The sequence below is a fragment of the Excalfactoria chinensis genome, chromosome 2 (assembly GCF_039878825.1).
Source record: "Excalfactoria chinensis isolate bCotChi1 chromosome 2, bCotChi1.hap2, whole genome shotgun sequence".
Lineage (NCBI taxonomy): Eukaryota > Metazoa > Chordata > Aves > Galliformes > Phasianidae > Excalfactoria > Excalfactoria chinensis.
The window spans coordinates 27,637,780-27,709,868 of NC_092826.1; the positions used below are offsets into that span (position 1 = coordinate 27,637,780).

Below are 72,089 nucleotides of genomic sequence, written 5' to 3' on the forward strand. Positions count from 1 at the left end.
ACACCCAACCCAAAGCAGGGACAAGTCCCCTGCTAGCAGTGTGCCAAGTACCTCAGAGGCACGGGTGCCTGAACAAATCATAGAATCATAGAATTACTCAGGTTGGAAAAGACCACAAAGATCATCAAGTCCAACCACAGAGAGTGGCACAATTCCAGAGAGACTGGGTGGAAACCATCCTGAGCAGTGCACGCCTTAGCCAAGTCCTCCTGATTGTTCCTTATGGTCACACCCTGGTAGCACCTGCCTTACTCAGGTAAGCAGTCGTTTGAGAAGGGAGAGGGCTTTGGGAGTTGGAAAATGTATGTGGGGTGGGAGGAGGTGGGGAGAGCACGCGACAAAGATGTTTCACGTCCTATTTTATTCCAAGCCTTTCCACTTGCAGTGAAGCATCACTTTTTGCATTCTGAATGCACCTAGGACAAAGCCAAGCTGCGACCGCGCCTGTTAGAACTCGAACTGTTTCTACCCTGCACTTTCCTCTGTCATTCAGCGCTTCCACTCAACCCTTCCGGATTTCTCACGTCGTGTCGAACAACGGCAACTCGGGTGAAGCCATCGCTGCTTCACTCCCCTTATCCGACAGCAGCCGCCCGGCTAACCTGGACCTGGGCCGGAACCCCCCGGGGCAGTCCCGCCCTCCACACCGCCCCCGGCCCCACCAGTGGACAGCGCACTGCAGCCCCACGACGCAGCAGCCACTCCACGACATCGCTGTTCGCTTTCGGTTTGTTTTGGGTTTGTTTCTTTTTTTTTTTTTTCCTTTTTTTTTTCTTTTTTTTTTCACCCTCTCCAGGATTTCCTCCCCTCGAATGAGCGGCTTTTTCCACGCGCACTGCCAAGGTCCATCCTTCCGTCCCTGGCCGCACACCCGGCGCTGGGCGTGTAACCGGGGCCCTATGTAACCCCCGCTCCAGGGAACCCCGACGCCCGCTGTCCGCCCGCTCCCTTCGCGGCTCTCCGTTCTGCTCCAAGTCCCGTGGCGGAGCGGGGATGCCTCCTCCCCTGGCGGCCCGCCAGCCGCCCACCTCGCCGCGCTGAGACCGCGGAGCCCGGCGGCGCTGCGGGGAACGCGGCGACGGTCGCGGAGCAGAAAGCGAAAGTACCTGGTGGCCGGCGGAAGCCCCATGGGCACGGCGGAGCCGGGCCGCGCCGCAGCCGGCTCTGACAGCACCGCGCCCAACCCCGGCAGGCGGGCGTCGGGGGCCCGCTGAGCCCGCCCGGCCGCCGCTCCGCTCTCCCCAGTTCCGCGAGCTCCGCGCACCATGGGCGAGAAGGAGCCGCCACCATGACCGCCGGGCCGCCGTCGCTCCCTGCCACCCCCCCCCGCGGACCATGTCCTATGGTAAGGAGCGCGCCGCACCGCACCGCACCACCTGCTCCTGGCCGGGCTCCGCCGCTCCGCGCTGCCGTCCTCGCCGCTTCTCCTCCTGCGGTGCCGCCCGATGCCCTTTTATCCCCTCGGTGGCGGGCGGGGGAATTCCCACTTTTGCTTTTTCTTTCTTTTCTATTTTCCCCTTAGCCCGAAAATAAAAGCTCCCGCTTCCCAGTGCGGCCGCTGCCGGGAAGCGGCGGGGCGGGCGGCGGGAGGGCAGAGACGCGCGGAGCGGAGCCGGCACCTGCGGTCCGCCCCCGCCCCAGCAGCCCCCGAGCAGTGCCGCCGGGGCAGCGCTGCGGATCGGAGGGGCAGAGAGGCAGAGCGGAGCCGGGGGGCCCCAAGGGAGGGAGCCGCGGACGCGCCTGGTGGGACGCTGCCCTGCTGCGTGCACTAAGGGGGTTTTGGGAGAAAAGAAGAAGAGGGGCTTTTCGTCATTTCGAAATACTGGAATGCTGGCTTTTCCTGGCTTGCCTCGGAGAATTTATCGGGGTTTTCCGGCTAAAACTAAGGAGCTTTTGGGAAGTTTAATGAAAGGATGGCTATTCCCAGCAGTACAAGCTTCTCTTCTTCTGAAGTACTGTAATCGTAGGGCTACTGCCATTTCTGCTCCGTGGGAAGTCACCTAACAGTCCAAAAGCCCTGGGATGTTTTTAGACACTTGTCCAGCACGTTCCAAAGGACTCGTGTAGGAACGGCTAAACTGGTTGCACTGGGGTCCTGCTGTGTGCCCAGGGACCTTGCAGATGTGCAGCATCCATTCCAGCATTACCTGCTGTGATTTCTGTACCCTTTCAATATCTAAAGAGGGGCTGTAAGGGGACAGACTCTTTAGCAAGGTCTGTGGTGATGGGACAAGGGAAAACGGTTTCAAACAGAAAGAGGGGAGATTTAGATTGGATATAAGGAAGAAGCTTTTTATACCATGAGGGCTGTGAAGCACTAGAACAGTTTGCCTAGAGAGGTGGTGGATGCCCTATCCTTGGTGATGTTCAGTGTTAGGCTGGACGGGGCTCCGTGCATCCGGTTCAAGCTGTAGATGTCCCTGTCCATTTTAGGGGAGTTGGACCAAATGACCTTTAAGGATCCCTTCCAATTCTATGGTTCTGTCAATCTCATTTAAGTAATATGTCCAATAAGGAAAAAGTAAAGCCAAAAGCCAAAGGAATGAAGTGACTTTGCAGTTTTCACCCATTAACTCTACTTGCTGCTGGACAAACCAAGTTTTAGAAGTAATGGAATCAGTTACATTGTATTTATTATTAATTATTATTATTATTATTATTCAGAATTTGTTTGTGCCCTTTGAAATGTATTTTTTAAGTAACATATCCAAGTTCTTTGCATCCTGCTATTTGTAAGTATTACAGATGCTTTTTTTTTTTGGTGCTGGAATGAAGAGGTACAGTGATATACTGAAACAACACTGTCCTGTAATTGATTTTTAGCGTGTTTTTGCAGACATCTTTTTAATATCACAGTCCTAGAAATCCCAGTCATAAACAATGATAGTTCTCTTAGATTTGTTAGCATAGGTATATACAAAGGAGGAGCCCAGTGGAAGTCAGATGTCCTTCTGGAGATCATATCTGCCTTGCACAGTCACTGGTTTTTATATTTCCTGCTTGTAGGATCCATTATCATATCATAGTATCATAGTATCGTGCGAGTTGGAAGAGACCTTAGAGATCATCGAGTCCAACTCCTGGGATTCGAGCTCTCTGTGTAGCAGAGCGGCACTTCTCCCCCTTGCGCCACAGGGGGGATTCGAACCCGGGCCCTCTGGTGTTGCAAGCGGCAATTCTACCGCTGCGCCACCAGGCACACAATCAAAGCTCTTCAATACTCATAGACCACTGCTGACCATTATGAAAAGGCTAAATAATTTGGTTTTCCCTTGCAAAACTAGCAGACAGATTTTCACTAGTGAAAAAATGGAATTCACCATGTACAGGTGAAAATCTTTCTGTTTGGTTTCTAGGTTTCTAAGGCAGAGTTGATATAATACATGAGAAGATATCACAGAGGTGATATAATACATGAGAAGAAAATGCTTTGGTAGGCAGGAAAAATGAGACACATTTTGGTTTGAAGCAGCACTGTGTTGTTGGGATGGAATGAACTGTGAGGGAGTTTATTTCTTTGAACAGCAGGCAAGCATGGCATGATTGGTGGAGCACTGGCACAATGCCCGGAGGAGATGTGAATGCTCCATGCCTGGAGGGGCTCAAGGCCATGTTGGATGGGGCCCTGGGCAGCCTGAGCTGGCAGGTGACAATCCTGCCCATAGCACAGTGTTGGAACTGGATAATCAAAAAAGTACATTCCAACCTAAACCATCCCATGATTCTATACATTGTGTGATTCTATGACTGGTTCTTGTGTGATAGAAGTTAGGTGGCTCTGTAAGGATTGTGATCAAATTTCAAAGCTTTCTCCTTTGATGAGATTGAACCAGAATATGTATTTTAAAAAATTATTTGGTATTTTACTTGCATCTCTAGTGTTCTGCAGTTATTTGGTATTTCTGGTATTCACTGGCAATGCCCAACTCTAGAGATGCTCAAGTCTTTGAGTGTTGCACTTGGTCCTGCCCAGTGTTCCCATCCTTGCCAGAGAGGAAGAAAGCAGAGAAGCAGTCAGGTCAGGTCATTCCTTCTGCATTTCCTGACTGCTGTGCTGTCTGCCAGTTGCTCAGTGTTTGTTGTTTTTACCAAGTAGCAGAGATGGATACAAACAGCTCATATTGCTGCAGGAGTATGCTGTGATCTTTGTTAATCCCCCCCCCCAACCTAAATTTCTAGTTCTGTTTTTATTTATTTATTTTTCTTTCTTTCTTTACAACCTCCCTTGTAAGTATCACCCTATTCAGTCTAGCTGTAGGCAATGCCCAGCTATTAGCTCCCAAATCCCGTGTTGTCCTGTATGCGGTTTTCCTCATCCCCAGAATCAGGCTGCTCACCTGCAGCCTCCAGTTGCCCTGTCAGCCCCTTTGGCTGGGCCAGGTGATTTGGTCCTTTCTCTCATTGCCCATTCTTGCAGAGCTCCAGTTTCCTGGATGGCAAGAACGCCAGAAGCCCAATGGTGAGCTGAGAAGAGAAACTGAGGAGCAGTGAGACTTACTCCAAATGACTGCAAAAAACTTGCCAAGAAGGACACACTGCTGCCTTATCTCACACTGTGGCCACTAGTGTGGATTTCTATCTGGGCAGCCTGAAAATGTGCTTAAACCCATAATGACATGTTGGGTGCTTGTAGAATTCAGTATATGAAAAATCAGTAATTAAGGTGGGGTTTAGCTGCAGAGTAAGAAACTCGGACATGTACAACTATTTGACCAGGACACTTCCCTGCCTACATATGTGCTAGATAGTTATGGTCAGTGGTGAGACCTCATCAGAGCTTTCAGTGAAGAATGGAAAGGAGTTCAACCCAAGCAGATATGATGTGGTTGGCCAGCCTCATAGCTGGAGGATCTCAGACCACACTGGCTAAATCACTTCAGTGGAAGGGAGTTTAGACATCCATGCAGTGTTCAAATCTGGAGCAGAATTTTTCCTTGTATCTTTGCTTGTATAAATGTCTCCTTTAAACTATTTTAAGAGATTACGGAATTTATTTGTAAATACGTCATTTAATTAACTACCTGTATTGTAATCCAGCCTTTTTTAGATCTACCTTTCGGGTTCTGCCACTACTCCTTGTTCTGTCACCAGTGAATTCATCTAGCTGTACAATGGGAAATAGAACAACTGAGATCCGTGTCAAGTATGAGAACATACTCAGCCATGACATCGAAGAGCTGGTAGGTAATGGCTTTCCCAAAATGTTCACTATTATAATAAAAAAAAACAGATCTCATATTAACAAATGCATAACAGTCTGTTGTGTTGGGATGGTGGCTTTGTTCGATGAGTTTATACCTGCATGCCAAGTGATTGGTAGACACACATACCATCTGGACCTAAGTAGTATCACATATTTAAAAAGTATACTTTTCTGAAGCAATTTCATGAACACATTTGTTTATATCTTCTGGTCAAGAGAAGAAAGCATTCTACAGCTTGCAAGTTGCTCTATGAATTTTAGGCTTCTTGACGTCAGTTTTTCTGTTGTGCATTGAAGACAAATAACAGAGGCACAACATTCAAGTAATTGATTTTCAGACTGATTTCTATGTTCTGTTCCAGCCAGTAATTCCATTCAGCTGTTTTACAGCTGAAACTCTGCTATTAAAACTTTAGATTTATTTGGATATTTCTGAATACTGAAACATTTCTTATGGAGAGTGATTGAAATCTTTCACTCTCCAACTAAGATTTTTACTTCATTAACCAACTAACAGATGGTATAATCATTTTAATAGTCCTAGGTATTACTCATATCACTCTCATCATAATCATCTAGAAGTGCAGTGGCACCTTCTTTAACACTAGCCAACAAATTAATGTTTCCATGCAAATGATTTAATGTACACATATAACGATAAAAGTTAACTTGTATTTTACTGCTAATATATCTTATTTAACCAACAAAGAGTCAAGTTTTCTAGATAGCAGCAGAGAAAACTTTAAATTTCTCAGCTGCAAATAGCAGCCTCTCTTCCATCATGGCTTTATCAGAGATATTTATCAGGAATACACTGGCAAACAAAGTATTGTAATGGTTTACTGATCCATGTCCTATACCCACCTTGTGACTCTTCATCGAGAATTAGTAACAGATTCATCTGTCAAGAACATTTGCACGGGAGAAAGAACTTTCTACTGTTGGATTTTGTTTTTACTCAGAGAGTGGTGAAGCACTGGCTGCCCTGGGAAGCTGTGGTGCCCCATCCCTGAAGGCATTCAAGGCCAGGTTAGATGGGGCCCTGGACAGCCTGAGCTGGTGGGTGGCAACCCTGCCCTCAGCAGGGGATTGGAACTAGATGATCTTACAGGTCCTTTCCAACCCAAGCCATTCCATAATTCTAATGTTAGCAAAAGCATTTCTATGAAAATCTGTCAGATCATCACCAAAGGGAAACTCACCATTCTGTTGCATTCTTAAATTGCACGAAATGCAATTGCCAATTGCATGAAATGCAGGTGATATATTTTCCAAAGGTTAAATAAGGATTGTCTTTCTATTTGTGCCAGCTATTGTATTTTTTCACACTTACCATCCACTACCATGTTTATTTTCCTGAGCATTACATCGCTGGTTCCCAGCCTTTATCTACCAAGGCACATGGAGAGAGAAAGGCACTGCTTTTCTCTGTTCTTCATAGATAAATCACATTATCCTCAAGATGGCACAAAAAAAAAAAAAAAAAAAAAAAAAAAAAAAAGAAAAAAAAAAAAAGAGAGAGAGAGAGAGGGAAAAAAATATAACCATATTAGAGCAGACAAGCAGCTCCTTTAGTTTGTCGCTTATTTCTAACAAAGATGAATGTTTCCTGGATAACAAAAATGAAACCACTCATTGAGCAGTAATGGAGCAGCTGGCCTGTAGGAGTACAACAGGAAGAGCAGCGTCTGGGAGCCAGACCTTTCTGCCTTCCAGTGGGGGAGAGCCCTGGATGCATCCCAGTTCTGCAGGACTGCAGGGTTCAGGGGAGCCGGAGGGCAGCATGGGCTAGGGGCAATGGTATATTGCCCATGCCAGTTCTTCCAGGCTCATTTTGAAAGGTGTTTTAGTGGTTTGGTTTTTTTCCCTTTTTCCCCCCCGCTTTCATTCAGTTCCTTTTTTTTTTCCCCCAAATGTTAGTATTACCACCCACAGAGCTTTTTAGCAGATTTGTGAGAATTGAAACTGTTTTCTGTGTAAATAATAATCAAAAAAATCTTCAAGAGTTAATCATTGTGAAAGGTGGTGGGAATGTATTAAACTCTGATGTTCGTACTTCCCAAAGTAGGCATTTAGCAACAACTTCAGTGAAGTTGTTTCATTCTCCAGCTTATATTTTTTATTATTCAAGAGAGATTTCTTTATCCTTTCTGTAAAATCAGTGTATAGCCTTCTCACTACAGAGTCATAGCAAATCCTAAGGACATTGCCCTTTGGGTGATAGCGGCTGTCCGCTAGAAACTGTCCTGCAACTGCATAGCCAAAGTCAGTAACTTTCAGTCCCTCAAGCTGACATTCAGAAGTAGTCATGGAGATTTAGGGCTCCATACTAGACGTGGCTGAGCATCTGAAATACAGGTGTTACACAAAAATCTACAGAAAAACCCTAAGAATGAGGCTGACTAATGTGTTCCTATGCACACCCCAGTGAACAGAGCTAATACAAGACTGACATGAACTGTCTTCTTTTTTAAAGCTTTTCTGGTTGCATTAAGTTATCTGGATACAGGTTGAAGAAGAAACAGGATTTTTGTTGAGCTAGATTCAGTTGTCATCCGGATGAAAACTATGGAAACAAAAGAGAGGAAAAAAAAAAAACATTGATGGAAGATTCTAGTCACACAGTGGGAGCAAGTGGTCTGGCTTTGGATATGTTGAGATGCATTTTCTGTTAATTCACGTGCCAAGTGAATACTAGATGCCCAGGGTTTGTATTTATTGAGATAAACATGGACAAATGTGTTTGACATCTGTATTATTTCAAAAGTTAAAAGACCAGGTATTCCATAGAATATTAATATGTATTTAAGAATGTATATATGAGGATTCAAGAGAAGTAGACTTGTGTCCAATTCTGGTCCCTGCATTACAAGAGAGATATGGAGGTCCTGGAGAGAGTACAGTGAGAGGTGATGGACAAAGGACCAGAGCCCTCTCCTGTGAGGTCCTGTTCAGACTGGAGGAGGCTCAGGGGGATTTCATCAATGTCTACAAATAGCTGAAGGGAGGGTGCAATGAGGATGAGCCAGGCTGTTTTCAGGGGTGCACAGGAGCAATGGGCACAAACTGGAACACAGAAGGTTCCTCTGAAGGTAGAAGTGCAATATGTAATAAATGTAGCACTTCTTTTCTGAGCATCCCACAAGAGTGGGAGCCATAGTGGCGAGGCTGTTCTGTTTTCAGTAGTGCGTGGGGACAGGACTAGGGGAAATGGGCTGAAACTTCAGCATAGGAAGTTCCGCACGAATGTGCGCAAAAACTTCTTTACAGTGAGGGTGACGGAGCACTGGAACAGGCTGCCCAGGGAGGTGGTGGAGTCTCCTTCTCTGGAGATATTCAAGACCTGCCTGGACGCCGACCTGTGTGACGTGGTGTAGGGAGCCTGCTTTGGCAGGGGGGTTGGACTCGATGATCTCTAGAGGTCCCTTCCAACCCCTACAATTCTGTGATTCTGTGATCCTCCTTGAAGATTTCAGAAGCCACCTGGACGTGGACCTGGGCACCCTTCTCTGGGTGCGCCTGCTGGAGCAGAGGCCAGGTCAGAGGGCTCTGAAGGTCCCTTCTGACCTCAGCCATGCTGTGATTCTGTGCGATTCTGTGAACACCTTTGCAAATGGTAGCTGGATTGAGGTTCTCTTTGTCTGCTTTCCATGTAAAAGCTCAGAACTGTACACTGACCATGCTATGCCTGAGGAGATCCTACAGAACAAACTAGTGTTGAGGTCACCAGCTGTTAGTGGTTAGCTGTTAGTGACTCACATGATTAAAAGTACTTTCATGATTTAATATATATTATATTTTACAGGTAAATATGTCTGCAGAGTATCGTGACAGATGCTGCAGGAATAAAAGACATGTACATAGCAAAGTGTTCTTCTGCAATGATACTCAGGTAAAATTTAACTTCTCGGAATTTGCTTTGCAGAAAATAAACCACAGTAAGTTTGATGTATAATTCACTACCTAAATAACATACCTTGAAAGTAATCTGGTCTTCTTATAGGCAGATCGTGGTGTTCAGGGTCATTCCTTCTTGGAATGTGGAACAATAGAATCTGTCCAGCAAACAGATATTTTTTTCAATTGAAATATTAAGCAATACCATATCTGAAATCTTTTCCCACTGCATGAGTTGCTTTAAAATTTTAATACAAACAAGTGCAGAAAACTGTTTATATTTTGTAAACAAAAAATAAGCAGAAAAAATCCCAGTTTCTTGTTTTCATTTTTCTACAGGAGTCAAATTAGCTAAGCTTTTCACTTCAGATCACAGAACTTTAAAGTATAGTTTGGGCAGATCTTAAATGCAGAAAGCAAAATCATTAGCTGTAGCTGCAGATTTTATCCTGACTCCAGAAACCAAGATGTTTTTTTTTCTTGCTCTCTTTACAGGAAATAGGATCACTACAGAGTATGGCATGTAATATGCTCAGATTCTTTAATAAGCAAAAAATCAACAAAGAATTTAGAAGGAAAGCAGCGTTAGTCTCATGTGGGACATTACAGGTTCTACAGTGCAAATGTGAAAGACATAAAAAAGAAAAGGTAAGTGGTAGTGGTGGTCTTCAGCTTATTGGAACTATATGGCTTACTCCTCAGACCTCTTTAATGCAAACTATCATATCTACCTTTCAAAGGTACACCTATCACATACATGTTATATGCATGATGAATTTTCCTCGATATAGCACATCTTGTAAGGAAACACTAAGCACAGTGCAAAGACTAGTTAACTCAGGGACTTGGAAGTCTGTAGTCAGGATAGGTACTCTGGTTCAGTAATAAAAGGATTCAAATAAATCTCCAGTACAATATAAAGGTCACGCTTACGCAAGAAACACGTTTGTGTATGTAAAAACACAGTTGTTAGTTAACACTGAGGTTCTCTCTGTGATAGTCTATAAATGTCTATGACATGTTGTAAAAGTTTATATTCAATGAAGATAAAGCCAGTATCTGTTCAGTGGTTTCCAGTGTCAGAACAGGAGGCACAGGCTGGAACACAAGAGGCACTCTCCAAACATTGGGAAGCACTTCTGTACTACACGGGTGATGGAGCACTGGCACAGGTTGCCCAGGGGCTGTGGAGTCTCCTCCTTGCAAATCTTTAGAAGCAACCTGTACATGGTCCTAAAACCACTGCTCCTAGTGTCTCTGCTGGAGCAGGGGCTGGGCCAGATGGACCCAGAGGTCCCTGCCAACCTCATCTGTCCTGTGGTTCTGTTAAGTCACAGTCATTGAGTGTGGGTAAGAGCAGTCTCAGTGTCTTTGTGTGAGATCCTAGATATTAGGCCATTGCATCAGCCCCAAGGAACAGGACTGTTTGCTTCAGTCTTCACAGTGTAGCTTTGGAAGTCTGGCTCAAAGTTAATTGGTTTTGTTCTTCCAGTCCTTCAAACAGTTGAGAGTAATTTTCAAATCAGACTGAGGGTGCAGACGCTGTCAGTTACATATGCTGGTTTCTGCTGTCCTTACTTGCAGAGCATTAATGCTGCATGCTCCCAGATCAGCAGGAAAGAGCAGCAGTAGGGCTGTGCCAACAGGAGAACCATTTTTGAGGTGCCCAGGACTCTGGCTAAATTACCATGTAGACACATCCTGCAATATTTATTGAGATGTAATGGAATTTGTATCAAAAAAAAATGCGTGTATAAAAAGAATGAGAACTTTTTTATTAACAACGTGTTATTTTTCAGGTTTGCACGCAGGTAAATGTGCCTAATAATGAAGATACAGAAACGGTTGAACAACCGAAAAAGAAATGCAGCCAAGAATTTTGCGAACTGAAAGAAAATATATCTAGCCTTCGATCCTGCTGGAATAAATTTGAAAAAATAATTTCAAGGTGATTACAAGTGAATCCTTTTCTTTCAAAGTGGCATTACTTGGTACCTTGGCATTTTATATGCATTCTTCAAGTTACTCTGTTTGCTTATATGAACACCTTCTGCCGGTTTTGGATGGAAAGCTACTGTACTTTGTTCCTAGAGATGGAATAAATAGAAACGGCTAAACCAAGCCACTGAAGCCCAAGAAGGGGAAATAAGAACCGGTGTTTGAATCAAGGAACTCCAGAGAAGGCTGTGTGCCACCTTCAGGTTCTTGAAAGTACTCTTCATTTCTTGATCTTTTGAGTGACTTCACGATACCTTCATATGACAGAGACCTTCTTAAATGTCTGCTGCAATGTATAAAACAAAGTAGAAGCTGGAGGCCCCCAAGCCAGCTGGCTTCTATCAGAATGAACAATTTACCAAACAAGCAGCAGCTCTTGAGTCTGCTCTGCTGATGTCATGATGTTTTTAGTGTGTGTATCCAATGGGTTTTCAAACAGATTTAAGTTTGAAAAGTAGGAAAAGTGGACTTGTTCAAGAGCTTTTGAAGGGTGCTGATTTCTGAGAGATGTAGCACGCTTCTGCTGGCTGAGGCAGACAAGACAGCGAGTGAGGCATATAGAAGATGAGGAAATGGGATGCCCAAATGTAGGCCTGCTCAGCTGACTGCAAACAGCAATAGCCTTATGTGTTTGGTTATCCTAGAGGTAGTTGACAGAGGACCTAGAATTTCTTACCTTTGGATCGTGATTTCTTATATGCAATTATTTTATATAAAGTGTTTAACATGTTAGATAAACATGACTTAAAATGTGTGAATGTTTTCAGAGAATAATATATTGGCATTTAACTAATGAAGTGTTCATATTTAATTTTGGATAAATAGAAGTATTTTTATAGTTGTTTTTAACTCTTTTGCATTTTCTTACTTTGATATAATTCCTTTGGTAATAAAATATTTGCCTTCTATGGAATTGGGCTGTTAGCTTTTTGGCTGTTACTCCTTTTTTTTTTTTTTTTTTTCACTTTTTTTCCCTACTATTAGTCACTGAAAGAACAATTGCTTTTGTAACCTCTAGCTGCTTGGGAATTCCCATTATAACACGTCAATTTTTTAATTGCTTATAACTTGGCAAATTTAAGTGGACACTTCCAGGCCAGGTGTCCACCACGGGCTAAATATTTTGGAACGTCTTCAAATAAGTTTGTTGTTTCCTGAATCAGATGGAAAATTTTCAGTGGAAGTGGGCTCTATTCTGGGTAAAGAACTGGCTGGATGACCACACCCAGAGAGTGTCAGTGAGTGGACTTAAATCCAGCTGGCAACTGGTCATGAGTGGTGTTCCCCAGGGATCGGTATTGGGGCCTGCCCAGCGTCCTTTTGGATGACCTGGATGATGAGATTTAGCACACCCTCATTAAGTTTGAAGGTGAAACCAAGTTAGGAGGAATAATCTAACTACCTGGGGGCAGGAAGGCCCTACAGAGGAATCTGGGCTGGTTGGATAGCTGGGCTAAGGCCAATGGGATGAAGTTCAACAAGAACAAGTAACAGGTCCTGCACTTTGACAACAACCCGAAGCAATGCTACAGGTTTGGGACAGAGTGACTGGAAGACTGTGTGGAAGGAATGGATCAGAGGTGTTGGTCATCACTTGGCTGAATGTGAACCACCAGTGTGCCCAGGTAGCCAAGAAGACCAACAGCATCCTGGCTTGTATCAGAAATATCATTGCCAGATGGAACAAGCATGTGATCTGTACTCTGTCCTGGTGAGGCTGCATCTTGAGAAGTGTGTTCAGTTTTGGGCCTCTCACTACAAGAAGGACATTAAGACCCTAGAGCACATTCAGAGAAAGGTAATGAAGCTGGTGTGGGGTCTGAAGCATGAGTCTTATGACGAGCAGCTGAAGGAACTGGGATCATTTATTCTGCAGAAGGGGAAGCTCTACATCTGTATATTAACTAAGTACTCCAAATGGTCAGGAAAGATATATAGAATTAAATTAATAGAATCACAGAATTGTAGGGGCTGGAAGTGACCTCTAGAGGTTGAGATCCCTGTCTTTCTTGTACCAGGGAGCCCATAACTGGACACAATGCTTCATCTGAAGACAAGCCCAGGCATTATGGAAAACAAAACAAAACAAAACAAAAAAACCAAAAATACAACACAAAACATTGGATGGTCACAAACAAATATTAAGTATACTGAAGGGCAAGGCAAACATAATAAATGCAGTGTTGACAAAATTAATCACTTTAAATACATGAATGAACATTTCATTTAAAAACATGGAACATCAATAAATAAACTTATGAAGATACATATTAAGTATCATATGAAGGATGAACACCAAGAGAGTTAAAGCAATCATATAAAGCAGGTATTATAAAAGCCATGGAATACTTAGAATTTTACAAGAACAGACCCAAATCCATCTGCATTTCTGCCAGAAATTCAAATACGAGAATGATGGAAAACAACATTTAGATCTTATGCTCACCAATCCACAATATTAAACCGAGCTTTAATAAACCATTTGATTTGCTGTCTCACAAGTTGCTGTTTCTATTGGAAGAAAATGATGTATAAAGAAAACAAAAAAAGCTCTAATTATTTAAAAGAAAATTTAAGTGAGCTGTTTTCTGTCCATGGGGCTAAGCAAAATAGGGCATTCTGGAACAACATACATTAAAAGAAGAAAAAGATTATGAACAAAACAAAACCCACCAACAACAAAAGATTGATCCTTTCCATCATGAATGCTTGAAAGACAGCATCAACCAAATAAATGCTGAATGTAGCCAAGAATCTCTTACTGAGCATTTATTTCAGTGTCACAACAAAGTAACTCAAAGCTTTACTCAGCAACACAACCATCACATGTTGGAATGAGCTGTGCTTCTTCAAAGTCAATGAAAATATTCTCAGCAGTCTCCAAAAAAACTTCAAAGATGATATTTCCACTGTCTCATACAACCCAAACAATTACTCATAACTTTATGAATCAGAAAGAAGCGCAGTTACAACAAATGCTCTGACAAAGCACACACTATTTAGTCAAGACTTAAGAAAACTTATAAAAAGTTTGTTCATTGCACATATACAAAAGCTACGTGCTGCCTGAAAGGATGTTGTAGTGAGGTGGCGGTTTGTCTCTTCTCCTAGGCAACAAGCAATAGGACAAGAGGGAATGGCTTCAAATTGTGCCAGGGGAGATTCAGGTTGTATGTTGTGAATTTTTTTTTCTCTGAAAGAGTTGGTTAGACTCCGTAAAAGGTAGCCAAGGCAAGTGGTGGAGTCACTGTCCCTGAACTGTTCAAATATAACTTAGGTATTGGACGAAGGAACATGGTTTAGCAGGGAAATACTGGTAGTAGGTGGGCAGTTGGACTGGATGATCTTACAGGTCTTTTTCATCCTTGATGATTCGACGATTCTGTAAAATCTTTGGCATTCCCCAAATGGTGGGATATCTTCCAAACAACTGTAGGGATCTCCTCTGATTGGACTAAGATCTAAGATCTACTGAATCCATGAAACCAAGCATGCCCTACTACTGTTGGCAACGGAAGAGGTTAAGGGCAAAGTAAACACACTGTGGTGCTTCTGCCTTCTCAACCCTGTATCATCTATTTATGGTTGGGGAACTTCTTCAGTTAGGAGTAGCACCTTTATAAAAACTGTTATCTAAGGGATTCAAAGTAGGGGAGAGAGAAAAGCACCCACTAAACGAGAGAGAAAAAAAAAACAACAAACCCCAAAAAAACAAAAAAACCTCAAATCAAATGATAAACAACCAAAAGTCCATAACCCTTCTATTAAATAGGAAACAGATTTTGTATTGCTGTACTGCAAATGAGAGTACCGAAACTACAGTCAGACTTCTCTGGAAATCACTTCTACTGACAAAGTCCCACTTAGCAGTGGACCCTGAGGAATAGCAGCTATTTTTTTGAAGCTTGGGAACAGTTGAAAGCCGAGGCTTATTTTCTAGTAACCACTGTCACTTGGCAAGGAAAGGTCAGAGAGAACTAGAAGAAAAATATACAGGTGCAAATTACTATTGAAATCACAACATTCAGTCAGTTTAAATAGTTTAAGCAGCATCCCACGAGTCCAAGTTTAAAAGCCAATCAAGCAGTTTTTGGCCTACCGTGAGGAAGGATCACACTGACGTCCAGAAAATAAGTTTAAATTGTGTGGTTATGAAATTGTGGTTTTCCTGGTTGCTTCTCTTAATAAATATGCTGCTTGCCTAATTCTTCCTGCCGTGATTCCCGAGTCACCACTTACAAGCAAAGACAGCACACTGCTAAAGAGCCATTTGTGCTTCTTGATCTCCTTCTTAGAACCTTCTCCAGCCTTTCCTGAAATTACAAATGCGTTTAAACCAAACTGCTTTGCAGGAAATGGGCGGAGGGATGGGAACCTTGCGAAGTATAACCACCACTCCTACCCCCTCCCCAACCCCTGCCCCCAGTAAGAGCCAGTTATGTACTCATTGGAGAGGGAAGTATTTCTGGTGCTTAGGAAATCAAAGAAAAGTCACTGGGCTCATATCCCACTTTAAACTATTTAAGTGCTGAAGTTCCTCAGCCTTTCAGCACAAGTTTCATCCAGAAGGAAGGAAAACATATGCCTGTTTTCCTCTGAAGAGGGTGTGGTGAAATAAATGTAAACCATCAAGAGGAACTTTCCCCTGAAAAGAAGAAAAAGAGGAACTGGTCCCTACTCAGACCTATTTAGCCAAAAAAAAATCATGAACCCAATCCTTTCTATAATTTCTGGTCACATAGTAGAGCTGCTCTGGAAGAATATACCTTTTCTGTTTCATTTTGCCAACAAAGCAGAAAAGATCCAGATCAAGTTTAGTTACAGGTTATATCTTACAGCTTAAATAAAAAAAATAAATCACTACAGGTATTACAGTGATGCACTCTACATCTGTATATTAATTAGGTACTCCAAATGGCCGGGAAAGATATATAAAATTAAATCAATTGAATCACAGAATTGTAGGGGCTGGAAGTGACCTCTAGAGGTTGAGATCCCTGTCTTTCTTGTACCAGGGAGCCCATAACTGGACACAATGCTCCATCTGAAGACTGACCAGGGCAGAGTAGAGGGGGAGGATCACCTCTCTTGACCTGCTGGCCATACTCTTTTTAATACACCCCAGGATGCCATTGGCCTTCTTGACCACCAGAGCACACTGCTGGCACATGGCCAACCTGTCCTCTGCCAGAACGCCTAGGTTTCTCTATGCAGAACTCCTTTTCTCAGGTCATACTTTACTGGTACATGCAGTTACTCCTACCTTGGTGCGAAACTCTATAATTGCTTTTGTTAAATCTCATCTGGTTTCTCTCTGCCCAAGTCTCCAACCTGTCCAGAATCTTACTGAATGGCAGCATAGGCTTCTGCTGCGTCAGCCATTCCTCCCAGTTTCATATTATCAGGAAACTTGCTGAGGGTGAACGCTATCCCCTCATCAAAGTCACTGATGAAGATGTTGAACAATTCCAGATCCAGAACAGACCCCTGAGGAACACCACTAAATACAGGCCTCCAACTGCACTCTGAGCCAACAATCACAATATTCTGAGCTTAGTTATCTAGTTCTCAACCCACCTCACTGTCCACTCACCTATTCCATACTTCCTCAGCTTTGTTAATAAGAATGTTGTGGAAGAGTGTATCAAATGCCTTGCTGAAATCAAGGAGTCTACATCCATTGCTCTCCTCTATCCCCATCCACCCAGCTAGTGATGATATCATAGAAGGCTACCAGGTTGGTCAAGCATGACCTCCCACTAGTGAACCCATGCTGACTACTCCTACTAACCTTCTTCTCTTCCAATTGCCTGGAGATGGCATCCAGAAAAAGCTGTTGCATCACGTTTCCAAGGACAGAGTTGAGAATGACTGGCCTGTAGTTTCCTGGATTCCCCTTCTTGCCTTTTCTGAGGACCAGAATGACATTGGCTATCCTCCAGTCTTCAGACAAAGAAGCAGCTGGAAGTAGCCTTGTGACACCAGGTGCTGATTCTTATGGGGGACTTTTATTATCCAGATATTTGTTGGGTAAGCAACATGGCCACGCATGCATGCTCCAGACAACTCCTGCAATGTATTGAATTCAGATGAGCAAATACTACTAACTTAAGTATTCAATATAGGTTATTGTTCAAGGGAATAGATGTATACAAATCTTATCTTCAAATAAAAAATAAAAGCTCTGTCCTTCTAGGAGAAGACAGTGGGTGCGTCCTCCTAGTAGGCATAGTTTCCCTGAGATGAAATACATTACAATATTTTAAGTCTGAAATGATATTACCTACCCTTATGCTATTTTATTTAAGGCAATTTCACATATGGGAAAAAAAGAAATAAAGCACACATTTCAAGAAGCTTTATTGGCATATTCACTTTATTGTTAACAAGTGGCAAATTAGCATCAGGGGGTGATTTACATTTATTGATGAAAACAGAACTGATACTTTAAAATAATATTAATATAACAAATAAAACACAATCCCAGGCATTATGGAAAACAAAACAAAACAAAAAAACCAAAAATACAACACAAAACATTGGATGGTCACAAACAAATATTAAGTATACTGAAGGGCAAGGCAAACATAATAAATGCAGTGCTGACAAAATTAATCACTTTAAATACATGAATGAACATTTCATTTAAAAACATGGAACATCAATAAATAAACTTATGAAGATACATATTAAGTATCATATGAAGGATGAACACCAAGAGAGTTAAAGCAATCATATAAAGCAGGTACTATAAAAGCCATGGAATACTTAGAATTTTACAAGAACAGACCCAAATCCATCTGCATTTCTGCCAGAAATTCAAATACGAGAATGATGGAAAACAACATTTAGATCTTATGCTCACCAATCAACAATATTAAACCGAGCTTTAATAAACCATTTGATTTGCTGTCTCACAAGTTGCTGTTTCTATTGGAAGAAAATGATGTATAAAGGAAACAAAAAAAAAGCTCTAATTATTTAAAAGAAAATTTAAGTGAGCTGTTTTCTGTCCATGGGGCTAAGCAAAATAGGGCATTCTGGAACAACATACATTAAAAGAAGAAAAAGATTATGAACAAAACAAAACCCACCAACAACAAAAGATTGATCCTTTCCATCATGAATGCTTGAAAGACAGCATCAACCAAATAAATGCTGAATACAGCCAAGAATCTCTTACTGAGCATTTATTTCAGTGTCACAACAAAGTAACTCAAAGCTTTACTCAGCAACACAACCATCACATGTTGGAATGAGCTGTGCTTCTTCAAAGTCAATGAAAATATTCTCAGCAGTCTCCAAAAAAACTTCAAAGATGATATTTCCACTGTCTCATACAACCCAAACAATTACTCATAACTTTATGAATCAGAATGAAGTGCAGTTACAACAAATGCTCTGACAAAGCACACACTTTTTAGTCAAGACTTAAGAAAACTTATAAAAAGTTTGTTCATTGCACATATACAAAAGCTACGTGTTGAAAATCAGTACTTGAGAACTTCGTAAGACACTGACAATGCCATTTCATTTTAGATTCTAATTACACAGCCTACATCAATGTGCACCGCTAAATGCCTTGTTTGTTAGCATTTCAATTACTGCAATCATACCTTCCCTCATGGACTTGATAATCATGCATCATGGCACCACTCTTTTCACACACTGCATTTCAGACACTAACTCTCAACTGCAACTGTGAATTAGGACCTAGTCTCACTCAAATTACAGAACTTCTACAATGGGTGAAGTTTAACTCGGGTCCTAAAGGACATTTTGGAGTTACTACCCTGCGTACCTTGCTACATGGAAGATCTCACACAGACACTGCCAGGCACACTACAGGGAGAGACTTGGCGCCAGGAGCACCATGGAGAGCTCCCTGACCATGCAATCCTTCTGGTTAAGCTTTTCAAATCCACCTGAGGGATGCTGGTGGCTGTTCAGATCTCTTTGGCATGTTTGAAAAAGTCTGCACAGGTGTTCACAGCTACTATCTGAAAGGGTGCTAAAGCTTGCTCTGCCTCCTACTGTACACTTTCCTGTAGTGGTGCACACTGAGGATATACCTATCTATAACTATCTAATCATACATCAAAGTTGCTGTGAGCATAGATATACCCTAGACAGTTTCTTTCCGAACTGAAATCAATATCATGTGCAAATATAAACTTGTGAAAGGGAAATCATATAACGGTTATGCCTTACTCTGTCCTGCTTTCAGCTCTGAAGCCAGTATATTTCAAAACTCCACTGCACTTGCAATGTACAGTTTCAGTTCCTGCAACTCCTTTCTTGTACAGACATCCTTTATAAATCAAATGAAATACAAAAACAAAACGTGAATATAAACATGCTTAGTCAGGACCTCAGCAACAACATTCTTGTTTCTCTACATGGGATTTTACCATTAGCCTTCCTTTTTTTCCTTCTTTTCTCATTAGCTTAATTTTATTCATGTCACGTGCTTCAGCAACACATAGCAGGTGCCAAAATAAAGTCTAAATAGGGTCAGACATAGACATAGGTAGCATTAAAATCACATCAATAAATTTCACTTTCTGTATATAGCAGGTATACCAATTATCTCTTTGGGGCTTCACAATCCCCCACTAGTGTTCAGAATTGTTTTGTATCACCTCTACTTCAGTTGAACAACTTTTTATATTTGCAAGACTAGAGTTCTTACACAATACATATGTGCATACACAAATACACAACAGAAAAGGCAGATGAAGTAATCGTATCATCCCAAATTTACACATTTAGTATAAGGAATTTAGTCTTTTAAGTTAAGTATTTATCAAGAAGTCATCCAGAGGATGACATTAGCCAAGTTTAGACTTAGCAATGCAGTGCATTTGGGTGCATAGTTCATGTAGATATTTTATGTTTACAATTATAAAAATTTTGGTTCTTGAAGCATTCAGGAACTCTGCCTTTTCAGAATACGTATCGATGTTTTCTCCTCTCATGAAGAACCAAGACAAGGCAGTGGAAGGAGAAGGGCAAAGAGGGTCTGAACCTGTCTTGTTAAACTGAATTCAGATATTTCTTGAGACATGCAGTATTACCTGAAGATCAGTCTTATCTCTCCTTACAGCTCATTTTTTTTCCTGAAATACTATAATCAATTAATTTCCATATTCAGCTCTGCAGAGCAAATTTACTTGAAGCATTTAGATGGAATTATAGTGATCTGTTCTGATCATGCATGTAATAATTTCTACTGTCAGCAACACTAAAGACTTCAGAAACATGTCACTCAGTGAAAAAAAACCAGACAGCTCATAAAGTAGATACACACTATGTTTCTGATAGTCTCACTATACAGTAATAAACAGCATAATCATTCACATTTTCATTGCCTGCTTATCTTTGTTGTATAATCAAACATAGACACACTATAAAATGTTACTTCTGATAGTCATTTATACTTCAGTACACATTCTTGTAAGGTCAAATTAAAAGTTCAGGAAATCTTTAATTTTTTTATTTTTTCCTTTCAGTTCAGGTTAATTCCCTTTCTAATTCTTGCTATATGTCACAGAAGCATAGGTAAAGTACACCGTATGTCTCTCACTTAACTATACATAGCTCTGGAAGCAGAGTTACACAACTCAAAAAGCAGAAATTGTCATTATTTTATGTTAATTGATTTTAAAATCAGCAAATAGACCACTTGAAACTCAAAGGAGAAAAAGTCAATATATTTTCCAACAGTTTCATCTGTTCTTGAAAACCTAGAATACATTTATTTCCTTACCAAATTTGCTCCTTGTAGAATGCATTTTCAATAAGTGGTAAAATGCATACTTCCAGCAGAAACAAGAAATGGAAATTCATCAAGTCAGATAAAGGAATTGATTATTTTATAGGTCCACTAACCAATCAAACTGATTTTGGATTTGCATCTTTTCTGATGAACATTCCTAACCTTCATCAAGTGTAGACCTCCAAGGCCCAAGTCCAGGAGAAGTTCTGTAAAGCAGCCTTCTGCTAAAGATGCAGGATTCCAATTTTTTTTTTTTTTTTTTTTTTTTTTTAAGTACAGATATGAATGTGCCAAAATAAGGATCCTACGGCCGAAACTAACTAGAATATAACTTGACTAGAACTTGTCAGGTCTCTCATTAATGGTTATTCATCCTATCTTGCTCCATAGCCAGCTTATCTAAACTATTTACAAGACTACACTAGGTGAAAGAATTTCTGGAAATAATTTTTTATACAAGGTGTAAGACAATTTAATATAATTGAAGTAATTATAAAATATTCAATAGTCTCTGGCCTGGAAGATGACTACATCAAGCCTCTTAAATCCCTTATTCTCTAAGAATAGAACCTGATCTGGAGATAGATTTCTTCATTCGCATTTACCCACAACTGGCCCCACTGATGTTGATCACAAGTTTTGAAAATGTGTTCAATGATTAAGTCACTATAGTGCAACGCTGCAGTATGTTTTACACAGACTAAAAAAGAAACGATATAAATTGCTTCCAATAATGTTTGTGAGCTGAAAGTAACCAATTTTTACAAAAAAAAAAAAAAAGTGTACTGTGGTAAAGGCACAATTAAGTCCTTTCTGATTGTTCTTCCAATAATATAGTAGCAGTATTTCCAAATAAAACTTTACAAAACAAATCACTACATTCAGACAAGTGATACAGCTTGTGAATGGTTTTAGTAGATTGTATTGTTTAAAAAAAATAAACAACAAAAAAAGAACAAAAGAACCGCCAAAAAAGGAACAGTTTACAGGTTCTGACACTTCATATCAATGAACTTGCATAAAGACTGTTACAGATGAGGTTGCTGTTCAGAGCCCATGAATACCAAGAACTGGGGATGGGAGGAAAAAAAACAACAACAAACAAACAGAAGAAAATCCACCACGATAACATGCGTAGAGCTGTGAACATACAAACTCTGGACCTGCTATTTGCACAGGAATAAGTATAAAAAACAGTAACTACTTACGTTCTACTTTTCAAATAGTACTCATTTTTATGGAACTCTTTTTGTATTGGATACAAAGAAGGTTGTTTTTAAAAATACAGTTACAATAAGATTCTCCTTCAGGAGACAAGGGAAGAGAAAAATAGGACCCTTGCAAACCTTTAAGGACAAAAGTAAAGAGCTTTTACATATGCCAGTCATGGTGGAGAGCACAGGGAGAGAAAGACAAGTATTTATGAATAAAACTAACTGATTAAAATATCACACTTGTCTTCATAAATACAGAAAATATTAATAAATTCTTATTCAAAAACAGAATGGGCAGAGCAATAACCACAACTTTTGATTTTCCTAGATGTGAATGGAATTTGCAGATTTTTTTCCTATTTGAATCATTAAAAAAAAAAAAAATCAAAAAAATCCCGTAAAGTAACAGGAAAAGTTCAATTAAAGTAATAGAGAGGTTCAAGGGCTCCAGCCTTTTTGCACTTGTAACAAGGAATTTATAGGGAGCTGCTCATGTTGTTTTCACTTACAACACAGACAGCATCTAGTTACTATCACATATGACAGAAATGCCTCCACAGAGAAACATTTGGTGCAGAAGTACGTTATGGCTAGTTCCCTAAGGGTGAACGACTTAAATAACTTCTACAGAATCATATAAGAAAATTAACACTGAACCACTTCAACTACTTAAGTTACTTAACACATTTTTACCCTAATTTAAAATATTTCCAACTGAGATTAAAGAGCATTTCCTTGAATGGCACAGTTTTAGGTACCTGTTACTTTTTATACAGAATACATATTTATATATAAATTACTATGTAACCAGAAGATTGCACTCATAATGTTTCAACATGTTTGCAGCATGAAGCCTAACTTGAAGGAGTGTTTTAGCTTTCCATGCAGCAGCACATAGCAGATGCTTTCAAGATCTCCTTTTCTCTTTGCTTTTAAGAATGCATTCACACAACCATTCTTCGAATTCCACACTCACAGCAGAATTTTGCCCATTCCACTGGATACCTTGTTCCACATTCATGGCAAAATTTAGATAACTGTACAGATGAATTTCCTTCACTGTTTTTTGAACTTCCTCCGTTGACTGAGGATAGGTAGTCACCAGTGTCATTCCCAGTTTTGCCATCAGACCTGAAAAAACAGATATAAAGAACTTTTTGTGTCACTGTGTTAATGGAAATTTACAAAAATTAGCTTATCAAACAAGAAAGTCTAGAAGAGTACTTTTTTCCCTGCCAAGGGCATACACCACACAAGTTCATTATGTACTGTGCATGTAACTTTCCTTTAATGTGTGTTGAGCTACTGTCATTCAAAAGACCATTCACCCAAATGTTCAACTGCTCCTAAGAGGTTTTTGACATTTCTAACATTATCCCCTGCACATCTTAGACACCAGATGACAATGCTGATGTATTAGAGTACGGAAAATACATTCTGAATATCTAAAACAGGACAAGTGAAATTAACTATGAGTTATCTATCAACTGCAGAGAACAATATTTTCCCCAACTTACTCTGCAATGATTACTCCCCTTAAATGAAGATTCTGTTGCTGAAAAAATAACAAAACTAAGAGCTACCTTGAGTAACTGTCTGAATTACTAGGTTTTCTTTTGTTTGATAGAGCACCCGTGCTCATAGTTCGTGCCACACTAGGAGGGGTTGACATCCGTGACTTTGTTGCACCTCTAAAACAGAAAAAGTTAACGATTAATTATATACACACATACACACACAAGAATAGATTATGTGTTACATATTAGTAAATTAGTTCAACAATCCATCACTTTACTGTATTAATAATAACTTATTTCCTATGAACACCAGACAGAAAAATCTTTGCCACAAACTTGCTTGTTTTGGATTGCACATAAATTGAATCTTGAACTGCAAGATAAATGATGGCTTATGGCTATCATGTCAAAATACAAGTAGAACCCGCTCTGTCGATCATTTAGTATATTCTGTGGTCTCCCTTGACAGACTCTAAGTCATTTTATAGCATTGGCAGGGATTTCAGGGAAATAGAAAGCAGCAGACCGCAGGTCACAATGAACTGGTGGATTTTATTAGCATCAGTATACAATTTCTAAACTCCAGTGCACACCTTAAACGCACTGAACATGTCTGTGCTTGCTTTGGTGAGTGGTAAAAACTTCAGAATTCCCTGGAAAAAAACAAAAACAAACAAACAAACAAACAAAAAAAAAGATGGGAAGGAACATCCCTTTCTATCAGTGATCAGGGACAGAATTTTTCTTCATTGCTCAAGAAAATTACTATTCATCAGGATTTCTTCCTTGGCAAGGACTCAGTGACTATGACATCTTGCACATGACCAACCAAGTTTTTCTGTTCTCATTCTTTAACACTGACGAATAAATTAAAATCGGGACAGGCTTGTGGATATTAAGAAATACTAATACAAGATCTCACATAAAATTTAGTCACCAAGAGCCTGGTCAGCAAGAAAAAGCCCAAAAATGATTTTTTCCAGATGACCCTATCTGCTCTTTTCAGAATTACAGACAACATACTCTTGGCTTGGTTTTCCAAGTATAAATGAAGAAAAACAGTTAAAATACGGCACTGAAACAAGTGAGAATCAGTGTACTAACTCCTGAATTTCATGTAACTTTTTCTTCCATATCAATAATAATAAAGGTTAAGGAAGGCTTTTCAGTTCCTTGTGTTTAAAACAAGTGACTTAAAATAATTCAATGGAAAATCAACCAAATGGTTAAGCACAAAAATGGAACCCAGGAACAAAATTTAAGATTGAATCAAGTGAAACTGTATTTGGATAGAACATTCAAATTTAACAGGAATGGCTTTTGCGTTCAACAGGCATAATGGAATTATTGGAAATTCTAGCTCGCTGGGCAGAATACTAGCTTTTTCTTCTTTAATTTTCCTGACTGCTCTCTTACTTACGAAGAAATTCTAATAATGCTTTCATTAAAAAAAAAAAAAAAAAAAAATCAGATTGAAAAGCACTACATAATTTTATATCAGAATTAAAACCTAAGTTATATCAGTTTTTCAGACTTCCAGGCTAAAAATTTTAATGAATTCAAATTATGCTGTTACAAGTATGCACAACTGTACAGGTTATAAAAGCTAGCACGTGTTATCTTCTCCATCTCACTTAACATTGGACACAGACTTTCCCTTAAATATAAGTAAAATTCAGTTAAAGCTTAATAGTGCAGGATACTGGACTTTCCCTCGCTCTGAAAGCTAGGAAAGTGTATTAAGAATAGTTCAGCTGAAGTAACAGGAACAGTGGACTGTGGATCAGTGATGATGAAAGAATGAATAGAACTGTGTTCAAGTTCATGTTTAGGCAATGCCAGATAATTTAAACCAAATTCTTCTAATCTATCAATAAGTCACAGCTTCCCCCCCCCCCCCCCCCCCACACACAGATTTTCAGCATCTTAAAACCATCATCTGAATGGTGCCTAGTATGGCATACAAGCTACTGATAAAAACAGGACAAAAAACACAAAAAAAAACCCCAAGTACTGAAGAACACGGCAAAAAATCCCCTCAGATATATTCTCAGACTTTGTTTCTACCTTTTTATGAGTAAATCAACAGAAGTAGTAGGCCGACACTGTCTGTAACTTCATGCTCCCCACATCAAGGCACTAAAACTAGCATCAGATTTAATATGCATATGATAACCAGTTTTGAAACTGAATCTGCAGGGTGCTATCTGATCTACAGAGAAAGATGGCCAGAGATTCTTCGTCATCTTCCCCTCCCCTTTTCTCCTTTTGCTTCTTAATAGGATCCAAAGTTGAAATATTTTTAGGATAAAGCCAGTATATTTCAGCTTTCTTTACAGCACTAAAACAGCACTGCAAGATTCAAATATATTTATGTCTAATATGGCCTATGTAATTCATTACTAATTACTCTTCTGTAATATGCTTTGAGGTATTTATGAAAAAACAGTCCATTGTAATTTGGAAGATGTCAAATTTTATTACAGTGTTAACATCATATAATTATTTCCTTTTTAAAAGACAGAATATCTTTTCTTCCAAGGCAGCCTTGATTCATATCTTTCAACATAAAATCTTACTTATACTCCTGGATAATTACAGCCATCTTACGGAAGGAGAAGGAGGAAATATTTGACTTCAAGAGCAAAATAAAATTCCTTTCCCATAAAGTATTTGCGTGCAAGGCAATCATAAAGTTATCAGCTGTTCTACAGGTTTAAATGCTTAAGCTTTGCATTATATTGCTTCAGTTTTATCTCAGCTTTACAGTGCACATTACTCTGAGTGCAGAATCAGTGACAGAAGAAATCAAACCTGAAGAATGTTTTCATCACCTTTCCATTCCTACCATGATGCAATTTGCCTAATGTGAAAGAAATACTTACAGTAGTTATATTCCCACAACATTTATAATGAAAATGTACTGGGAAGCAGACATCTATCAAGGCCACACTTCTAATACTCTAATGCTTTTGAGGAACATTTCTGTACAACTGATAAACCAAGCTCATTTGCAATACTTACTTCTTGATAGGCAACAATTCATTTGGTCTTTTGATGGTACTGTCTGTTTTTGTATCAGTGTCATAAAACCTTTGCACATCTCTTCCAGTTCGCAGTGGTGGGCCTAACTTGTCCATCTTACTACTAAAATATATAAAGTGGTACTCATAAGGAGATTGTCAGATTGCTATTTAAGTTATTGCAAAAAACAAAACAAAAAAAGTACTTGCAATTACATATCTATATTCCCAAAGAATTCTTATTTACCAAAAAGACATTTATCTGACAGAAATCGAGCAAACAGGAGGGCAGTCCTTACTTTAAAAAGGGAGTAATTTGGTAGGCTTATAACTGGATTAAGATTCCAATGCATATATTAAAATAAATAGATAGATATATAAATAATTATTGCTAGTTATATTTATGGTTTACATAATACACTCAACTTGGGCTTTTTTCTCTTAAGAATCCTTTTTATAACATCAAATTCATCCCCATCTAGAAAACAAGGTTCCTATTTACAACTCACGCCAGCTGCATTAAGATGTTAGAAAATAAAAAATGCAAGTACAAGCCTCTCTGACTTTAGGATTAGCAGGAAAGAAAGACTGTTTCCCCCACACACACCATTTTTTTTTCTTAAATTAAAGCACCGAATGTTATATGAGAAGAAATGAGGAAAAAAACCCAGAAGGAAGCGGAAAGAATAAGTTTGTTTTAATCGTTAAAACACCCACTCACAGCAGATAGCACTATGTACAGGCAGTACCTTCGTAATACTTCCCCCCCCCCCCCCCCAAGTACTAGGGATAATAATTCTGAACCAAAAAGATTATTAAAAAAAAATCCACAACAAAATACTACCTCTCCACCTTCAACATCATCAAAAGGAACACTATTTTTTGAGAAATCATAACTTGTATCAGAAAAATTAGGTCTTCCCAGAAAATTCCGCTTTTTTATCAACTTAAAACAGTAAAACTTGCAAAATTCAATTATATCTCCATTCCCATGTCAGTAATGTAACAAAACATCTCTTCTAATTGCCAACAAAAATAATAGCTATAACTTCAAGACTATGACAATCTCAGAGTATTTTTATTGATCCTTCTGAAATTGAAGAGCTATAAACAAACAAGCCAACCAAAATTGATTCCCGTCTGCAACACCAGGGGGCCCGGGTTCGAATCCCCCCTGTGGAGCAGGGGGTAGAAGTGCCGCTCTGCTACACAGAGGGCTCGAATCCCGGGAGTTGGACTCGATGATCTCTAAGGTCCCTTCCAACTCGCACAATACTATGATACTATGATACTATGATGATCTAGGCTGCTGAAGCTAAGCTCTTCTGAAGCTCCCTGCCCTCCTGGGAAGGCATAAGGAAAACAAAAGAACCTAAGTAATAATGAAAAATAAACACTCCAAAGCTGAGAGAAATAATGCGTTACAATTAAGGTGGAATTTTCTAACTCACAGAATCACAGAACGGCCTGGGTTGGAAGGGACCTCAAGGACTGTGAATTTCCAGCCTCCCTGCCACAGGCAGGGTCACCAAGCTCCACAGTGAATACTAGACCAGGCTGTCCAGGGCCCCATCCCACCTGGCCTTGAACACTTCCAGGGACAGGGCATCCACAGCCTCCCTGGGCAGCCTGTTCCAGCATCTCACCACTCTCCTGGTAAAGAACTTCCCCCTAACATCCAACCTAAATCTTCCCTTCCTCAACTTAAAACCATTTCCCCTCGTCCTGCCTGTTTTCTACCCTTTCAAAGAGTTGACTCCCCTTCTGTTTATAGGCTCCTTTTAGGTACTGAAATGCTGCAATTAGGTCACCCCACAGCCTTCTTTTCTCCAGGCTGAACAAGCTCAGCTCCCTCAGCATGAGGAGGAGGTGTTCCAGCCCCCAGTCATCTTTGTGGCCCTAACTCTTGTCATCTAACCTCAGTGAACTGCAATACTGGGAAAATTACTGAACGGCTGCCAAGAAAGCTCACTATTTTCATGTAGCTTTTAATATCTCCACAAAAACAAAAATACCCACAACAGTAGAAAAAGAGCTTTGTGAACTTCCAACGTTTATATCAAACAACTTCTCACGCGCCCTCTGTATTAGCATATTAGAAAGTACAGGACCTATACATTTTGCAAGACAATTTAGGTTTTGAGAGTCTTTACTTGGGAACCTTTCAATCCACATCTGTAAAGCATCAAAGGAAGTGCCCTCATAAGGAGCAAAAACTGAACAATGCTAAGTGACAGTCATTCATTATTAAATCAGAAGGGAACACTGAGATATTAGTCTGACAATTTAGCTCCCAATTAATGCAGGCTATCAGATAAGTTCCCCTTGAGTTCTTCTCACTCCTCCTCCCAGCAGATGTTCTAGCTCAAGCTAATTAACTCAGGAAACATTCAATGAATTCCTGCTTGACCAAAGCCATATTTCCCAAAAATGAAAGGCAAAGACTAAGGTTTTTGGCACTGCATGACACATACCTCAACCTGTTGTGATTTCCTTAGCTCTCTGTTGAACTTTCAGTAACATATTAACATGACTGAACTCTGGGCACCTGTAGTACAGAATACTGTGGAGTATCCTAGCAGCAGTCATGACTGCCAAAATGAAGATTCGCAATATCCTTCCACACTTCAACAGACAAAAAAAAAACAACCAAGCAAACCTAATAAAAAACAACAACCCACAACATGCTGAGCCCTTTCAGGTACATTGGAATAGAAGTGCCATCAAAAGAAACTTTGACCACCAAGATGATTTATTAGCCTTGATTTCATTGAACTATGATGTGTTAGAGTCTTATTTAAGGTGATTAATAAGGATTGTTTTTAAAGGTTACAGGTACTGCATGTCAAATACCTAGGTGAAATTTACAATATACTGATGTAAGTTTGATGAGCCTTTCATGTGGCAGTTCATTTGTAAGACAGCACTACATGTATCACGGACAGATGTGACTCCCAGTCATGGTACCCAGCTTAACATTAAATAGCAATGTTTACCTCACAAATAAAATAAAATGAGAGAAATTTCTAAGGGCACATTTGCATTACTGAAAAACAGTTTTCCAAGCCACACTGAAAAAAATATTGACGTTCATACATTAAATTTGCAGAGATGAGAAATTAACCCATACATGCAAAAGACCTCTGACTGGCCACAGAGTTAAGTTCTGCTATGCAAAACAAAACATAGTTTGTGTGGGTGGAATTTGGAATTCGCTTGCTTAGTAGTGGAATAGGAAGGACCTACCCAGTTTTCCCTCCTGGAGTTATTATTTCTGGCAGCTCATGAGATCTGCCCTGCTCCTCAATAAATGCAAGACAAGTGTCAAGCTTTTGCATTCTTACAGAAGATGTATCAAACTTTGGGTTTTAACATCATGCATCAAAATGTAAGCTCACCTACAAATTTATGTAGAATTCACTTTTCAAGTGAATGGAGGTCTGCTTAAGGACAGCAGTACAGAGTCACACACACTGCTCTTGCACTCTCACTTACTTCTCTAGGACTCAAAAGCAATGCCCTTATGCTACATTTCCATTCATACTTATACATGGCTGTGCTTTTATTGTGTTAAGGCAGAAAAAGAAAACTCTCACAGCCAAGCTGTGTTGGCACACCCAGTCCCACATGCACAAAATCATTCTGACTAAAGCTAAATCTAGCTTATTTTGATGATGCTTTAACTGCGGTCCTCTGCATGGGGTGTAAAAGAATAGAAATATTATACCAAAAACGTTAAAATAGCAGAATTCATATAGCTTGGTTGCATCTCTGTTCTGCTAAAATAAAAACTTATACTACAATACTGGAGTTGAACTTCATATGAAATGAAGTTACTTGATTTTTCTTGTATATAACAAAACACCTGAGACCCAGTTCTTGCCTTCATCTATAACAGAAGTGCACCAACAGCTTCATACACCCTTCACAATGGCTTCTGACAGCAGTTCAATCGTGCCACCTAGAGAGCAACAGGGAAACTGCATTCCCGTGTATTTTAATCACATCTGCTCGTTTCACTAGACAAAGATTCCAGTTTCTTGCCCCTTCACATAACCATCACAGTGAACAGGTACCTTGAAGAGGAAGAGTCAGTGTTGGTTTAAACTGCCTCCTCTCTAATATCCATCCAATCAATCCTTGACATGACAGATTATAATCATAATTCTATCTAGTCTTAATACCTCCATGAAATCTAGAATTAAGACAATCTAAGCAAAAATGGAAGACTCCACTTCATGAATACACAAAAACATTCAAAATGACTGTCTGCCTTAGGGAGTGAGTAACGTGTCAGAAGGCCCTTTCTTACAGCAAGATTGGAATTAAGCCAAATAACAATAAATCCTGAACACTGACAAAAAAACAAAAACCCAACTAGAAGACTTTAACATTCTTAACATTTGAATGACTGCACTTATGAAAAATGAACATGCACACTGTGATCAGTAAATCAATTCAATAACAACTCAGAAGAAAGAGCAGCTTTTATAAAATATTTTTTTATTCCAAGCTGCAATTAGCTAAAGCTTGAATTATCCGATACTTTAATGCCTAAAATCTGTTTCAGTACCACATTAATTATTTTTACTCTCTGACTTCACTGTGTTGACTCTTAATGACTTGCTCCCTACTCCGATAGAATTCTGTATTTCAGTAGAACCCTACACATTTCAAACCATCCCTTCCCCCAGATACTACGGCTGAGAGTAGATTAAGGCCAACATTTTCCACTAGTGACCAAAGTGAAGCACCAAATTTTTCCATGTTGCAACTACTCCTGTGTCTTTTTGCTTCAGCCTAACTCCTGACAAACTTGTTCTCAGAAGTACAACACACACAATAGAAAAGTTCTTAATTAGAATGCTTAGAAAAGATACACATTAAGTTGACTTCTTAAGGCTGCTGGACAGCCTGCTCTGGGTGTCCCTGCATGAGCAGTGCCTGGACCAGACAGTACCAAAGGTTCCAGCCAACCTCAACCATTCTGTGATACTGTTCTAGTACTTCTCTTCAGTTTCTTCCGTACATTTCTTCTTTTGTACAGCTTGCAATAAATAGCCCCCTACCAAACACTAGTAACAGACTTAAGCAAAACAGACACTTTGAGGAAACTCTAATAACCTACATCTACCATTTCTTATTACTGTTGTAGAGCACAGGATTCCACTGACTTGATGTGCTATCTCACCTATTTTACAAGGAATAGAGGACAGGCACCCATTCTTTTGTGCTAAGAGGAAAGATTTTGTCACCATTGGCCTTGTGATCCATGGAAGAAGTGTCTTTATTTTATTTTCACAAAACTCTAGAAGTTATGCTTGATATTCTCTCTTTTTAAACCTTTTCACTTTTACAAAGAAAAACAGTATAGTTCCAACTGCTTCTGCATACCTGCAGTTCCAACTGCTTCTGCATACGTGTACCTGTGAAATCTTTATGTAGTTTTATCACTTCACATCTTTTGCTTTAACATTAGAAAATTCATCTTTACCTCCTTCAATGTCCCTTAAACATTAATTACATCTATAAAAAAAAGATGAATTCTAGTACTGCACTTTTAAGCTTGCAGAAAAAAAGAAAACAAAAAGAACAACAAACAGCCCAAAGCCTGAAAACTAGTACAAATAAATATGAAATGAGCCACTATGACAACACTAAATGGGAACTTACCCTGCTTGTGGGTTCACCATTCCCAATGAGTTTTTATGAGCTGGTGATAATGACTGAATTTTGCTGCCACTGGATCCAGATGAAGACAATGCTTTACTTGAAGAGGAACCTTACAGTTGAAAGCAAACAAGGAAATATAAGAAAGCATAAGAATGTGTTATTTGATAGACATACATCAATATATATTTATTGTAAAATTTAAAACAATAGCTTTAGAAGTAAAAACATATTAACAAATACCAAGATACTAGGGAAAAAAAAATAAAAATCAAGTGAGCTTCCAAAAGTTTACAGTATATAACCAATTGAGAACATTTTTTACTCTGATAAAAAACTGGATCTCAGTTTCTTCAGAAATGAAGCCTAGAAAATCAAAGTATGTACAAACAGAATCCTATCAATAACTGAAATATAGTAAGAGCAGTACGCATACTTATAACGTACATGGCTTGACTGTGTATTTTCCCCAATTCATTATCATATTCAGCATAGAAGTTAGTTACAGAATTGAGCAAAAGAAACAACTGATGCAAAAGATCAGAATTACACAAAATTATGCATTATTTCACAAAACGGTTTTGCAAGTTTAATTTTCAGAAAATCTTCAATTTGACCTGATACAAAACACAAGAATCCTATATGCTTTAAAGTCTTGCTGAAGAGGGAACAACCTATGTCACTCCCAACCTATGCTTTCCCCAGCTCCCCAGCACCTACAAAGAATGGTATAAACTTGAACAATGAAGTATAAAGCTGTCATTTATGTACCTCGAAAAAAATATCAGGCTAGCAAAATATTAAGAATTTTTAACATGAAAGACATAAACCATCTTATCCGCTCTTGTAACACTGATCTCCACCTATGAAGTTTTTACTCCTTCATTTTAAATCACTTGGCAATGTTTTAGAAATCCTTCCAGTTATTCTACTACTTTTACTCCATAGCCTGAAAAATTGTATTCAGAAAAGAAATGCAAAATTGCTAACATTCATTTCATACCTACAACTGGTTTGCTAACACCACTTGGCTGCGGTAGACGTGATGACGATGATGGTGGTGCTGACACTGCAGAAGGCATCTTCTTAACTGCAGCAGGCTTGTACTGTAACAAAATACAGCCTAGAAATTTAAGCAATTAAGTCTAACTATCTATGCAGTATGACAGCTAGTTATTTCAGGCACTATGGGAAAGCAAACTATGATTATTAGTAACAGCTTGTTGGTACCCAGGTTAGACAAAGAGTTCTTACTACCCTGCTGCCTTGTACATACTATGATGGTGCTAGTAGGAAACATTGTCCAACCAAGAGACTTTGCTTGTTTGTTTGTTTCTCATTTAACCATGTGGTATGTTCTTCCCAGCTTTCTACTGCTTTTCTCATATATTCTTTTCTCGTAGATGTCTCAAGAGCTTAGCATTACCACTTCTTTACCTGGTAATTTTAAGAATATTCCAGGTCAAAATGTTAAAGCAGGGTTTGAGAGGAAAAAAATGACACGTTTTCTCATTCAGTCCAATACTGATTTAGAATATAGTACAAGAATCACTAGACAAACTGTGCCTGTTTACTCTTCACAACCTCCTAAAAGAAAAAAATTCATTTAATTTACCACCAAATGAAGAAACACACTTAAATCCTTCACTCGTTAATCTATAAGTTAACAACTGCAGTCCTTGGACTGATTTGCCTGAATTTTCTAAGCCTCTATTCAGCCAAACATAACAACACTGTATCTTTATTTGCCTACTTAAGAAACAGTCTTGAATTGGATTCAGAAGACACAAAAGAAATTGAACTTTGTTTGCAAACACTGCATTTATACTTCCTGCTGCTACCTTTACTAGTCATTCTCACAAGTCACTACTTGATAATTTTCAGTTTTGCAGCTGCTACTATCTGATATACCAACCTCTGACTGCAACTTTCATAAGCAAAAACCTCTTCCATGCTTAGTGTCCAGTTTAAGAATATCATAGCGTATAAAATAATAAAATCACAGAAGAAAATGGTTAATTCTATTTAAGGGTTACAGAAAATATTTAACGAGCTTAATTTGATACCTAGAGCAAATTACAATTCATGAGAAATATTGTAGTTCACCTGTGTTCGAGTAGGAACCTTTCCTTTGGTATCAGCTGCCAGTTTCCCCTTATTGGTAATACGTGCTGCTTGTTCCTTACAGAAATTAATGTGTCTGTCAGCTGCATTTTCATTAAATCTCCTCTGACAATATGGACATTGAATGTAATCTTAAAAACACAAAAGCATAACATTAATAATGTGTTTAAAGCAAGTGTTATAAGAAGTGTTTTGAAGTCTTTTAAAGACCAGCTCGGATCCCAGAGAGAATTAAGGTCTTTAGGTTTTGAAAATGAAATACATATTACTTGGGAAAAGATAACTGTGCAATGATATTTCTTTCTTGCTTGATGATAAGAATGAGAAGAGCAGTTGAAGATCAGAGATAACTCCTGTGAAAACAGAAATAATTTGAGAGATGCTATTCAGCAGGGAAGGTAGCCAAACAGGTAGATGGATATGGTTTGGAATTCAGTTGGCAGAAAGTGCAGGAAAGGCTAAACAAAGAATGACAATTACAGTTCTGTTTGTTCAAGATATTAAAAAACATCAATAACTTTCCCATTCAAATAGCTAAAAACAACAAATTCTCTTTCCTCCTGTCATTTTGAAAGAACTGAGACATATCAACTGCAATTCTTAAGAAGGATCATTTAAAATAATGTGTAAGTGTTGAAAGTACTACAAAATCCTTCATCTGAGTGTTATTAACATTGCCTTTAAAATATACTGCCCATGGACAGTGAAGTGTTATGGATCAGTTTCCAGTAGATATTTTAGCATCTAGAGATACAGATATTTAATTCCTCGCAGTCTATTATTCAAAGCCACGCAAGTGTCAACTTCAAAAGATGTGGGCACCATCATAACAGCTTAAATTAGTACATTCCCATGTGTTTTTAGAAGTGCGTTAATAAAGACAAAGAAACGCAACAGTCACTGCCCTCCAAGATTACAGAGATATTATACAATCCAAAGTAAGACTGAGATTACCGATCTGGATTAGTTATCTCTTTCTATCACTTAAAAAGAAGAAAACTTCCAATAGTTCAAATGTCTAATGGCTTGAAAACTATGAATAGAGACCTGAAAAAGAGAGAGCAAAGTCTACAAGAAAAGCATAGAAATCTTTCACAGAAGTGATGGCATGGGAATCTCACATGGTAACACCGATTGTTTATTTTTATATAAACCCCACTACTGACAGAAGACTCAAACATAAACTACACCTTAAGAGATGGAAACTCAGAAATTTAAAAAAAATAAAAAAAAACCAAACATCTCTGGTCCAAACAGAAAGTATAAAAATAAAATTAAAAAAAATCCATTAATTAAGCAATTGTGGAAGCCCTGATAGCCCAGAGAAGACTTTCAAAGCTAACTAAAGTAAGTGGACCAGACAACAGAGGATTATCATGTATTTTCTTAATTATAAGGGATTGTATGTTTATCCTTCCATAAAATGCTTAGCACCAGGCAGCCACCTAGCTACTACAGAACAGTACAGCTGAGGTTAGAAAGGATCTGTGGAGGCCATCTGGTCCAATTCCCTACTCAAGCAGGGACACCTGGAGCAGGTCCCCCAGGACCAGACAGTACCATCCAGAACAATTGTTAACATTCAGCATAAACTTTATATAATACAAACTAATCAAAATAAATAGGCAATAAACACAGGTAGCCAAGTTCAATGTAAATAGGAATAACTTAAAATCCTTTTCAACACCATCAGGCTGTTCTGCACTTTTTCTGAAGAAACAGTGGAACAGGCAATCAAAGAAGGAACAATACTGCCTTTTTTTTCTCCAAACTCAAAGCAAGAGTTAAAAGAAAAGTATTCTGTATTGATATTTCCTACTTAAAGGAAAAACTGTCTAACAGCTACCTGGAAATAGGCATACCAAACACAGAGATGAGTAGGAGGGGGTGGATATGTTCCATGATACACTGTATAATCCCTCTTTTTTCCTACATAGAAAGTGAAAAATGAAAAACTGTAGCTACCTTTGCTTGTTGTTTGTAGAGATTTTTTTTTGTTTGTTTGTTTGTTTTTGGTGGAAAGAGTCTGTAACTAACTACCACATCTTCTCTTTGTTCCTGGTTAACTCCTTACCCACTGCAACAGGATGAAGCAAGGAGACTATAGACAATAAAGCACAGCTTGGGAAAATAAAAAGGAAGGAAGAGAAACAAAGGTGTAATAGTGTTCTCTTCCCTGTACCTCTTCACGTTCTCAAGCAAAGTGAAGTGAGCTACTTTCTTCACTTTTACTTGCATTCTCTTGCAGACTGGTACCAAGGGAACCCTGTTTCAGTAGCTTCCACATAGCAAGTTTCCTTCTGGTCTTCTCTTCTTGTAATTCAGAACCCATGCAACTAATTTGTTAATGTAATCTTTTCCATGATTAGGCCTGATGTTTCTTAGCATCCTGAGTAATATGACTCTTCATTTCTTAGTATGAACGCACAGCTCAGTCCTTATACTGGGACTAATGTATTTCCTCAGGAGAAACAAGGTGTGGAATACTGACATCCTCACAATATCACAGGAAGCCAGAAGCAAAAAGATGATTTTCTTAATGTTTTTTTCCTATCTTTCTGAAAATGACCGAGCTAATCAAATGGTTTACCTCTTAAGACCAGAAAAAAGATACTCCTCCAACATACAATCAAATCTTGGAAGTTCAAGTAAAAGTGTTTTTCCTTCATCATCCCAGACTGCTTCCATGTTTTACCTAACTTATGGTCTGAGGGCACTCAAGAAATGCCACTGACTTATTAATACAAGTTCCACAGATCTCACATACTCTAAAACATAAGTCTTCCCCAACACATGAGGAAGGATCACAGACATGCCTAGAACAATTGAAGACTTACAGTGCAATTACGCAACTACATCTGAATTCAGAAAGAAATGGAAGACTACCCTTGACAAACAGATTTCTACAATATATCAAGGTTGTAGGTGTCCAGAATGGGCAGCCAATTAAAAAGTCATTCTGCACTGAGTTGTTTACTGCAGAAAGTAGAAATAAGGTGCTGAAACAATTTGTACAACCTACAGTATGTAACATACTAGCAAGTTGGCTATAACTACCTCTTGGTGCATTAAAAACACAGTCACAGGCATGGAAAACTACTCAAGATGCTAGCCAGTCAGATCTAGTCATGAAAGAACACCTGCATAGTGATAACCAGACAGGAATCCTCAATAACTCATACATATTGTATTAAAAACAAACAAACAAACAAAAAACTTTTTTGTATTTTATATAATTTTATATGTTGTTTAAGTTACAAAAAAATTATTTAAGGAACTGAACAGTTTTACATACCAGGGTCATATGATGGTGGAGGCGGTGGAGGGAGTTTTCCACCATCTTTAAGATTAAGTCCTTTGGCTGCTCGTATAGTTGCTATGAATTCCTCATGCTTTCGTCTCCAATTGGATGGCTTTTTGGGAGGTTCTGGCTAAAAAGTGAAAACAAAACAAAACAAAAAAAACCCACAACTTTTTCTGTTTGAAGCTTGCACTTCATGTTAAATACATTTATCATAAATTTCTTCCAGATCCTAGTTGATCTAATTATCACAAATTGCAGAAACAAACCTTATTACAATGTATACATATTTTACCTAAAATCATAGTATCATAGTATCATAGTATCGTGCGAGTTGGAAGGGACCTTAGAGATCATCGAGTCCAACTCCTGGGATTCGAGCCCTCTAGTGTAGCAGAGCGGCAGTTTTACCCCTTGCGCCACAAGGGGGATTCGAACCCGGGCCCTCTGGTGTTGCAAGCGGCGGTTCTGTTCATACACAGAGTAAATTATAACATACCCGTGGTTTAAGAGGTTTTACTGTGGGAATGTCAGTTCCTTCTGCTCTCTGTCGGCTGGAATCGAAAGTCTTCCTTTTCTTGGCAGAAGTTTTTTGGCAAATGGGTCCATGCTTCTTCTACAAGTAAAAGAAGAAATAAAAGAGAATGCAGAACTTATTTTTGGAAATACGTCATTAACATGTTATTTTCTTCTTTCTAGATGAGCCAATAAGCAAATGAGGCTCAGGTTCTGATTAGTAAAATCAGACTGCTTTCACTCAAATTCTTTTGCCAACCATTACGTTTTTTTATCAGATGGACAGGAACTTGTAAATATAAATACATGATCAAAAAAACTTGGGATCTGAGCAAGAAAAAGGGAGGCATCTGTATTTGCTCCTTACAAATAAAAAACTGATAGGTAGGCAGGCAGCATTTGTATTGAGAGGAAATATGGATCAGAACCTGTCTGAAATTCATATGCATTTAAGGACAATTTAGCTTATATTAAGACTGGAGAGGAGGGAATTTTGAAAACTGCTAACAGAACACTTCATTTGCTAGGTAGGATGGCATGGTGTTAGGCCTCATGTTTGGAGACGCAAGGAATGATTCTGCCGTCCCAGAGAAAATGTCTTTAGAAGCATCTGAATGCGACAGGATGCCAATATGCAATTAATCTTTAAGGAGCTTCAAAACTGAGACAACAGGAATTGTTCACTTGAAGAAAATAAAAATAAAAATAGGAAAAATAAAAAACAATAATCTAGATCTTCTTTATTTAAATGAACTGATCATTGCTTAACTTTCATATCGACTTATCAGATGTAAAAGTCAACAACAGTTCTCATAGCACTTACCAGTGCTGCTGGAAAGAAAGTCCTTCCACATATCCTACATGGCAACAGATCTCCAGTTTGCACTGCAACCTCGCCTTAAAAAAAAACACAAACATAATTCTGTAAGAAAATTTGTTTAAATTAGTACTAAGAATTCTTTCTAGCTTGCTAACCTCATATACATTGCAATGACAACAGACATCACTGTTAAAGTATGTGTTTTTTAAACTGTGCAAAGACTGAACTGAACAGAAAGAAAAGGGTGAACAACTCCTTACATACTTTTCAAAGCAGCCAGTAAAAAGCCATCTGAGTTCTAATGATCTAGAACATGAGCTTTGCACCTTCAAAGAAATGCCTGCACAGCAGCATGCAAAGGACTCACTCACTACAAGTCTCTCTGACAGCCCAGACATGCACAGATATGGAGAACACCAATACTTTGTGAGGATGATGTCTTTGAAAGAGAACCACCTGTCAGAACATCACATGGAAGTCACATCTCATCACTTATTTCTCTCTATTAAGTTAAACAATTCCACTTTCCCTTAGAAAAAATTCTTGAATGCTATTTTTATGGGAGATTTTACATAGGTTATAAGCTGACAGTTTACACAAACATTTCAGAACTTTCTATTCAAGCACAGACTGATTCAAAGAACCAGATTTAAAAATATCCAACAAGTCACAGTATCCAAGTTTATTCAAGCCAGTGTATTCATGTAGTATGTATTACATGACGGAGTTATGGCAAAGATAAAAAGCTACATAAGGTTTATGAATGGCAGGTACCTATTATATTAAACACTGTAACACAGCCATAGGAATATACACATACACATCAATAAAGTGGGAGTAAATTTGGATCAAGCTTAAGACATACTAGTTTCTTCCTCTGTACTCAATCTGGCAGTACAGCTCCTTCTGTTTATGCAGTTAAAACAGAAGTCCCCTCAACTGACTTGCTCTTTGGGCTAATTAGTGGCTGAAACTATAAAGTTTATAAACAGAAGAAAGTTCAAAGTCTAAATTAGTTTTCCCCCCCGCCTCCGTTCCTCAGTAGTAAACAATTTTCCAACTAAACGTACATACCTATCAATTACCAGTCCTATAGAAAATGGAAAGCTGAACACAATGTTCCAAGGCAACTAAATGTAGATTCAAGTGGCCACGGTTCCCAATAAATGCATTTTTCAAGTTTAAAGACTGAAATTAAATGAGATTTCTAGCAGCAGCACATAACCATTCAATCTATTTCTGCCATTTTTACTAACTTGAATAGAATACATTAACAGTATGTAAATATGTATAACTAATTAATCACTATATAACAACACAGTTTTTAAGAATTAAAAATCACATACAAAGTGTTCTCCAGTTGAACACACTTCTGTATACATCATGTTGTCATTAATTTACACACCTTTTCCATGTAGACGTGAATAGGCCCTTATCACAGCATAGCGGGACTGCACAGGCAGTAACTGAGTTGTACTGCTTAAGTAATAATTAAGTTTCCACTATGTCATTTAAATGCAGATATATCTGTATTTCCACATGTAGGGGGAGGCAGAAAAGAAAGCACTCCAGGTAAATCTTGCTTTTCTTCTATTCTTGCATCTGAATTACATTTGCATGCTAACAGTACATAACAGGAAGGGTTTTTGTTTTTGTTTTTAATTATTGTTGATGGTATCTTTCCAACCTCTACTTTAAACAATCATACGTGAAATTTTTACCACAGGTCTGTTTCTTTAAACATTAATCACAAGCAACAAGATGCAAAGTAATAATAACATTAAAAAACCTTCCTCTCCCAGAGAAAAAGTGAGCACAAGAGAGATGGATCAGCGCTCCTCCAACAGGTCCAGGAACTTTAAGCCCTCACACACAGCTCTTGTGGCTGGAACCTGCCCTCATTGCTTTTCCCAAGGGTAAGCAAAGAGGCAGTTCTCCCTATCAAAAATACCAGATATGCACAGACTTTCTTGTTTCATTACTTCATTCTTCAGGACTCTTGGCACTCTTAATAATGCTGACAGATATCAGTGCAAAGACACTTCTGTTTAAAAAAACAAACAACTTTATTTTATGACATTATTCTAATACAATTCTCATTGTACTCTTCCTGTAACTGCACTCAGGAATTTATGTTTATATTTGAATTCACCGTGAAAAAAAGCAGACTTGATAGATGTTCAGCTAATCCAGAAGTATTTACATACAGCATTTCAACACATAGCAAATGCTAATTTGCACTCAACAGCTACAGTTACTGAGCTCCATTTCCTTACAGCATTCCTAACTCTCCTTTGCTGCTGGCAGGTACTCAGTCACACTCACCAAGAGCCATTGCTACTGCCAACCCCCACCCCGTAACACAGATCACTGACCCCAAACCCACTGTGCTTATCCCTTTGCTTCTTACTTGTTGTTTTTTACTCTTAAGTAAAAATGGAGAGTTAAAAAACAAATCCATAACATGTTAACATTTCCTTTGTAAGAGCTCAGGAGTCCTATTTACAGAAAGGTAAGCAACATCAACATGAAACCTGCTAATTTTAAAATAAAAAATGCCAAGAAAATTGTGAAAATTGAAAGAAAGTTGGTGGGTTTGCTTTTCTTCTTTTCCCCTACAGGCAATAAGACAATAAATAGCACCTGTTACACAGAAGGTATGCAAATACCAAGAGAGAAAAATGAAAGTAAAGGCAAGAAAAACACTTACATACTTATTTTCCCATTAGTAACATTAAAATTAGCACCTCTAACACCAGCAACAATGAAGGTAACATTTCTTATGGAAATGAATGAATTTTTCTAGCAAAGGTTGGTCACAGTTTTCCAGAATAATTGCTATAAGAAGCAGCAGAAAGAATGAAAAATCTTATTTGGTGTCATTTTAGCCTGACAGAATCGAAGATGAGCAAACAAAAGGAAAATGTTATGGCTGAAAAGTTTGGAGATTTCTAAATGGCTTTTTTCTCCCTTGTCCAAAGTTGTACCAACATCACAGCTAACTTCAGCAAGGTTTCCCCTAGAGTAGCAATTCAAAGTCTAACAGCTAATGGCAGTCCTTAGGGATCTCTTTTCTTGATAAGGCACTCCTCACTGCATTTAAGGCTTAAAAACAATAATAAGTAAGAACAAATCAAAAGGCAGACATCCATTTATTAAGGAGCACAAGCTGACGGTTCTGGTACCTCATATTCCGCTTTGTAAGAGCACCCAGGACAGCTCTGCAGAGGAACCTCCACAGCTGTGCACTGGAGCTTCCTCCTATCATGATCATTTTCCATCATAGGTTATAAAACGCTGCAAGGAAAAGATCCCCCACCATGGCCTTCAGGCAAAGCCAATGAGAAGCACACCACCACCCAAACACCATTGAAACCACTGACAAGATAAGAAGGGCGGGGAAAAGGAATACAGCAACATACAGAATAACAAAGATACAATGGTAAGAAAGGTAATAGATTCAACTTGGTTGTATGGAAAAGAGGGGAAAATAGAAAGGTAACACTTCAGTGAAGAAACAGAAAAAAGGATTTACTCAGCACATGAGTAGGAGAATAGAACTTGGCTCTAAGACATCATCAAAGTAGTTTCATTTTTGTTCAGCCTTCTTTGAGGTCTGGCAACAGTGCAGGGATACCACCAGCAATTTACATGCCAGTTTTTAACAAGAATAACATCAGTTAACTTAAACAGTAATAATTAAGTCATTCTGTAAGAAAATTATGTTCAAGATAGTCATGCATATTTAAGTATTTTCACTGAATATTGCCAGAACTGTGATATGCAACTTTACACACAATTCTACTATCTGCCTAAGATCAGGTCTCAAAAACAGAGTTCAACCTACTAAGATGTTGGTTGTCAATAATTGAGTCATCAGATTGTTGCAATTGTGTTAATAAAACTCCCAATCTGATGACCAAATTCTCCGATTCATCACTTGCATTTCTGAACTTTCCCTGCCTCCTTAAGCTACTTCTGAAGCAGACCAATCTTTCATTTTTCATTTCTTTTCCTACCTGCACATGAGTAAGTTATTCCACACATTCCTTTTGGATGTGATCACAGTCTAGTTTCCTGTATTTTCTCTTTTCAAGGCTGGAGTTTTGATGAGATGTTTGGGCGGACCTCGATGTCTGACAACAGAGCCTCACAGAGCCTGATACAGCATGGGGCTTTTAGCACAACTACAGATGAATTTCAACTTTGGAAAAGCTGAGTTTCCATGTACATCTGCACATACTTAGATGTAAGGTGCAGAATGCTCCAAAGAAATATGACTACGAAGATTAAAGCAGTACTTAGTCTTAATAACAGTATTTTGTAACGTTATGAGATCTGTTTGATTGCCCTTCTAAGCCTTTAATTTATCTGCAGCAATGACAGTACTAAATGACTTTGGCCAGACAACTGTAATAACAAGAACCATCAAGTCCCACTGCATTCAAACATGCAGAAATACTTGGGTATGAATTCCAGCTTCGGCATCGCCTACTTGACAAGTGGTCTACAACTACTGAAAGTTATTTGTGGAAGCATGCTTGCCAAATTCTCCTGGAAAACTGACTGTATTGTTTTTGGCACAATTCCCCCATCCCCAAAAGCCAGTTATTTTGTGCTTAAATCCAAATGCTTCAGGTACAAAAAGAAAAAAAAAAAGAAAAGAAAAAGGCAGTGCATATACACCCCTCATTGACTGAGGAATTGCATCATCAATCCAGAGCACCGCTTCCTGGGGGCCATCAGAATCCAACATACATACAGTAAGCAGCACTGATCTGGCTTGATGAAACAGAATGTTCATTCTACCAGTTCTTGTTATTTTGAAAAATTTAAGTCTGAAGTAAAAATGAAAATAATAATAATAATCAAACATCATTCTGCTTAACAACAGGCTGAACTCTAATTGATGATGGGAATGATTTACATCCCAACCTAGCCCTTCGCAGTCCATGCCACTCGCTAGTATGCAGGAAGAGCAAGCAAGAGGAAATCATAGTAAGGTCTTCCATAATTCAAAGCTTTTATGCCATCAGATTATTCACAATAAGTAGTCAACCAGTCCACTTCTACCACCTTTTTACATGGTCCAATAGCGACAGGACAAGGGGGAATTGCTTTAAATCAAAAGAGAGTAAATTTAGGGGAGATGCTAGGAAGACATTTTTTACTCAGAGGGTGGTGAGGCACTGGGCACAGGATGCTAAGAGAAGCTGTGGATGCTCCATCCCTGGAGACATTCAAGGCCACACTGGATGGAGCCCTAAGCAGCTCCATCAGGTGGGTGGGGATCCACCCACAGCAGGGATTTGGAACTATGTGATCCTTAAGGTCTCTTCCAACCCAAGCCATTCTATGATTCTGTCTACTTCTATCTATGCCTAACTTCAGAGGAAAGATTCTTTTCTACGACTGTATTGACAACGGAGTCTAATCTTGTGTAAACCTGTCACTTCTGCTTACTAAAGATATCAAAAAGCAGCAAAACTTCAGCTCCTTCAAGCTGAAAAGCTTCAGTAAGGCTTTCATAGTACCTCCCGCATATTCTTATAACAGCTCTCCAGCCTGACAATGCAAGTGTACTATATTTGTCAAAATTACTGTTATTGTATCGAACATGAGTCTGATTACGGCAAGTTTTGTATTACTTCCTTGAAAATAACATGTTGAGGAGAACCCCACTGCCTCAGAGTGACAGCCTGGAGGAGGATTCTTTGAAGAAGTTCTTTTTGTGACTGAGAAGGGAATTGCACCCAGTCTAGAACAGAAATACAGGCACATGCAAAAGGTGTATCATGGTGTGATTCCCCTTTTCTGTAACTCTCTGGCCTTTCTTCTTCCCTTCCTCACCTGAAGCATAACTTCTAATGAGAAAACATGCTGATGTAACACTAAGTATCATTAAAAATAACTATCTTTCCTGGAACTACTTTTCCCCACAGTGTCTTCTATGTGATTCTTCCAAGCAGATCCCAGAACAGGCCAAAGTCTTTTCTCCTCAAGCTCAGGGTCTCAATCCTTTTTGCCCTCTTTTATCAGGACCCTGAATGCATTCACCCCATGGCCAAGACAAGTAAGGCTGCCCCAACCTGCAGACAATGCCTCTTTGTTTGTGGCTGTGAGGTCCAGCAGACCTCTCCACATCCATCTTCAGCTGGGTTAGGAAGTTGTCACTGATGTATATCAAAAGCCTTCAGGACTGCACTGCTCATACCCTCCTGACTTGTCCCTCTAGCAGATAACAGGGTAGGTAAAGGCTCCTGTACAAACTAAGGCTCCTTCCACTTATCTGAAGAGGACCTCACCTACCTCATTGAGTGGCTTGTAGCAGACATACAAATACAACATTTCCCATATTGCTCTGCTCGCTATGTTTGATCCTCTCCAATCCCACAGCGAGGCTCCGCTGCTCTCCCATACAAAGGAGACCTCTGCTTGCCATCTGGCTGGTTCTTCCTGCACAGCCTGTACCCAACCACAAAGCAGCAGCTCCTGCTGCGTTCCTGTGGTCCAGCGACACTGCAGCCCTGCAGCTGTGCACAGATCTCCAGTTCCTTCAGTTTGTTCCACACACTGAGTGTGGGTGTGCAGGCACTTTGGAGACGCATTCAGTTGTGACATCAAACCATAAAAACCTATGAGAGCTTTCCCTTCAACACATACCGAGCCACATCAAAACCCTAGGCAATTAAATAGTGCTATGTGATCGATCTGACTTCCAAACACACTTTCTGGTCTCCTGTAAATGAGCTTTAACATCTAGAAAGCACATGACTTGCAAAATCTATGCGAATTATGCTGACAGTAAGTAGGTATCCAGGCGTAGCCTGGCCTCCTCACACTGACCTTACACTCTGCCAGCCATGTGTTGGCAGCCCCCAAAGGATTTCATTTCAACTTCTTTCCCACAACACAAGCACAAATCAAAAATAAAAATAAAAAAGGTGTGGAAAAAACCCTAAACTTATCCATGGTTACTCAGTGTATTAGATGTAAAGATTATATCACTTACCAGAGGGGCAAATACGTGTAAAACACAGCAGTACAATGCAAAGCTACTTACCATAATTTAATAACTACTAGAGTAACATAGTCTTTAAAACATATACATTGATGTTAGTTGTGGATTTCAGACTACAGCAGTTTCCAGCGTGCTGAGGTAAGAAGAGAACCATATCATTAATTTTTCCTTCTCTCACACAAATTAGATACTTTCAGGAGGAAAAAAAGTCAGAATGTTACAGAAATGCAGGAGGCTCCCTTAAGTGCAGCTTAAGAAAATGGCTGCCAAAGTAAGGAAGCTGCTTGCAGAGGCAAGACAAAGATGCACACCAAAGGGAAAGGGAGCTCACATTAATATTTCTGTTTTGAAAACAAAGTAATAATTTCCTATAGCATAAGGAAAAAAGGAAGAATAAGGCAAAGTGGGCATTGGCACACTTACAAACTGAGAAAGCAAGCACATGCACTTGCATCCAGAGGTCACGTTACTAATACTAAACCCCAAAGTATTATGCCTCAACTGTTTGGGGTGGGGTTTCAGACATTATCGGGGTAAGTGAAAGGTCCAGAAACAAATGTTCCTTCAGCACAGCCCTCAGCTCTCAGGAGATGCTATACAGGGAGCTTTATTACTAACAGCCCACAGGGGCACACCCAGACTGCTCAGAGCCTGAATGCTTAATGGCAGTAACAGATCCTGCTTGGTGTGCGCAGGGGAAGCTTCAGTCTGTAGCCCTCCCAGCTGCTAGAGCTTGGTGGGTGCTGCCCTTATCCACAGCTGCCCCATGCCCTTCATCCTCAAGGCAGCAGCCATTCTGACCTGCTGGGATGGCTGTGAACAAGCATGGAAATAATCATTTCTTCAGCTTCAGCAGCTGCTGCTAGCACGCTCCCAGAAAAAAACAAGAGCCTAGAGTGTAGCTGATCTAATGCCACCACTGGACTGCTCCTGCTCAAGTGAGGAATTCAGTGCTTGGGCCCTTCCTCCATCACCTTCAGCAAAGCAGAGGGATAACTGCACTGATGTGACAGCTCCCCACCCCCCGCCATCCAGCAGTGAGAGCCACCAGCACACACCAAACCATGGAAAACAGCAGCCTTCATACTCAGCACACACTATGTTACTCAGGGCAAGGCTTTTAACTCACCTTAAAGATCACTGCTTCCCGCAGTCATTGCTCTCAGTACATTGGCCAGGAAATTAAACAAATTAAATAAATGAACTGAAGAACAGTCAAACCCACACAGGCTACAAAGTAATAAATGTCAAGTCAGGAATCCAAGATGCAACATTCAAAGCATGTAACAAATGTGTCACTTGAAACGTGTGCGCAGATTCCTGTTTACAAAGCTTTGTAGTTCTAAATCTGACTTTCAGTACCTGTCTAGTAATACAAAGTACTGGTACACAACTGAAAAAATTAAGCAAGCTCCAAAAAACCAGCACAAGTGAACTCTGAAAGCAACGTTTACGTTGTACAGAAAGTTATGTTGCCATTTTAACGAACATTTAAACTTGTACATAGTGAGAAAAGTGCAGCCACAACATAGAAAGTACTATCCGCTTTTTAAATGTCACTAATGCAGCTCAACAAGCCAACCAATACACATTCATCTCTTGATATAATGGAAAGAATCATTATACACTGTGTAAAGTTACTTCTTATTAAAAGCATGCTTGAACTGTAAGAAATAAAACAGATCTCACCTCCACGTCGCTGAGCTTTAGAAAATAAAGCATCAGCTTCTGTAGGCAAGAAGTCCTGGCCAGGTAATTCACGCCTGAAGGCCCTTTCACTACCACAAGAACACACCAAGAGAACGCAGCCAAAAGCCAGAGTCCTGCCCTGCACCCTAATTATATTCCTCGCCTCACAACTCCCCAGACCAGCTGCACAAATCAGCCCTGGGAATCGGTTTTGCTGAGCCCTAACCCCAGACAGAGAACAGGCTGAGCCGGATTTCAGGAGCAGCCCCTGCTTCCATACAGGATGAATGACTGGGCAACTGTGCTCCTCAACACAAATTTAATCCAAAATGGCCACCAGCTACTTTCTTCTGAGTCACCAGTGAAGCATTAAGTGGAGAAAAGCACAACACCTAGCAAAACAATCCATCTTTATTGTTGGTTTTGCCTATGTTTTCCTCTCTTGGGGCCATCCTACTACATGAAGATCATTAGAGCCTAACAATGTGCAAAAGAGACATCTTAAACCAAAAAAACCTGTAGACAAAAGCCCTGTGTACTTCTGTACGCTGCAGCTCAAGGAGCACTGATGGGTTATGTTTTGATAAGGAAAAAAAAACACCACCACAGTGTTTTATGATTCGATGTTTAAAGAGAGGAAAGTAGTACAAACTAACCCCAAAAGATGCAGAAAATTGTTGTATTATTTAGTCTCAAAGAAGCTCGATAACTGTGTGGGATATGAGACTTCAGAAAAAGGGCATCTCAAGTTTTAGAAACATCTCATTACTCGTGCAATGCTCAAATTGATCTTGAGTGTTCAGAAGGAACATTCCATGCCACGGAAAACAAAATAACTCTGATAAGCTCCAGCTTTTGAAAGTGCTTTCAAGGAAGGGCTGAGAGTAAACGTGAGAGTCAGTGCTCCAATTTAAAAGTTCTTCCTCCCACCATTGCCTATACCTACTGTAACAATGAAAATGTAAGCCTTCTTCAGAAGGCATGCCAACCAGCAGTAGGAACAGCAACAAATCCAACCCAACAACAACCAACCTTTTTAGTTGTCTGAAATCTGTAGATGACCATTCTCCCTACCCTCTGTTATGAAGTTACTGAAGCTTATACAACACAGCTGGCTTCACTAAATCAGCTCACAGCCAAATCAATTGATAGATGGGCTGCAGATGATATGCAGTCCCAACTGCAGGCAAACATGCAGCTGATTTGAAACCAAAGCAAGCTTCTCCCTTCTGGGCAAGCAGCATAGGATTGTCGTCAGTCAGAGGCCAAAAACAAACAAACAAACACACAAACCAAACCCAAAATATTATTTGATAAATCACTGGACATCACCTGTCAAATCTCACTAACAGGGAAGGCATAAGAGCAAATTAAATAAGAGAGAGAACCTCTAGGGATTTTAATGCCAAATCACGCTGCCCTGATCTATAGTCTTGCTGAAGTCACTGGTCATAGGCACACAGTCTGATGACCATAACATCAATCAGAGAAAGGACACACGCTCACTGAGAACAGCTCCTGCTCTCCCTCAGTGCTAGGAGGGACGAAGGACAAAGGCTAGTTAGTGCCCACCCCTGCTTAAACACACAGTTATTGCCTGCAGAGCACAGCACGGGGGCCTCAAGGACTGTTCTATGACAGTTACTCAGAAGAAGGCAGCATTTTTTCTTAATATGGTTACAACAGCTCATCAAACGCAGTAATGGCAGATTTGCTAAGCGTTCTAAGGCAAGCTGCAACTTCTTAAGTTCCAGGCTGGCATCTCATTGCGAGGGATAGTCGGAAGGGTGATGATATCTTCACTGAAGCAACTGGCACGGGATAAAGTTGCAAATACTCTGTCAGCAAACACACACCTCGTTTCTGCGGCACCGAACACTCCTCAGGAATTACGGCTGTACCATGACTTCATCCTCCGTGAGCAAAAGAAGAGAAGCGGGCACAGCCGCAGCGTCCTCGGGCCCCGAGCATCAAGCGGGCGGCGGAACCGCCCAGCCCGCCCGCCGGGCTGCGGCAGCGAAGCGGAGCCGGGGACAAAGCGCGGCCCCACCCGCCGTCACCCCCAGCCAGCCTGGACCCACAGCCTCTCCCCTCGGCTCGCCGACCACCGAAGCGCGCCCGGCGGCGCTCCCTGCACTACGACGCGGCGAGGCCGGGCGGCCCCGGGGACTCCGAGCGAGGGGAAGGCGGCGCCCGGCCCGTAGCTCCCGCCGCCGCCCAGACGCGCCCACAGCACGATGAAGCCGCTGCGCTGCCCACCCAGAGCGGTCCCCGCTGTCCCGCCCGAGAACTGGGACCCTCCTGGCCACCCCTGCCGCTGCCCCTCACCTTCCAGCCCTTCCATGGCGCGTCCCGACCGCCAGCGCCCAACCCAGCCCCGCTCCGCCGCCGCTGCTGTGGCAACGCCGCCACCTCCCGGCCCGCTAACATCCGCCGCTCCCATTGGGCGGTCGGAGCGGGCGGGACGGCCCTCACCGCCCCTCAGGGTGGCCTGCCGCCTTCCTCTGAGCCGCTCCCGGCTGGCCGGAGGGGGAAGGAGCAGGGCCGAGGGCAGAGGTTTCCGTGTGTGGGGTTCTGCCCTTGCTGGCGTGAAAACACAGGGCAGCCGAGTTAAAAACGCGAAGTAAGGTTTTGGTTTTTTGTAGGCAGTGGGTTGCTTGCCCTTTTCTCTTCATTAAACAGAGACATGTATGAGGGAAATGAATATAGAATCATAGAATACCTTCGGTTGGAAGGGACCTTAAGGATCATCTAGTTCCAACCCTCCCGCCGTGAGCAGGATTGCCTGCTACTAAATCAGGCACCAGGATGGGGCTGTCCAGTGCCCCATCCAACCCGGGCTTGAACACCGCCAGGGATGGGCACCCACAGCCCTGAGCAGCTTGTTCCAGCACCTCACCACTCAGCAAAAAAAACTGCCCTTACATCTAATCTTACCACCCTTCGTTTAAAACCCCGTTCCCCCATTGTTCTAACACAATCTACCCATGTAAATCAATAAATTCTCTATATAGTACACCTTTAAGTATTGGAAGGCCGTAATGAGATCTGAGATCTCCCTAGAGTCTTCTCCAGATTGGACAAGCCCAAGTCCCTCAGCCTGTCTATGTAGGAGAGGTACTCCAGCCCTCCGATCATCCTCATGGCCCTTTACTGGAACCTTTTCACATCTTTCACATGTTAAGAGCCTGGAAATGGATGCAGTACTGCACATGGAACCTCCAAAGGTCAGAGTAGTGTGGGACAGTCAACTCTCCACCCCTGCTAACCATCCCTCTTTGATGCAGCCTGGAATACAGTTGGCCTTCCAGGCTGCAAGCACACACTGCTGACTCATGTTATGTTTTTAATCTACCAGGACACACAAGTCCTTCTCAGCAGGGCTGCTCTTAAGTTCTTCTCCCAGTCTGTATACACATATAGGATTGCCTGGACCAAAGTTCAACATCTTGCACTCAGCTTTTTTGAACCTCTCTAGGTTTAGCAGGACCTTTTGAGTTTGTCAGGGTCCCTCAGGTTGGCATCCCTTCCTTCACCCTTATCAACTGTACTACTCAGTTTGGTGTCATCTGCAAGCTTACTGAGGGTGCACTCATTGCCATCGCCTATGTCATTGATAAAGATGTTGAAGAGCACTGGTCCCATGACAGACCCCTGGGGGACACTACTCATCACTGACTTCCATCTGGGCATAGAGCCAGGGACAACAACCTGTGGTATTCCAACCAGTTCCTTATCCACCGAGTGTCTCTCATGCTACAAGATCACATCTGAGCAAGGCCTGCTTTTTATAAACAATACCACTAAACTGTTGGTGACTATGCTTTTGTGGTGCTGTTTACCAGAGCTCCTTTTGATCTGTTAAACCTTCACGTTTATAGCAACAAGAGCATTTCAGTTACTTTTTAGGATTACTTTTTAAGCTCCTTTACTTGTTTTGGTGGTGGCAAATCAGCTAATAAAATTTCTCAGTGTAAACAACAATACATTTTACCAAAATTATTTCTGTCTTTTCTGTGCAATTTGAAATCATGGCTCTGTTTCTTCTAGATAAACCGGTCGATCCATATTTCCTTGTGTATGGAATCGCTGTTACAATCACAGGACAACTGAAAATGTAACTCAAAGCAAAACAAGTAAACCTGAAATTTGACCTGAGACTGTGATCATGCTATGCCCTCTGCATTGCTTTAGCATAGGACAAATAGATCTAAGTGCTGCATGCCCTACACTCAGCATGTAAACCATGACAAGTATATGTTTAAATCATCCACTGAGTCAAATATTTTGAAGATGTGTGGTAACTCTAGATACAGTTTTTCTGGGTAGTTCAGAACCATGCTGAAAATGCATTTCAAATTTGCCTTTGATCTGTGGAGCCCACAGATCATGAAACCATGACACTCATGTTGTAAAATTACAGGCCCTGGCAGAAAGAAGCTGTTTGCCACTATGTTGCAGAGTTCTAACCTTTGCAAACTGTCCATTAAATCTTTGACATGAAAATTAAATGAGCCAAGGTTTGTCATAGCTGCCAAATGCTGGCTGCTTACCTAGCCATGAGGGTAGCAAAGAGAAGTTCACTTTCTTTTGTGGTATTTCCCTACTTGGACTGAAAATTCATAAGCAGAGGCTGAGGATAATTTAATCTTTCAGCAGACAAATCCTTTATAATGAAATCATAAGCACAACTTTTATCCTGTGTTTGCAACACAGTGAGTAGTTTGTATGAGAAGATCATTTAGCTTGGTTTGGTTTCTTGTTTCGCTTTGAAAATTGTGTTAATTTTTACTAGAAACCAGAGCAGAAGATAAATTAATCTCACCCAGTTTTAAGGGTCTGCAACATGGTGAGCTGTGCTAATTGCTGGATTTCCCATTAGAGTCAATAGGAATTTGTTTCTGTAGATGATGTATTCTGTGAGATAAAGGTGAGATCCACCTGGCCAAACACACTGCCTATTTCAGGGTGAGATGACTCAGAGCCTAACCTCCAGCCAGAGGAAGAATTAGACTTACTAACTCTTCACTAACTACAAAGTGAAGAGGTATTAGTGCCAGGTGACCAACTCAGAAGTAGACAACACCCACATTAGAGTAGTCAAATCCTACCCTACGTGTCTTCAGACTGGATCCTGTACTGGAAATAGATGCGCTGCTTAGTTTTGCTCTGCTAAGGTACCACTGACTGTCTCATTTCATTACTCATCTGTGAGGTGAAGGACATAAGAGAGGCTTACAAAGCTAGTAGGGCAGTGGCTGTTCTGCAGCAAAGCTGAATTATCCTCCTGTCTCCTGTGGCTGGTGTACAAACATCTGTTGTGCAAATATGCACATGGACAGCATATCTTAAAGGATGCCCAATGCTGGGTCTTTCAATTGTTGTAAAGATACTCTATTATCATTGTTACCATGCCACACTCATAATTTCATCTTATCTACATACTGGAACAACAGCAACAAACAAGCAACCAAACTTATACTGCTTTGCTCTAGACTAACTTCTCCAAAAGCAATTCTGTGACATTTCACAGAATCACAGAATTCTAGGGGTTGGAAGGGACCTCTAGAGATCATCGAGTCCAACCCCCCTGCCAAAGCAGGCTCCCTACACCACGTCGCACAGGTAGGCGTCCAGGCGGGTCTTGAATATCTCCAGAGAAGGAGACTCCACCACCTCCCTGGGCAGCCTGTTCCAGTGCTCCGTCACCCTCACCGTAAAGAAGTTCTTGCGCACATTCATGCGGAACTTCCTATGCTGAAGTTTCAGCCCATTTCCCCTAGTCCTGTCCCCACGCACTACTGAAAACAGACCAGCCTCGCCACTATGGCTCCCACACTTCAGGTATTTATAAACCTGGATCAAATTTCTATTACATTTGGGATTTCCTTTCCAAATTATATACTAAATCTATTAATTACTGGTTTGTACTTTGTCTTCTTGTGCCATTATTGGTTTCTAGTTTAAATATTTTCCTCACTGTTTATCTCTTTGATGCATCTATAGGCAGTTAGCATATGTTCTGTTCCAGTATTTGCCTCGTTAGCCTAAACAAAGTAGAGCTCTTCTGAACTGTCTTCGTAAACTGTTTCCCATTACAAAGTCATTATAGTACCCTTTTTTTTCCCCAGCCTATACCACATTAATTTATATTTAACAGAATCACAGAATCAGAGAATCATAGGAGTTGGAAGGGACCGCTGGAGATCAATGAGTCCAAAGCTCCTGCTAAAGCAGGTTCCACACAGAAGGTTGCATAGAAGAACATCCAGGTGGATTTTGAGTATCTCCAGAGAAGGACACTGCACAGCTTCTCTGGGCAGACTGTTCCAGTGCTCTGTCACCCTCAGAATAAAGTTTTTCCTACCATTTTGCATGTGATCAGAATCCTTAACTCTCCCTCAGTGATAATCTTACAGTATCTCCTAGAGTTCTTCACCTCTGATGGGACTATTTCTACTAATGCATCTTAGGTTACATTTGCTATGCTATTGTAAGCTTGTAGGCACCCAGTCTATATTTAGCTCCTTTTCCATATCAGCTGTTTTGCAGGGGCAGCAATGACAGGAATTTTTGCCTCTAGACAGTAATGCAGTCTGAACACTTTCAGTTCAGTTTCTTTTATATCGCTGAGAAGGAAGAAGGAAACATGGCCCTATGTGCAATGGTCACATTTTCCCCACTCACATATTATTAGAAGAGTGGAAATATAAACACTGGCATAGACACAACTACACCTGACCAAATTCCAGGTGGAATTCCAAAGGAGGTGAGGAGATGCGCCACAGTCAGCTCAAACATCAGGCAGAAATATAGAGGTACCCCCTTAGCTTCAGAGTCAGTTTCCAGAAAGGCTTAGGTGTCTCTCAGAAGCCTATATTTTCAGTAGAGTTTCTCAGTTTTAGTTGGAGTAAAAGAGGGACCAGCTGTCGGGGAGAAGGTCTGATCTTGTGACAGATTATGAAGGCCCAATTTCCCCGCCAACTGTGGGCATAGAAACAAGTTACAGCTTAGTCTTTGGTTGCATAAGACAACATTTTCAAAAGTGACAAGGGACTTGGAATTTTGGTCTGAGGTTCAAAAGGGTCCTGAATTTCAAAATCCAAGTCTTTCTGTCTTAGTCTATCGAGTTCTTCCTGTTGTGGAAGAACTGGAGAACCATATACACAAGTCCCAGGTATGTTACTGTATGTGAGATTGCCTCTTTCCTTGTGCATAGTGCTCAAGGAACTCCAGCTCTTTCTTGTGTGCAAGCCCTATTTCCCTACTTATCATGCAGCTTCTTGTATGATAGAGATAATTGGATTATGATGATCTCAAAGGTGCATAGTGATCACAGTAGATTTAGTAAAATGCAATGGGAATGCGATTCTTGCTCTTACTCACTTGGCCAGCAGTTACCCCAGGTAAAGAGGACTCCATGAAATAGACTGTAAAACATTTAAATTGTTTAGGCAGGCCAGCGGGACTTGTGGAATAAATATGTATGCATATTTTAATATAGAAGATCATCTAAACTGAAACATTCAAAAAGTATTAGTTACTTTAGAAAGTGCCTAAAGAGTTCCGGGATCCAGACTTTGGCAATACGTTGTTCTAGATCTTTGCAAACTAGTGCAAATCCCTCATTCCAGTCAGAAAAGGTCGAAGTCTTGTAAAATGATCAGAATTCCATTAACATTTCAGATGCTTTCCTCCACTGTTTAAATCCTTGTCATAATGACTAAGATCTTTATAGAAAATCAAAACCTGTTCTCTATCCTTCATCTTAATAATGAACATTGGATAAAGTAGGATTTCCCAGAGTGGCATTTTAATTAATACACTTTGCACTAATACTAGCTACTGGGAATTCAGAAATGCTTGCACTGGGGGAGTTTAAAATTTAAATATTCCTAATAAGCTTTTTCTTACAATTAACACTAATTGAGGACTACAGACAAGAATGATTACTTTTCTACTGAAATAATTCCTCAGTTGAACTACTATATGAGTACTTTTTGTTCTGCTTTTGTAGGTTATAGACCTGATTTATATTCAGGCCTGGTGTGTCGTGATTTTCCTATCAATCTTTTTAGCAGCTTAGCTTTTTGCTTTTTTTTTTCAGTACACATTATAGTTTTGCTGTGAGACTCCCAGTTTAGACGGATCAAGACCAGAGGCCATAAAGAACATTGTTGTGCAGTGCCTGAGTGAACAGATTTTACTTGTGAAAAGCTCAAACATGAATTGCTCAGTGTATAATGCCGAGCCTAAACTGGTAGGGTTAGAGCAAAGGAGGTGTAATAATGCCCAAAAGACCAATAAAATGATAAACACGCTAGTTTAAATTCTAGCATGCCATGCTGTTAGATGTGTTTTGTCAAGCTAGAGGAGGAGTCCAGGGATTGTGACTTAGTGTCTGAGTATATGATTTTTCAATTGGACAATAAACAACAAAATAAAAGTTGTGTTTTGATTTTTGTTTGTTTGTTTGTTTGTTTGTTTGTTTGTTTTTCCATCAGACACTCAATTGCTGGAGTAGTGCTTTACCTTCTTGATCTTTAAACAATTGCTGCCACTGAACCCAGCTTTCCTCTTATAACCACCATTTCTCAGCTCTTCATTCTGACTTCTTCCAAGTGTTGGTGTACTCAAGTGGGTTGGGAGTTTATCCAGTCAGGGCTGGGAAAATGATACTCAGCCCTCATCTGATCTGCTTGTATTTATGGTTGCATGTGTGACTACATGAATTGTGCCATCACAGGCAGTGTGCCTGCATCAAAATCAGAATGGGTAGCCAGCAAAAAGCCTGCAGGTTTCTTATCTCTTAATTCTGACATTACATATCCTTTCTGATCTCTTATTTTAAGGACATAGCCCTTCCTTGTTAAAATGCTCCATCTTTTTTCAATCCTGAAGCATGAAAAACAAAGAACTTAAGATACAGCCCTGTGTGTAGGATTGATTGGGCTGTGCTGCCTCTAAAATGTTATAGAAAACGTTACCAAATCCATTATACAAATCCCATAGGACTAAGTTTGTATTTTTAATGAGCTCGAATCCTTTCATGGCTTTGTAGCAGCCATTTTAAAAACAGAGGACCAAAATGAGGAAAGTAGACATTCCCTTTTCTTGCTTCTCAGTCTGGCTAAAATATGAAATGTTGGGAGTTCTCCCTTGTGCTTCCAAGAAATCCTGACATTTTGCTCTTCCAGGTAGATTAATACTTAGAGGCTGTACGAAAGTAACAGCAGTGGAAAGTGCTGAACTGTTAGAACAGCAGGTAGTTTTAAAGAAATAGGTTTCCCAAACTCTGCTTCTGCCGGACATGCTCTCCTGTCAACCTTTGCCTACTCCTGAGAGTGCCATTACTCAGAGCAGAAAGGAGAAAGCAGAGCTCCAGAAGAAAGTGAGACCAAAACCTTGGTGTTCAGAGCTGAGGTTCAGGGCATGGAGTCAGTGTCCTCTTGCTATCTGATAACAGCTTTCTTCCACCCAAGATCTGCTTGTGATGTCTGTAAAGCTGGGATTGTAAAGTCCATGCTTTAGAACTGAAGAAACACGAGGTTCTTTAAGTTCTTTACTTTCACAGTGCTTATATTTTACATATTTGCTTATATTTTCTCCTGTAAAACAGAATTATAGAATCATAGAATCACCAAGGTTGGAAAAGATCTAAAAGATCATCCAGTCCAACTGTTCACCTATTACCAATAGCTCCCACTAAACCATGTCCCTCAGCACAACATCCAGTCATTCCTTGAACACCTCTAGGGTCAATGACTCCACCACCTCCCTGGGCAGTCCATTCCAGTGCCTGACCACCCTTTCTGAGAAGTAATACTTCCTAATGTCCAGCTTGAATCTCCCCTACCGCAGCTTGAAACCATTCCCCCTGGTCGTATCACTAATGACATGAGAGAAGAGGCCAACCCCCAGCTCACATTGCCAGTGTTCCACTCCCTCACTTCCCCAGCTGCACCTTTCTACCTGGAGGAGCTGTTTTTGATTTGCAAGTACCATGGCCCAAATTGCAGTAATTCCAGATGGAGGCATTGAACATAGCATCCTAGTCTGTACATTTTTATGCTGAACTTTATAATGACATGATATACCCCCTTTTTGTGTATAACATCTTCTATAAAAGTCTCATTAGAGAGGCAGCTGAAGTTTTACAGACTGCAGTAGTTCCACTGTTTACTTATAGCTATATAAATTGGTATTTGCAACCTATATAACAGTTTTCAAATGTCGGGGTGTTTGTTAGTTTTCAAAGCTCTACTAGCAGGGTAGTTCTTAGAAAATGAGCAGGAAAATGAGGGCACAGGATATATAAGCCAGACAGTGACTTTTGGTAAATCTCCTGCAGCATTTGTGTTTTATTTCCAACACACCATCACACAGGAGTTTGTTTTAGGACATGCTCTTGTTTTCTAAGGCATGGCACAAGCCAAAACAGAGATTACCGAGAAGCAGAAAAATACTACAAAGCCGATTTAATAAAGTCATTTGATATGAGTTTATGTGCAAAGGGTTTGTGCTTTTCTGTCCCCTGGGTGCTTCTTGCAGTTTTCTGTCTCAGAATGTGATCTCATGATTCTTCTATTCTTAGACAAAAACCTACAGACAGATTATGCAGTGCCATAGCTTAACACCTTGTGCTATGTGACTAAATTTACACATTTTGAATTCTATTTGGTCATGTGTATTCACAGACTTGGTTGTAAAAATTCTTCTTAAAATATTTTTACCTAGCACTCTGGCAAAGAAAGAAAAACTTAAAAGCAATAGTCTAAAAGCACTAATAGCAATAGTCTAAAAGGGTGAGTTTCATCTCACCCAAATGCCATTTCACTGGATCTGTTCTCTTTGCATTAAACAGAAAAAGCCAAACCTGTGAATTCTCCAGATCCCCTCCATTTGGAGCTGACCTCCTTGTGATTGTCTCTCGTAACATTTTTCCTTTAAAGACCACAATTTACTCCATATGCATCTTTGCCTTTTGTCCCTTTACTCGCTCTTATGAGAAGCATTTGCTATATCCCCATGGTGAGAATTCGTTCCATCTAAAAATCACGTGTTTTGCTTTTCCCGAATGCCAGATATTCACATGTCCCATATTGTATCAGTGTTTGCACCTCTTATGGTGCAAGGTGAAAAGTAGCTCTTCAACCTTTCAAAGAGCCAATCCAACTGTGTACTGAAATCTACAAAATAAATAAATATGGAATATTCTTTTCTACATCTTTATAAGAAGTCATCCAAATACACAGAAGCTACAGCAAGAAACACTCAATTATTAGTCAGTGTTTTCATTTTGGGTGACAGTCCCACACTATTGGTGGTATTGGACTGATTTTATTCAGCAACTTTTCTGTGTCATACTTCATTTTTAATCATAAAGATCAGTAACCAAAGGGACTCGTGCCAACAGAAAATAATTTTCGTATTGTTTTCCTAAGTCCTTTCTGTCATTTGATCAAACTGTAGGATTTGCAATTGCAAAAATCTTTGGTTAATTATTCACAGGTGATTATTTAATTGCACGTAGCTCAATGTTTCAGTCTGTCTGGATAAATATGAAATTTCTTACCGATTTAAGAGAGCTACAAATAATGGTGTTGAGACTGAAATCAACTGTGGATTTCTGTTTCGCCTATACTGTATGACACACTGAAGTAAGCTGATGAAGTAAGCTGGACATTGGGGGGGAATTGGGATCATTGGGACACTGGGGGCATTGGAGTCTCTATGGGGACACTGGGGTTTCTATGGGACATGGGGGTCTCTAAAGTATTCAGCCTAAGAAAAGTATTTGGATGCAGAAGCTATTAGTTACAACAACAATGGCCTGCAGCTAAGGAGCTTCTTTTATCTCAAACTGTTACTGAAGCTGGTAGTGTAAGACTTGGAAAGGGGAAGGAAAATCACACAAAATGTCACATGCAGAATTATGAGTTGTGAGACTGTTTTCTGTGACACCCATTCTGTGTCCTGGCATCATAATCACCTTACTGTTTGTGTAGAAAAAGCTGGATACTTGTAAAATAAATATAAATAAAGTGAGTTTGACAGTCATTTAATCCTAGGAACTGAAGATTTTGAGAAAACAGCCTTAAATGTGGTTTATAAGACCTTCAGTGACAGAGGTATGATCTTCTGGATTGTTTTTGTTTTTATTCCTATACCACTTTCATGTCATTTTTGAGGAATTTGTTGATTTTAAACAAGATTCAATTATTTTTACCGAATATATATATATATATATATATAGTATATATATATAACACATGGATAAGGTAAAATGGGCAGGACAAAATTCCTCTAATCTTTATTTTTTATTTTGAGTGTACATCCACACCTCTTACATCTTTTCAGTCTCTAACTCACAGACACACTTTAAGTGCTCTGCTCAGGAGATTTTTGTGTCCATTAAGGAAGGCCATTTCCATCTCAGATGTATCAGGTGGTTCCAAGTATTGTTAATACAAATTCAAATGGATGCCAACTTGTTATAGTCCCTGACAAATTTACAGTGCAGTACTCTCTTTCCTGCAGCTCCAGCCGCCTTCCTCTGGTTCCTGGGACCACTTCACTTGTGTGAAGTGCTAGTGTGAAATTACACCTCAAAGTACCCAACTTCTTGTGTCTGTCCAGCGTCAGACATAAAACCGCCACATGTGTTTGGGATACGTGGAGGCTGTCCGACCAGGCTTTAGAAGCTAGGGCTATTTGTACTTTAGATACTTGTGTCATTAATTCCATTTTAAACTGCGTGCAGTACATTCAGACATACTTGGAATTTTGCTTAGGGCATGGTGGATTAGTCATTGTAGAACGAGTCCTGTTGGTGTTCTTACAAGTCAGCAGTCTACACACCTGCTGAATTTATCCTTCAGCCCATACTTAAGTGTAGGTATGTCTTACCTACTTGCCAGTCCTACAGTACCAATGCATCTCCAGGTTTGGTGCCTTGTTCCAAACAAACAAGTCCAGGGCAGAGTCTGGACAACTCCTTGCACTAGCATTTCCCTGTCAGAGCTACAGTGTCTTTTGGGTAGATTTCCCTACATTCCCTTCATTCCCCTATGGAGATAGGCTGAGGGAGATGGGCTTGTTCAGTCTGGAGAAAAGAAGGCTACGGGGTGACCTCATTGCAGCCTTTCAGTACCTGAAGGGAACCTATATCCAGGAGGGGAGCAAACTCTTCGAAAGGACTGATAATAGCAGGACAAGGGGAAATGGATATAGAGCAAAAATAATGAATAGTTGAAAGCAGGTAGATTTAGGTTGGATGTTAGGGGGAAGTTCTTTACCAGGAGAGTGGTGAGGCCTTGGAACAGGCTGCCCAGGGAGGCTGTGGATGCCCCATCCCTGGAGTTGTTCAAGGCCAGGTTGGATGGGGACCTGAGCAACCTGAACTAGTAATTATGGAAGTTTGGTGGCCCTGCTAGGCAGGGGGGTTGGAACTCCATGATCCTTGAGGTCCCTTCCAACTCAGGTCATTCTGTGATTCTGTGATGCAGACTCCAGATGTGTTCTAGTGATAGTCCAGAAAAACATTTTCCAATAACTTGATCCTTGGACCTTGGATTTGAACTACTACTTTAGCTTTTCCCAATCCTATGTTTCTATGTATGTCCTCCATAAAAAATCTTAAAAGCCATTTCCATCTGCTGTGTTTAATCATCCATTATCTTAATCAGTCATCTCTTGTCTATTTTATCCTATACTTGTGTGTGGCATTCAGTTAATACGCTTGCTGTATAAACATCTGGTTGTTGCTAACAAAATGATTTTTCTGTAAATATAAACAAAAATTTGGGCCAAAAGCTGCCACTGACATTCTTTGAGGTAACTGGCTCTTTGTTGTTGGTGCTATCTGATGTACAATTACTGCTTATTATTTTTGTATATGAAAGATTTCTCAGTTCTATATAAGGGCTGAGATGCCTGTTGTGTATATATATGGATGCTATAATGACAGATGGATATCTATGGGGATATGTAACCTGGATGTAGATCAGCAGGCAGTATTCTACTTTGTGCAAGAATTTGCAGGAGCTCTGTGTTGTTATTTGCAGTGTGAATTCAGACATCTGCATATAACTCTTGAAATGACGTATGCACACCCTTCAATGCAAATTCTACTCATTTTTCATTTTTCCTCCCCTTCCCTCTGTGGTCTGAAAAGCCTCTCTTCTGGATGATAATAAAATCAGATGTATTGAAGACAGCACTTGACCTTCAGAAGATATGAATAAAAATCACATTGTCTCTGGTAGAGGAATTAGTATACAATACCTTCCACTTTCTTCTTCTCACTAAAAGAATACAGTGAAGGTGAAGTAGAGAGGTGGTATCACTCAGTTTCATGGACCTGTTAGCCACCAGGGTGAGTCTGTCCTAAGGATAAAACTTGGAGGCACGTAGATGTCTGTTGCTGATGTATACCCTTACATTAATTTAATTACTTACCATATATTAAATGCATATAATGATGGAGATTCTTATGGAGATAACACGATGTTTCTATTCAGCTGAGAAATTTATGAGAAAGTCTAATAGACTCTGATTAACATGGAAAAAAGGATATACCTCAGTATATTAAATGATAATTATTGTTATTGTTACAACTACTAATCAATAATGATAATTATCATTTAATATACTGAAGTATAATAATAGAATACCAAGTTGATTATTAGTTGTAACAAGAATCATCATAGAATAGCTTGGGTAGGAAGGAACCTTAAAGGACCACCCAATTCCAACCCCCTGACACAGGCAGGGCTGCCACCCTCAGGTTGCCCAGGGCCTCATCCAGTCTGGACTTGAACTCCTCCAGGGATGGGACACTGACAGCTTCTCTGGGCATCCTGTGCCAGCACCTCACCACTCTCTGAGTAAAGAATTTCCTCCTAAAATCTAATCTAATTTTCCCTCTTTTGCTTTAAAGCCATTCCCTCTTATCATATCGCTGTAAGACTTGCTTGGTCTTCTAAACTCTAAGAACAATGTGCTATTTTGAGATGCTGCCATATGGCTGCCACTCTGCATAAAACACTGATACATTTATATGTTTGTGTACAGAAGTGAGCTCTGAAATATCTTTTTGCACCATTCTGTTGAAGAGGTATATTTGGAGTAAAGACATTTTGCATAAAGGGAACACCATTCCATCATCTGAGACACACAACCTTTCCCCACCTGAAGCAGCAATTATGCAGTGAGGGCTCCCTAGGAGTGTACATCTATACAGAGATCTGGATCTTGCTAAAATATAAAGCTGTTTTACAGCATGGGCTTGATGCAGAAATTATAGGGTAAGGTTGATCCCTACTGTCAACTCTGTAAGTGTAATATTTGCTTCAGAACTATTACTTTGGATTTACATTGTAGGAAGGGAAAGCTGAATTTGCCCCAGCAGTCCTACGCCTACTCAAGGTCAAAGTATTGTAAAGAGATGGAGCCAAGGAAAAACTCCCATTTTCTATTCTCCTTTTTCCTAAAATGACCAGTCAATGCCAATGTCCAGCTTCATCAGTATCACTATCAATAGCCATAGCTTTATGGTATTGTTGTATACGTATACTCCTATTTGTATGCATGCCACACACACCTTTCCTTTAATCACAGTCAGTTTTACAAGCTCTGCTGCTTTTTTTCCTGTCTCTTTGAAGTCTATATTCTTATGGAAGAATGGATCTTTATTTAGAAGAAAGTCTTGGCAAAGTATTTGTTCAGAATACTATAGAAACAACTCGCTGGCTCAGGAAAGGAATAACTCTAGTGATTCCATAGATTTTTTTCCCTCTGTTTTAATAAAAATCTCCAACATTTTATCCCTCCAGTTGTATGTTTGTCTTGATAGAAGGTGTTTTTGGGTTTAACGTGAGCTAGGAACACCATACATGAAAAAGCATATTTAGTTTGGAAAAGATAACCTAGGATAGGGAAGATAACTAAAATTTTCAGAAGCATCTGTCCTTCAGTGGCCTCTCCTAAAATCATCCTGGAATATTATTGCCAGCATGAAATCTGCTTCTAGATGACTCTGGGGTTGGTTGGATAGTTATACTCTGTGAGATTTTGTTATCTTAATTGTTGGAGAGAAAATTATGCTTCTAATCATTAGTGGTTTATGATCTCTCCTTTGAGATCTGAAGAGTCCATAAATGTTTGGCTCTGTTTACAGGGATGGCACAGCTATGGCAACTCTGTCCTCTGACAATGCCCAGAGTAACTGTGGACTTTGTGCACAAAAGTAGTGCCGGTAGAAGCCATGCTGAGGGATGAGCTCCGTGAGCTCACAGAGAACAGCACAAGGGGTGCTTCAGGACGGCTTGTCCGGGATGCGTATCTCTCCCTTTTGTTTGGAGCTGCCTTTCTCTTCTGTGGCTTAACTACTCATATTAAGCATATAAATCCCTTTGAGTACTTTCCTTTGAAGATGAGTTCATCCAAGCAGCTCTTTTTACTTCTTTTTCCTTGAAGAAAACTACCAGTGTAGTTTTGGACCCATTGTCAGGTTTATCCAGTGGTTAAGGCACTCACCTGGGAGAAGGCAAGGCCTTTCAGTTCTTTGTTTTGAAGGGGGGAAATCTTTAAAAGGAGGGCTTGGCAGTGCCAGAATAGTTTCTTGCTTAGAAAACAGATGATGGAGATTCAAAGCCTCTGCAAAGTAGAGGATTTATTCTGAAACTTTGATGTTACCTTAGGGGTCAAAGCATTAAGACTGGAAGGAAGGGTTAACTTTTATTTTTCCATGTGTAAGCTTCAAGGCCTATGCTACACCTTCACTTCATATAGAGTGCATTTGTACTTCCTAGTGCTGCAGCCTGACAGACTGGTGCATAGAAATCACAGATTTCAAAGCCTAAGCTGTCAAACTACAACACAAAAGCTTTTAAGACAAAATTACTTACTTACCTGTAATTTATCTGCAATATCTTTGTCACAATGTACACGCCAGCTTGCCATTACATCTCCATAATAGAGAAGTGATCAAAGATACACCTTTGAATTAAGCAGTTTATTTATTTGAATGAAGACAGAAATAACCTCAGCCTGCCTGTACTGGTTAAGTGTTAATGAGTTCTGCTTTTCCTATTGCTGAAATTGAAAAAATAATGACTGAATTGCCATGTGATTGTAGTGGGTGTATGAGAAAGCCTTTTTTATTTCTTAACTAAAATAGGCCAAAACTGGCTAGTGTTTTAAGCATTAAGCCAGAGTCTCAAACTCTAAGTCAATGTATTGAAAGTCTCCAGAAACTGGCAGAACAAACTCAACGTAGTTACCCTACAATATATTCAAGAAGGAAAACTGGCTTTCCCTCCCCCTGTTTAGAGATTCAAGTGAGCAGGAGATCTCTGAGCCCAAGAGAAATCTTTTAAATTAAGGGACGCATGAAATTGGAATACAGATTTACGTGTGATGTGAACTGTAAAAAAAGAAGAGAGAATAGAACTTTGAGGTATTTCAATAGTTCATGGACTTCTGGGCCTTAAGGAAAATGAAAGAAATAGTGAAGTAATTATAGAACTGCTTCTGTAATTCTTCATCAAGGAAGATGCTGGGACAGGATCTGTGGTTTTCAGGTAAAGAGAAAATCGAAATACAACATTGTATCACAAATTGCTAAGGAAACATCAACTGGAGCATCACAGCCTACCGGATGACATGTACGATATAAGCAAGGGTTTCAAGGGTCCTTGTAACTAAATCTGCAGATTAAAACAAACTAAAGAATGAATCCTATCTTGTGGTAAAATCATTCTTGTTAGAAGTCCCCTTCCAGATTTTTTTCTGAACATGGAAAAAGTGGTGGCCAAGCTATTTGCCATAACAAAAGCGAACTCACCTGGTGAGTATAGAACAAAGTAAGTCAAAAATAAAATGCAGTATGTGTAGCAGGGCCTGGAGCATCTCCCCTATGAAGAAAGGCTAAGCGAACTGGGTCTGTTTAGCCTTGAAAAAAGAAGACTGAGAGGGGACCTGATCCAGGTCTATGAATATCTGAGGTATGGGGGGCATAGTGTCAAGGCCAGACTCTTTTCAGCAGTGTGTGGAGACAGGACAAGTGGAAATGGACACAAACTGGAGCATAGGAAGTTCTGCATGAATGTGCACAAGAACTTCTTTACGGTGAATGTGACGAAGCACTGGAACAGGCTGCACAGGGAGGTGGTGGAGTTTCCTTCTCTGGAGATATTCGAGACCCGCCTGGACGCCTACCTGTGTGACGTGGTGTAGGGAGCCTGCTTTGGCAGGAGGGTTGGACTCGATGATCTCTAGAGGTCCCTTCCAACCTCTACGATTCTGTGATTCTGTGTGAAAAGAAGTTACAGAAAATAGAAGCCAATTTACAGCACAACAAACCACTTTGATGTCTCACGTTTCTTACAATGTTCTAAATAAGCCACGGCGAGAACAGAGAAAGACACGATTCTGAAGGTTCTGGGAACGGCAGAGAGAAATGGCAATGTAGGGTAGGTAACCAGAGAAAGAAAAGAGAATCAGCCCACTAATATGTATAAAATATATTTTGATAAAAACATACTAGATTATATGCAGCTATATTGAATGCTAAATACTGTGTTCAGTCCCCAGTACCTCCGCTGATCTAATTAGTTATGATAGTTTTGTGTTATATTAGCCTCGCAGCTCCATTCAGGTCTAAAAATAGAAAAGAATATGGTGGAAAATGGAAAGGAAATCTGTTTCAAGATGACATACATCTTCTTCCTCCTTCTGCCATAGAAATGCAGGGAAATTTCATATGAAATATGCTACTGTTCTCACTACCCTTTCTGCTTTCAAGTTCCTACCCATTACCTCTGAAGGTTTAAAAGCAGAGCCTTGTAGCTGCCTGTAGCTGCCCATTACTTCTGGAGGCTTGTAAGTGGCAGTGGTTGTTATGTGCAATAATAATAAGGATGCTGCAGTGAGCAGGCTCCAGATGCCTCTTACCAAGGATATCAATGTGCTTTTTTTAGCCCCTTGCATGACTGCTCAGATGGGTGCCCTTTTTGGGTACTGCTTTGATTCTATCTTCCAGGATTGATTTATTTTCCTGGCCCAGTACATTGTTATGTATTGAGTAGTATTTTCTGTGCGCTTATCAACAGCCACTGCACTGCAAGTCAGTTAGTGTCCAATCCTGCAAAGCCCTTAAAAAAAAACGTGTTGCTTTTGTAGAATGTACTGAGCATAGATGGATGTGGCCGTGGGCAGCCTGGCCTGGTGGTTGGCAACCCTGCCCACAGCACGGGGGATTGAAACTAGATGATCTTTAAGGTCCTTTTCAAGTCAGGCCATTCTATGATTCTGTGATTCTATGTGTTACCTATTATTCTTCTGTTGGTAGTGCACTAAAACTCAGTGTACTTACTTGCTTCTTTCCTATCCTGCAGTTAGCTGCTCAGTTCTTCTCATTTACCCATGCTCAGCATTCCCATCAAAAGTGTTTTAGCAAACGGGAATGTCTACTGCATAGTCTTAATTGCTCTAAAGAAGTAAAAGAAATGGAGAAAGAATAACAATCTGGGAGACAGAAGTTTTAACTTCTAAATGATTTCTGAATTCACAACGCACGGATAGCAATCACTGAAGTGTTTCAGAGAAACAGAAAAATGCTTTAAAGAAAAGAGCCTGAATATCTCATGGGGGGAAGCAGGGATGGATGGACAAAAGCTTGTGAGCTCTTGAGAAGACGCTGACTGGTCTCATGGGTGGCTGAGATGAAAGCAGATCTCCTGTCATCAAACACTGATATTATGCTGAGATGCATCTGATTCGCGTCACCAAAATTAAAGTAAGATCGTTGTGATGGAATAAATAACACACTTCATCTTTTGAAATGATGGTATCTTTACAGAAATACAGTCCAGGCTGGGTGGGGCTTTGAGCAGCCTGGTCTAGAGGGAGGTACCCCTGGCTATAGCAGAGGGTTGGAAATAGATTATCTTCAATGTCCCTTCCAACCCAATCCACTCCTTGATCCTATGATTCTGTGAGACAACTAGTACAAACAGCTGACAATTATGTCTGATATTTTATGTTCGAAATTCAGTAGAAGAATACTGGGAAGTTGTTTGATTTTAGAGGCCAGTTACTAGTTCAAAATACAGAAGAAAGGTATGTCTGCCTATATTTTCCAATCCTTGAATATTCTCATATGTAAATAAGAAATAAACATAGCTGACATCTGGGAGACTTATCATTTTCACCCTTCAAAAAAAGCCAAGAAACTTTTGGGAAGAATATGTTCCCAAAAAGAAGGACCAGGATCCACAACTGATAAGGCAACAGGTGGCTACACATGTATATGTATGCCAGTAACACCATTGTAGGAAGCCATGGCATGTGGCAGAACTGAGTTTGGAACAGCTAAACAGCAATTGCTACTCTTTGAGCAATAGAAGCATAACATTGTGCCACGGTTGGGACACACAGAGAACACACAGTCACTGTCATTAACCACCACATTGCAATGTTTGGGGGTTCCTGAGTCCAGGAAAGCATAGATAGGCTCCTTTAAAGGAAATGTAATTTCTCTGTGGTTTCTAAAAATCAGATGCTGCACAAAGACAGGAGAATCATAGAATCATAGAGTTACCCAGGTTGGAAAAGACCTCGAAGACCATCAAGTCCAACTGCAGCCCAACCATAGTACCCTAACTCTAACAACCTTCTGCTAAATCCTGTCCCTGAGCACCAGATCCAAATGGCTCTTAAACATATCAAGGGAAAGCGACTCAACCACCTCCCTGGGGAGCCTATTCCAATGTTTAACTACCCTTTCTGTAAAAAAGTGTTTCCTAACATCCAACCTAAACTTACTTTGGCGTGACTTGAGGACATTTCCCCTTGTCCTGTCACTTGTCACCAGTGAGAAGAGACTTGCCCCACTCTCACTGTAAGCACCTTTCAGGTACTGGAAGAGAGCTATATGGTCTCCCCTCAGCCTCCTTTTCCCCAAACTAACCAGCCCCAGCTTCCTTAGTCTCTCCTCATAGGGTCGGTTTTCCAAGCCCTTCACAAGCCTTGTTGCCCTAATACTGCACGTCTGCTTTCCGTTCATTAGCAGAAATCAGCTGTGGGAGCTGCTGTACAAACCCAGGTTTATTTCCAGCACTTTTGGATATGGGGTAAGGATGCAGATCCTGGAGAAGCTCTGAAAAATGATGGGTGTTTAATGAGATGAAGGATGAAATCCACGCCTATAAATCAAGCATGTAGAAGACACACTTCCATTACTTTGCTCTCATAATTTAAAAGAAAAATAAAAAAGAAAAAAAGTTCTCAACACCTTAATCTTGCCAGGTCCAGCATGGCTGTTCAGATCTGTTTCTGTCGGTCTGAGTTCTGATCCTGCTAGTTAAAATACTCCCCAGTGCCACCAGGAGGTGTCCGTGTGCTGTTTACTGGTTACCTTCTGGGGCACTTGGGTTCTTAAATCATTTTGTTGGGGGGGGGGAGGATCTGTAACAACAGAACAGTGGTAGAAGTTTATGTAGAATCTCCATTATTAAATAGTGATGGTGTTTCACTACTGAACAAAGGAGGATGTCATAGCTGTGTTTGGAGAGAGAGCTTAATTCTTTCCCTGGATAAGAGTGATTATAGATGGAAAATACCTACTAAGTCATCCATCTTTTCTCCCTTACAGCATGCGCTATTCTCTGAAATACACTGTATAATGCATTGAGGATATCATTCTGTTGCTAGGGAAAAGATGACTGTAATGAGATGTTACACAGTCTACATTTTGACTGCACTGCAGGATCAAAGATGAGGCTGTAGAAATGAAGATCTTAGCAGGAAACACCCAAGTTGTGTCTTATCTGCACTCACGTGTAACTTCCAAGTTGAAAGTGAAAAGATGAATGTGCACTATGTAAAGCTAAATATCACAATACTGTTATCTTGCACCTCCCGCTCCCCCCATCCTACTTGGTCTGTGATATTTAACTGAAGCATTTCTTTTGTATTTTCAGTATGAATATAGGGATAAAATACGGGGAGATCCATAATGACTGGTAGAGCACTACAAATAACTACAGGACTTTCTATACAGCACACTTACCTAAAGCAATGCCAACATTTATTACCATTTGGGATTCTCAAGCATACATCAGAGTGAATAGTAAGTATGTTTTCATTTGAACAGGAGATAGGTAAAAATAATTAGTTGATAAAATATGATCAGCCATGCATGGTGACACACTGTTGCCAGAGGTTCAAATCTATTTGATAGGGTCCTTTGGAAATAGGGTCCAGCCAAGAGTTAACATCTCACTGAGGATATGGCTTTCAGGCACCCCAAATAAAGCAGCAACCCCTGCAGCTCCCCACCAAGTCCTCCTTTCCTGAGTTTATTTATACTCTTGGTCTTTTCTATGTGCCTGTAACAGTAACACCATCCACCAACACTTAACATGGCTCATCCAGGAGTTGTTAGTGGATTCCCACCAGAAATGGAAATTCCGGGAAGTTTCTGAGTAGTTTCCAGCCCCAATGCTGTTTGGTTGATAAATAGGATGATTAAAGCAGCAGACAGATATCACTACAGTACAAGTCACTACAATCACATGCAACACTGCAGGCTTGGGGCAGAGTGGCTGGAAAGCAAAGTGGCAGAAAAGGATCTGTGGGTGTTCATTGACAGCTGAGCAAACATGAGCCCAGCAGTGTGCCCAGGTGGCCAAGAATGCCAACAGCACCCTGTCTTATATCAGCAATAGCACTGCCATCAGGAGCAGGGAGGTGATCATCCCCCAGTATGTCCTCAAAGCCGCACCTTGAGCACCGTGTCCACTTTTGGGCCCCTCACTAGAAGAAAGATATCGAGGTCCTGAACTGTGTCCAGAGAAGGACAATGAAACTGGTGAAGGGTCTGGAGCACAGGCCTTATGGGGAGTGTCTGAGGGAGCTGGGATTGTTCAGTCTGGAGAAGGAGATGCTCAGGGGAGATCATATGACTCCCTGAAACATTCTGAATGAAGGTTGTGGTGAGATCGGGCTTGGCCTCTTCTCCAAAGGAAAAGTGATAGGATGAAAAGTAATGGCCTTAAATTGCATCAGGGGAAGTTCAGGTTGGTTTCCTTCTCAGAAATAGTGGTAATGCACTGGAACAGGCTGCCCAAGGAGGTGGTGGAATCAGTGTTCCCAGAGGTGTTTAAGAAATGTGTGGATGTGGTACCTAGGAATATGGTTTAATAGTCAATATTGGTGGTAGATGGACAGTACTTCAGGTCTGGAGCAACTAATACAAGATGGAGTGCTGTCAGAGGGTCCAGAGAAGGGCCACAAAGATGATCAGAAGGCTGGAGCATCTCTCCTATGAAGACAGGCTGAGGGAGCTGACCTTGTTCAGACTGGAGAAAAGAAGGCTGTGGGGTGACCTCATTGCAGCCTTTCAGTACCTAAAGAGAGCGTATAAACAGGAGGAGGAGGGGAGTCAACTCTTTGAAAAGGTAGATGATCGGATGACAAGGGGAAATAGTTTTAAGTTGAAGGAGGGAAGATTTATGTTGGATATCAGCAGGAAGTTCTTTACCAAGAGAGTGGTGAGGTGCTGGCACAGGCTGCACAGAGAGGCTGTGGATGCCTCATCCCTGGAGGTGTTCAAGGCCAGGTGGGATGGGGCCCTGGGCAGCCTGGTGTAGTATTAGATATGGAGGTTGGTGGCCCTGTCTGTGGCAGGGGGGCTGGAGATTCACAATCCTTGAGGTCCGTTGCAACCCAGGCCATTCTGTGATTCTGTGACAGCTGGATTAGATGATCTAGAGGTCTTTTCCAACCTCAATGATTCTATGATTCTAAGCTGTTAGTTTTCACCCTCTGTGTTCTTATATCAATTAACAGCTAAATGACTAAGATGACAATAATGTAGACAGTTGAAATCACTTTACAGGCAAGTGAGCTGACTGAAGTAGTAGATTTATTGAGATTCCAATGAAAGCAAGTGATACAGCTGATCCCATGACTTGAGATATGTTTAATTATAGAGTCACAGAATCCTTAGAATTTGGAGGGACTCTTAATGGTCATCTAGTCCAACTCTTCTGCAATAAACAGAGACATTCACAGCTAGATCTGGTGCTCAGAGCCTCATTCAGCCTGACCTTTAATGTCTCCAGAGATGGGGCATCCACCACCATTCTGGGCAACCTGTTTCAATGCGTCACTGTCCTCACTGTAAAATACTTTTTCCTCACATCCAATCTAAATCTCCCCTCATTTCATTTGATGCTTCTTGTTTGACGTTCCAAGTGACAGCAGAACTTTGCTAAGACAAGTGCATGGTTCTGCAGATGCAAAGAAATT

General features: G+C 40.3%; 2 protein-coding genes across 3 annotated transcripts; one reads left to right on the forward strand and one right to left on the reverse strand.

The window, feature by feature from the left end:
- The first annotated feature begins 3,562 nt into the window (after positions 1–3,562).
- On the forward strand, positions 3,563–11,052 carry LOC140247616 (interleukin-7-like). Its single transcript, XM_072327286.1, has 6 exons — positions 3,563–3,646; positions 4,323–4,380; positions 5,038–5,180; positions 9,009–9,095; positions 9,596–9,748; positions 10,900–11,052. Exons 1-6 carry the CDS (start codon positions 3,563–3,565, stop codon positions 11,050–11,052), a joined length of 678 nt encoding a protein of 225 aa, XP_072183387.1.
- Positions 11,053–17,456: 6,404 nt separating this feature from the next.
- ZC2HC1A (zinc finger C2HC-type containing 1A) lies at positions 17,457–50,201 on the reverse strand. 2 transcript variants are annotated; one of them, XM_072328403.1, is made up of 10 exons: positions 50,100–50,201; positions 39,065–39,138; positions 38,225–38,341; positions 37,720–37,855; positions 34,407–34,555; positions 33,304–33,406; positions 32,304–32,412; positions 26,632–26,754; positions 23,674–23,781; positions 21,148–23,221 (listed from the first exon to the last, which is right to left on the reverse strand). In XM_072328403.1, the coding sequence occupies exons 1-10, from the start codon at positions 50,113–50,115 to the stop codon at positions 23,035–23,037; spliced, it is 1,122 nt and encodes a 373-aa protein (XP_072184504.1). In that variant the 5' UTR covers positions 50,116–50,201; the 3' UTR covers positions 21,148–23,034. The 2 variants fall into 2 exon arrangements, with proteins under 2 accessions (XP_072184505.1, XP_072184504.1); XM_072328404.1 differs by lacking the exon at positions 26,632–26,754 and having other exon boundaries at positions 17,457–23,221.
- Positions 50,202–72,089: the final 21,888 nt, after the last annotated feature.

Excerpts from the sequence above, each read along its gene's own strand:
- ZC2HC1A (XM_072328403.1), bottom strand. Across the intron at positions 34,556-37,719 it reads TCCACCATCATATGACCCTG|ATTACATTCAATGTCCATAT; the intron begins GTATGTAAAACT and ends TGTGTTTTTAAG. Across the intron at positions 33,407-34,406 it reads AGGTTCCTACTCGAACACAG|TACAAGCCTGCTGCAGTTAA; the intron begins GTGAACTACAAT and ends ATTTTGTTACAG.
- LOC140247616 (XM_072327286.1), top strand. The coding sequence starts at position 3,563 with ATGCCCGGAGGAGATGTGAATGCTCCATGCCTGGAGGGGCTCAAGGCC. Across the intron at positions 3,647-4,322 it reads TGGGCAGCCTGAGCTGGCAG|AATCAGGCTGCTCACCTGCA; the intron begins GTGACAATCCTG and ends CCTCATCCCCAG. Across the intron at positions 5,181-9,008 it reads GCCATGACATCGAAGAGCTG|GTAAATATGTCTGCAGAGTA; the intron begins GTAGGTAATGGC and ends TATATTTTACAG.